At 46.9% G+C, this 70,733-nt stretch overlaps 2 protein-coding genes and 1 long non-coding RNA gene across 11 annotated transcripts; 1 reads left to right on the top strand and 2 right to left on the bottom strand.

Annotated features, from left to right (window-relative positions):
- Positions 1-10,872: 10,872 nt before the first annotated feature.
- On the bottom strand, positions 10,873-18,454 carry SEC11A (SEC11 homolog A, signal peptidase complex subunit). Of its 4 annotated transcripts, XR_012675274.1 has the most exons (7): positions 18,332-18,454; positions 18,142-18,251; positions 15,963-16,112; positions 12,712-12,863; positions 12,096-12,215; positions 11,508-11,565; positions 10,873-11,342 (listed from the first exon to the last, which is right to left on the bottom strand). XR_012675274.1 is itself a non-coding variant. In XM_075160667.1 (6 exons), exons 1-6 carry the CDS (start codon positions 18,380-18,382, stop codon positions 11,292-11,294), a joined length of 540 nt encoding a protein of 179 aa, XP_075016768.1. In that variant the 5' UTR covers positions 18,383-18,453; the 3' UTR covers positions 10,873-11,291. The 4 variants fall into 4 exon arrangements, 3 of the variants coding, with proteins under 3 accessions (XP_075016768.1, XP_075016770.1, XP_075016769.1); XM_075160667.1 differs by lacking the exon at positions 12,712-12,863 and having other exon boundaries at positions 18,332-18,453; XM_075160669.1 differs by lacking the exons at positions 12,712-12,863; positions 15,963-16,112.
- Positions 18,455-19,460: 1,006 nt separating this feature from the next.
- Positions 19,461-59,977, bottom strand: ZNF592 (zinc finger protein 592). 6 transcript variants are annotated; one of them, XM_075160660.1, is made up of 10 exons: positions 59,876-59,977; positions 58,780-58,891; positions 53,391-55,714; positions 35,825-36,003; positions 31,257-31,433; positions 30,299-30,458; positions 27,120-27,401; positions 25,617-25,729; positions 21,969-22,104; positions 19,461-20,584 (listed from the first exon to the last, which is right to left on the bottom strand). In XM_075160660.1, exons 3-10 carry the CDS (start codon positions 55,704-55,706, stop codon positions 20,057-20,059), a joined length of 3,891 nt encoding a protein of 1,296 aa, XP_075016761.1. In that variant the 5' UTR covers positions 55,707-55,714; positions 58,780-58,891; positions 59,876-59,977; the 3' UTR covers positions 19,461-20,056. The 6 variants fall into 6 exon arrangements, with proteins under 6 accessions (XP_075016761.1, XP_075016764.1, XP_075016763.1 ...); XM_075160663.1 differs by having other exon boundaries at positions 58,771-58,891; XM_075160662.1 differs by having other exon boundaries at positions 58,604-58,891.
- Positions 32,704-35,830, top strand: LOC142086917 (uncharacterized). Its single transcript, XR_012675275.1, has 3 exons — positions 32,704-33,224; positions 34,126-34,298; positions 35,694-35,830. It is a non-coding gene; the product is annotated as an uncharacterized LOC142086917 (long non-coding RNA).
- Positions 59,978-70,733: the final 10,756 nt, after the last annotated feature.

The raw sequence follows: 70,733 nt of genomic DNA on the forward strand, positions 1-70,733 counted from the left end.
ACTTACTTTTTCCACTGCCTTCAGGGTCTTGCAGACCACTATTTCCTGATCACTACAGCCAAACCTGCCACTGATCATCACATTCCCCATCAGTTCCTCCTTTTCCATTAATGGGATGGAGCTATGCATGCCCAGCAACAGCACGGATGGAGCTGTGCCCAGGCATGCCATGGACAGAGATAGTAAGGGCCTGGGACATGGACTGTTTGGGCCCAGGGCTCAAGTAAAGTCAAGTCCATGTAAAAGTGGAAACATCTGATCAGAGGGCCCCGAGACACAGGTTGTGCTCTGTTCCTTCTTGTCACCTGCCTGCAGCTCACAGGGGCTTTCAAGGTTCCCCAGGTTCCGCATTTATACCTGTGGGAGGGGTGCTCTCAGGGGTTGTAGGACAAACCTGCGTGTCTGAAATGGTAAAGAAAAGATGAGTAAGGGTGCCCAGAAATCTTGCCCAGCATGCTGGGCTTTGAATTATCTCCAGTTTGTGTTGTATACACAGACCACTGTCAGGAAGCAGAAGGTCTGAAGGGTTGGGGGCTGATCAGGTGGCCTGCAATGCAGCTCTCTCACCAGCCACCGTACCTGAGAGGCAAGCAGAGCAGACTCAGAAATGGTCACCAGTTTGAGAGAGAGTCCAGATCATCAGGCACACTCATGGTGATGAGGCAGGTCCCAGGGCAAGCTGCAGGTCAGGACAAGGTCTGGCAAGGGTAACCAGGCTCAGACACAGTCCAGGCAGGTCCATAGTGGTGAGGCAGATCTGAACAGGTCAAGAAGTCAGTCCATTGCCAGGCACTGCTGAGCTGGAGACCAATGCTCCTAGAATGTAGACTAAGGAGAGACTAAAGCCCCAGGGCTGAGCTTAAATGGGTTCCTGGGCACATAGGGGTGGAGGGTGGAGGCCCCAGGTGAGACCCATTAAGGCCTATTAGTGTCCTCAGAGCCACGACAGCTTCTGCCAAATTTACAGCTCCATGACTTTGCAGGTGGTGCTGGCTGGTGGGGGAAGAAGTGCCTGAGATGACCCAGTTCTGCTGGGAACTGGCACAGGGAAGATTTACTAGCAATGCCCTTATCAGCATTTACTACTGTTCAAAAGAAAAGGACTAGAGGTGATGCGTTCCTCTTCAGCAGCAGGGGTTAGAGTCCGAACTGCAAACGCAGCTTTAATGTTACAGGGAGGAAAAAAATTAAAAAGTCCTTGTGCGTGAATCATGCATCCTTCCAAACTGTGTGGGCATCCCCATGGGTGGCCAGCTGGCCGGTCAGCATGTGCTCCCTTACTGTCTGGGAGGTGCGCCATGCTGATGGGCATGGTGGACTAGGAGATGTTGCCTTCTAGTTGTCCACCACCCGTCAGGGAGGTGGCTGCCTCCACTAGCCTTCTGTCTACCTGTGCTGGAGGTCCTGGGCTGCAACAGGGAATCTCGCTCTGCTTTCTCACCAGGCTCCTTACCTGACTGTGTTCAGCAGGAGCATTGCTGAGGAGGGCAGTCTCTGCTTGCCTTTTGAGGAGATGACCCTTCTGGGCGCTCCCCATGCACTGCGTGGGGTGCATGAATACGATGCCCACCATGGATGTGGCATTGACCCTCATCGTGCCTCATCGTGGCAGCTTCATCTCCTCCATCAAGTCAGCTGAGAGAGGAGCCCTGAGACCCTCTGTCCTGCTGGTGCTAGGTGGCTGTGACCACCACGTTGGCTCCAGCTGCACGCACGCACACACACACGCTTATCTATTTCCTCTTGCAGCCCATGTCCTCCTCCAATGCCCTGCACTGTCACTATGTACAAAACACAGCTTGAAACAGACTGACATAATCTCAAGCTTTTTTTTCAAAACAGTCTTAAATTCACTTGTGGTTGCAAAAGTGCTGGAAATTTGTGGTGTCTGGAGAAGACTTGGGATGTAATCAAGGCAGGAGGAGGAAGAGGAGGAGGAGGAGGTCCAGAGAGGGTGCTGGATGTGAAGGAAGAGCTTGGTACTGCTCAACACTGGCACAGATGAGTCTGGTTTCTCCTCACACTGGGAAAGGGGCGTTATCTGGGAAGCTGAGCTGCATTCCTCCGTGGGTGCTTTGGAGCTGCTGGCTCCACTGCATGTGCAAGCGATTTGTCCGCTGCTTTTCCCCCAGAAATGCCAGGGCTTCGCTCAGGCAGCTGCAGTGTGCTGGCTGGGGGGGAAACCTCTCCCAGTGTCAGGGTCCAAACTCTGCCTGGTGGCCCAGCTGGGCTGGGTCTGGCCTGGCACCTGCTATAGCCGCTGTGTCCCTGCACACCAGCAGCCAGAGGTGGGGAAGAGTGAGACGAGGGGTTACCTGTAGGATTACAGAGGATGAAGCTGGGGATAAAGTGATACCAATTACAGAGAGAGCAGAGAAAAGGGCAATTACGGCACCTACCGAAGCGTGACAGGGGTTAAGCCCCCCTCCTTCAGGGCAGCACAGTGCTCCTAGGAGAGTAACTGAGAGGGACAGGCAGCCCCAGGGACAGGGGACGAGCAGCAGGAACCAGCACAGCGTTTCAAACAGGGTGAAGGTTTTTGTGCTGATCTGATTTTAACTAGATACGCAACCGAACGGACGCACATCTTCCCTCTTTTTCAGGTGGTGGCTGCAGGCTGCACGCATTGCCTCCGTCAGGGTGGGAGAGGAGGAACAGGTATTTCTGATCCCAGTGGTACTCATGAGGGACTGCAAGGCAGGCTTGGGAAAGGCTGGGAAAAGGAAATCAGGGAGTTCCTGCCCTGTTGCAGTGTCATTATAAATGCTTGGAAACTGAGGGGACATCGGATTAATTGCTGAGTACTGAGGCTTGGCCAGATGGGGCATGCGTGGGAGATCTGAGCCCATAACCCTGATTTCAAGCCTGGAAGAGCAATGGAATAACTGCTCAGGGACTTGGTGGAGGCTGGAAGTGGGAGCACGATTCAGGGTAGCCAGTGGAGTTTTTATGGAAAACAACTTGTGAAAGGGACCCAAGCTCACTGCTCGCTGAGCAGCAGCGTTGGTGCTAAAGGAAACTGCACAGCTGTAATCCAGGCAGGGCTTTGAGAACACCGATTTCATCCTCTGCAGCAGTCTCGTTAAAAACTAGCCCCAGATACCAACAGATCCTGAGCAGGAGACTCCGCACAGCTCGTCCTCTTCAGTGGCGTGATTACAGCCAAGTGAGTTTTCTGACGAACATGGTGCAGGTACTGAGTAGCCCCTGGGCAGGCACGGATGCTTGACACGCGGGGTCCATCCAGAGGGTGTTTTACTGCACCTGGGAATAAGGACTGCAGCTCGGTCAGGTAGGGCCGGAGCGGGCTGATCATACTGCGGCCAAATTCCTCCGTTCGTGGGAAGGCAAGAGGGCTGCCCCCTCCCTTGTCACCCTGAGCCTGAACAAATGCAGCCTGAAAGGTGGCTGCAACAAAAGTGGCCTTGCTTACAAATGGAGACCAGGTTTTCTCTTGATTTTTTAGTCCGTATCTTCTTTGCAAAGAGGTAATGTTGTTCCTAATTTGGGAAAAATAACTGGCACCCGGGACCTGCCTGGGAGAGGCACCATAACCTGAACTCCAGTCACCAGCCTGGCAGGGTTTCTGATGGATTTTCTGCCTCTGCCTTCCTCCAACTTTGGCGCACAGAGCTGGGACCCCGGCGCCTGCACACCCATCTGCCAAGCAGCGGGGCAGCCAGCACTCGGTAGCAGAGGAGGCTGAGCCTGCTGATGTGGCAGCTTTGGTCTGGAGCCTGCCGAGACCTCCAGCATTCGGGGCAGGAGTTGTCACTGCAGCGCTCTTCCACTGCTTGCTCTCTCCAGCTCAGCAGAGGTTCACTTTCCCAACTGTTACCAGCCACCAAAGGAATCTTACCAGCTCATACATAAAAAAAGGCACTACAAATTCTATTTTAGAAATTGATTTTGCTGGCAAAGGTCACCGCACTGGCTTCCGCAGGTGGTGCAAGGAGATCGGCCTGTCGGCCACCAGCTTCCCAGAAGGGCCTTGCGATGGAGCCAGGGAAGGACAGAGGTGACTCAGCAAACTCCGGCCTTCTGATAGATGGTTACGTCCTCGTCCTCGAGGCAGAGCATGCATCTGCACAGAGCTAACCATCCCCTCTCCTGGTGGGATTAACCCTCTGGGCTAGGTGACAGCAGCCTGCAGCCACCTCTCCGCAGCCCTGCACAGATCCACGCCCTCCAGGAACGGTCCCTTCTCACCCAAGGCAGCCTCAAAGCTCCAGGGATCCTTAGCTTGCTCCATTGGTTTCCCCCGATGCCTCCAGTTGGAGGAAACAGTGATTGTCTGTTTTGCTGTCTGTTTTCCATGTAATTCTTACACGGAATTTATTTTCTCGATGGCTACTGACCACTGAACTGACATTTTCATAGCACAATCTGTTACAATCCTGATGTCCCAGATGGTAACACTTAACTCAGAACCCGTTGTTTTATAAATAGAGTTAAAATTGTTTTTTCCCCCTGTGCACCATTTTATATTTATGTACATTTGAATTTCATCTTTTTTATTGCCCAGTCTCTTTCCACAGTTGGTCTTCATCCACACAACCCTTTGTATCAGCAGCAAACTTCAGTATTAGCCTGCTTTTGCTGATCATTTTTGAATATGCTGAACGCAGTCCCTGCACATCTCCCTGGTGTTTTCTGCTACAGAGATTGTTGCCTCCTACCTTTTGTCCTTACCTTTTAGCAAATGATTTCTTCCTGTAAGCACCTCACCTCCTATTCCAGGGCTGCTTCCTTTCTTTAGGAGTTTTTGCTGAAGGACCTTGCCAAATACCTTCGGGAAATCCAGGTTGATGATCCCAGTGGGCTCACCTTGCCCATACACTTCCTAACTCCTTCAGCAAGCTCCAAATCTACTCTTCAAAGGAGCCCTTCCCCTTTCCAGTCCACAGATCTGGTTTATAGCCTACAGATCCCTGCATCTCCACCTCAGCCACCGTTCTGTCCCTTGGCACCATGGTGGGCTTGACAGAACGGGTGCTCACCACGGCAAATAGCTCAATCCTTGCAGGTTTGTGTCCCTTCAGAGCCCGTGGGCAGCTCCATTCAGGCCTGGGGGTTCATCCTCTTGGTCACTGATCTCTTCTGCAGGTTCTTCCACTGCTGGTGTCCAGGAGCTGATGGCAGCACAGGACACCTGGGGTGCCCTGTTCCTTATCAAAGAGCAACTCTTGCCCAAGTTGGGCTAATATGAGTAGTAACAGACTTGTGAAACGGGCACTATTGGCAAATCCTCCAAATGTACCTAAAGACAAAGCAAGATTTCACCAGGGAAAGAAAGGAGACCTTTCTATAACTATGCAAAATAAATGTATCTAAAAACTGTACAGCTAAGGTGGCCTTGCTAACGCTGAGCTAATAATGAATAAACATAACAGACCAACCTGGAAATACCATGGTTCATCAGCTTTAAAGCAAGGTCCATTTTGTTTCTTCTCCATTGAATTATGCTTTGATACCTTGGCATCGACCAATGCATCTCCCAGAGAGGTGGTCAGTCTGGCCTGGGAGAGACTCCAAGCTGGAGAGCTCCAGAAACACAGTGCAGGCGCTCCCAGGCCCTGCAAATATCCACCTGGGCAGGCAAAAGCATGCTCAGAACCGATGGCTCTAATAAAAAAATATAAAGAGCAAAGGCCTCAAATCCCCCTGTTTGTCTCTTTCACAGAGCTCCCGGTGCCAATAAAACTCTTAGTAGCAGTTAAGTTGTTTCAGCCTCTTCTTCACCGCTTCGCCAAAGCCAGGTCAAATTTAAAGTCCTGCCATATGCCTGAGGGGCTATTTTGATGCATTTGTCTCTTGTTTACAAAGATTAAATCCCTCTGTTACATTCATTCGTCCACAGGCAACAACTGTTGTTTATAAAAGATAAAATTTGAAATCTTGCACATCTTGTTTTCAACTCTTTTTTGATTTTCATTTAAGCCGTAAATGAGTTGTGGTTTTCCCTGAGGTTTCCCACTCACTCCACACCCGCTGGACACAGTACAAATAACTGCTCTGCAAGAAGACTTAGAGAACAAAATCTTGTTTTCTTGCAGGCAAATCCAGGCCTAGCTCAGAAATGTCCCAACCAGAATTACATGGCGGAAATCTGACATCCCAGTTTGAGTGAATTGAGGTTCAGAGAAATTAAATTGAAGTTCATTTTCTCCACATTATTATTACTTCTGTCTCTCTGGAAACTGAAACCCTGCAAGATTAGTTTCTACAGGGGAAGGAGAGATTGGAAAGGAAGGGTGATAGCAAGATGCTTGACAGAGAGAGCGCCGGGAACTGTTTTTAAATTATTAAACAGAAGGAGCAAAAAAGTCCAGAGATGAGGAACTGAGCAGAGAGAGCAAGAGACAGCGGATCACAGAGGGTGCATTTTCAGTCCATCCCTAATTAGACTGTTCTTCTCTGTGGAAATACTTGATTTCCCCCAAGGTATAGGGAGCTCGGCTAGCCCAAGCATTCAAAAGCCCTGCTGGAATTGAACACGTGTATGAATTGCCCCATCAGCAGGAACAGTTTAACACATGATGTGTTCGGCCAGCAGGACCTGGCACATAGGCAGGCCCTGCTCCGTGGGGAAGCAGGACTATGTGTGAAGGAGCTGGTGGTTTTTTTACAGAAATGGAGGGGCAAGCAGGTATGAGCACACAGCAGCAGAAAAGCCGCTACCATGAAGAGGGGCTCCTCATGGCTGGGCCGATTACCAACCAGCAAGGAATCCACCTGATTATGGCTAAGTAGATCCAACAAGGCAGATCCACCAGGAAAGCCACCTTGCCCCTTCCCACGTGCTAACTCCAGCACGTGTCAGGCTGGTGGAGCTATCACTGCAGAGACCTGCTGCTTCCTGGTGGGTGAGCAGGCTGAAGCGGCTGGGTGCAGACGACAAAGGGATGGAAGTATTGCAAGGGAGGGGAGAAGGCAGAAGGGGCAGGAAGCTATTAAATTGGCTCAAAATGCAATGTAGGTGCTATTTCTCTTTTCCTAGCAGCCATCGATGAGACGGTCAGACCAGTCATCTGCTACGCATCAGCTGCCACCAGGAGCTGCTGATGCTGACGGGAACCGCGAAGGCTGTGCCCTTCTGGCATCACCCAGGCGCACCTTGCAGTCTGAGGACGGGAACCAGGACACTCCTCACCTGGTTCAGCCACCGAGTCACTGACAACGTGTGGGTCTTCAGCCCGGGTACGTAAACATCTGCTTTGCATTTCCCCTGCTCCAGCACAGGAGCCATCCCCAAGTGACGTGCTCTGCCTAAGCCACCTCTCCTCTCCTTCTCTTGGCCAACGAGCTGAGCCCGCTCTGCGAGCTGTGCCCTGGGTTTGCATTCATGAATTTCTCCAGCAGAAAGTGGTCTTATAACCACGCATGGACAAGACTTCATCTTGCGGATTCTCCTCGGAAGAAATAAGGTTGACCTGTTCTGATTTTAAGGGCAGGGAAACCACCATGAGATTACCTGGTCTCATTAAAGAAAGCATGCAACTGATCATCTTACAAATCCACGCCCTAGAAACCCCTGCTAAGCAATACGCAGTGACAGATCTGGATGAAACAGTGTAATGCTTATTACTGTTTAACCGACGACCGTGCGTCCAAGCATCATAAACATACAAAGACAGCCTTTGTCTCAAGGAGCTTCAACTTTCAGCACGTTACTCCTCACAGCTCACCTCCCATCCATCATGCTTTCACTTATGCATTTAGCTTTGATGTGAAAAAAAGTCAACCAACAAAATTCTAGCGATGATCAGAAATAGCCCAGCATTGCTTTGCTCTGTGGAACAGCTCCTGCCCATGAAGGAATCTGTGCCCTGAACTGCGGATGCGATTGAACAGTAATTAAGCAATGAAATTGCCTACCAGAAAACCTACTCTGTTTGGCTGTAACCACAACACAGACAGAAGCAATCTTAGCCCTGGCAGATTTTTTTCTTTTTTTTTTTTTTTTCCTTTATAAACCAGACCTTTCAACACCCACATACTTTACAAACAAATTCCATTCCTGTTGTGACACAAAGATCTCCATCTTTCCTAAGCCTTAAGTCTCAAAGGCTTTGCTGGAGCTGGCCAGACAGCTTTACCTTTAAAAAAAGAATAAAACTGAAATAAAAAACAAAGACACATCGAGTTCTAACAGCAAAACCCCTGGCTCTGCAGGAGCACAAACATTTCAGCATTAGCACCCAGCTGAACCAGAGATCCTGCACGCTCTGTAGCTTTTCTGCTCAGCAAAGCAGAATAAGTCTGGCAGGGACGGAGCCAGCAACAACTCTTTGTCATCCTGCCCCCACGTTCTCAGTTTCCAGCTTGTGCAGGCTCGTCCCCAGCACCCTCTCTTCCCGCTGTGGCAGGAAAGGCGTTACAGGGATGCGGGAGGTGATGTGGGAGGCAGTGCGGGAGCTGGGGGGAGTTCAAGCTGTGAGTGGATTAACTGCTTATTTATCCTCACTCTAATTAGAGCAAACACCTCATTTCACGACTGCAGATAACACAGAACCACGTTCTCAGCTACACTGAGCTGAAAATAGGCAGAACACGGGCCATAGAGATGAACTCCCAAATCTCACACCGCAGCCCCCGATTTAGGGCAACTGTTTCTGTTCTTAAAGTGTCTGCAAACCCAGAAGAGAGCAACCCACTGAAACCGGGCTGCAGCGGGCTTCATCCCACCCTTCACCCCAACCACCCTGCATTTTTTAAGTGCTTCCTGCTCAATTACTTCACACGGCAAAACGCGAGAGCAAGGCTAGGAAAGGAAGACCTTCCTGCAAGGGCCCAAGCGTGGGCTTGCACCCACGCCGGCAAGGAGTGCGTGTCCTCAGCCGCGCTGACTGCTGACACCTGCCGCCAGCAACCAGCAACGCCCGCGGCGTAATCCCGCCGCAAGCAGGACGGGCACGTTGCCATCTCCTAACACCTCAAAGTGACCCATTCTTTACTCTCAGAACTGGGGTTTCGGCAGATGCTCTTTAAGAGCTAATCCTGTAATCATAAATCCTTTGTGTTTTAGCCCTTTTTGTTAAATTAACTCAGTGACAGTAACACAACTGCTTCTGCATGCAGATTTTTTGCAAAAGGTGTGAAAGCGAGAGGACTCGGAGAACAGCAACAGCAGTACTTTCAGCGAGTTTTCACTGGGAGGTGTTGATTAGCAGATTTCAGAAGAGCTCAACTCAGCCCTTTATGTGAGCACAAGTTAAAAAAGCAATTTATGCACAAAACCAGTTTAAGCTAAAGGCAAAGCAGGGCACAGAGACTCGGCCTCAGCGTGACCTGCAAAGGCAGAAATGCTGCTCCAAGTTCTCAGGAAGGCGCTCCATGGTGAGGGCAGCTCTCAAAGGGAGATTTTGTGCTCCCTCACTGCTGCCCAGGTTTGGCTTTTGACAAAACATCCCATCCGTGACTCAAGCATTTTGGAGAAACTCTGTATCCAAATCCTCTTCTCAAGGGCTCCAGCACTGGGAGTGGGAGATAGTAATAAAAAATGGTAATAAAATCCCCTAAGTTACGATTACTGAAAGAGCCACAGGCCCAAGGCTCAGTGCTAGGGCCTGTTCATGGACTCCCTGCAGCGTCCCAAACATAAGATGATTTTTTGCTTCATCCCACCCAGGGAACAAACCACCCGTTAAACCAACTTGTGTTGGGATACCACAGGTCAGCCCAGCTACTGAGCAAAATGGTCCCATGGACATAACTAATGGCACAATTCACCTCCACAGATGGGACAGGCCTGACAAACCTAATGAGGTACATCTGCAAGAAACTAAAAATAGACCATAACCACCCCATTGGGTTTTGTCCTTGCCTTTCCTGGCTGCAGTAATCACCTTTAATGATCCCTGTTGCTGTGGAATCTTGTAGCAGTCATGAAGAAGAGGGAATAGAGGATGTGGTGAAATGCACCTGAAGTAACACACAGTAGCTTTGAACTGTCTATAGATTTTGCAAGACTGAGAGGGAAAGCACAAGGCGGGGAGAAGACAGGCTCCCACTGCCAAGGGGAAGCTGTCCTAGCAAGACAACCGGTAAGTAAACTGCGGAAGAGAGGTCAGGCAGCCTCGGACAGAGGTAGCAACGGCACCGTGCTCCCACTGCCTGCTCTTGTGAAGATCTGCCCTAGCGAAGGGGAAGTAAAATGTTTTCATGAGTCAGTATAGACACCGTGGAGGCGAGTTATAATGGTCAATCACTCAGTGCAGGTGGCACAAATTTATATCAAAGCTGGGAACTCCAGAGTCTCTGCCTTGTACCTCTTCCTTGGGCTCTCCTCTGACACCACATCTACACAAGCAGGGTCACCATCCCGAATGAGAAGCCTAGGAAAGAAGCTGTTGCACATGGTGACAAATGATTTCTTCTTTCAGACCTCAGGGCAGTGGGGGCTCAGCTTTCTGTAGCTTTCAGGTGAGCTGTAAGACGTGGCCAGCTGCAGGGATCATTAGAGACCCAAAACCTGTTTCCAAAACTAAGAAAATATTACTATTGCATCCTACTAAATCGTCCCTACCAAACGCCTCAATTCTTGTTACCTAGGGCTGCAATGACAGCTTATGCACCAAGTAATCCTTTGCCATCTTCTGCCCAAAACACCTTGCAGTCTTTAAGCAGATTATTTCAGTGTGATTTACAGAAACATAGAAATATTGGACGGATCTACAGCTGAGGACTGCTTACTCTCCAAAAAGAAATAAGAGAAGCAGCAGCTATAGTTCTGTAAAGAGAGGGCAAGTTAGTTCCCTAGGCTCTAGGAGTCAGTCTGCAATGGCAAAGCCCAGGTACCCCCCAGGGAAACTGGGCAACATGGCTGCACTCAGGGCAATAACGAAGAACATGGCAGGGCTCATAGCGGGCGAGATGCAAAATCTTTATTCCAGTTCTGAATTGGAAAAAACATCACCTCCACAGCTCACCGTTTGACAGTTCAGTCAGCACAGGGAGAGGTCACGCTTGCCCAGCAGAGGCACTGACTTAGAGGACACAGTCCTGTAGGCACTTCGAGAGGAAGCTCAGCTTCAAAGTACAAACACTGAACAGTTTGGCTTAAATTTTTAATATAAAAACTCACTAAAAATGCTAAAATGTGACAAACCATTGGAAATACTGTGACAAACATTCGCCCTTACGCAGTAAAAAACAAAACAAACCCAAACTGGCAAGAAGCTTTGAAATGCATGTTTTCTTCTTCCTCCCGGCACATCGGACCATCATCTACTTAAAATGTTCATCTAAAAAATCCATGGCACCTTCACCTCGTACTTCAGTGCAAGAGGCTACTCTCGATGGACCAGCACAAATAAACCCAGTAAAAAGAGGACTGCATACTGTAAGAGAAAGAAGAGAAGACACAAGAGTGCACATTCACATCTAAAGATGCAGTAACAGCAGCAAACATACAGGGTAAACAGTTCTGCCTGTGCATGTAAAATTCTCATGAAGTAATTTTAGCTGGGGTGGGAGAAGCAGGCAGAAAATGAAAGAGCTCTTACCTTAAATTTTGGATAATCATTCATTAAGATAGTCACTATTCCAATATAGGGCACAAATCTACAAGAATAAAGGTTTTATTAAAACAGTATTCAAGGGTGCATACGGGAGAAGCACTGCCCTGGTACTTGTACAAAGGAAGAACCACTCAAGCATGCTGAGGGCTACGGTCAACAGGCTTGGGACTTCTTCCTCCCAAGCAGGGAAGCCATGGCAGCGGGGGCTGAGTGACAACCAGCCCCAGAGCGTGTTTTAGCCTCTGCCTTGTTCAGACCTCACCTGCCTGCAAAGACCGTGCCTTGCAGAATAATTCCGATGAAAATTCTGATCACACCTGAGCGCGCGCTGCCTTTGCACGGGTGTCCATCCAGCACCAAAATCTCAGGATGCAGCTCACAGCTTGATACCTTCGCTTAAGCCAAGCTAAGAACTGAACTACCTGTGTTTTTTAACTCTCCACAGTACCTTCTGAAATGCTTTCAGGCAGGTCACAAAAACCCAGCAGGGAGGGTTCAAGAGGAGAAGGGGATTAACAGATGGCATTGGGGGAGGGCAGTGTAAAAAGCCGCATCTTTTTCAACTTCACTTACCCTCTCGCACGTCCTACTACATCCTTTTTCTCCAACCAGTGCTGCCCTCGTTTGTACAGCCCTCTGTCATCAACGGCGTTATTGTCTCCCTTTGTCAAAAATTTGATGTCACCATTTTGCCTAGCAAAGACAAGACAGCCAGGTAAGTCAGAGAAAAAGAACTTATTAAAAGCTGTTCTAGAAGAAGCACACAGAGACTAACACAGAGATATTAGAAGCAATTGTGTCCTACATGTTCAAGCAGGATGAAAAAGGGAAACTGTCAAATGCAGTGGAAAGCAGACTGTTTGGAAAAAAACTGCCAACAAAAGAATGAATTCCGGCCCCAGCCAAGCTTTCCGTCAGAGTTTAAGAACAGAACCAGCAGGATGAGCTGTTTCTAGCGAAGATGCAGCTATCGCCTCTTTGCTTTTCACCTCTCTTGTGTTGATGCTTCTCTTGCTTCATATACAAATGTTGGGTTCTGGGCTCTATATTACCACCCAAAATGAGACTTTGGGGTTAAAGCATACAGTTCTACTCAATAGTGGTCAGAAGCAAGCCGAAACTTAGAAATTATTAGGAAAGGTGGACAGAACAAAACAAACAATACTATTACGATACTGCATGAACTCACAATGTGCCTACATCTTGAATGCTCTGTGCAGTTCTGAACCCCCTACATCCTTTTTTGAAATGGAGAGAAGAACTGGCAAAGGTTCAGAAATGGATAACCACAAGGTCTGGAACCACTTCCATACAAGAAACAACAGACCAGGACTCTTCAGCCTGGAAAAGACAGAACTGATGGGAGATATGACGGTAGTCCAATACAAATGACACAGACAGCAACAATCAGTTTTTCACTGCCTCTTCTGATACAAGACCTAGAGGGCATCAAATGAAACTCGGAGGTAACAGGTTAAAACAAGCCAGAGAAGGTGCTATGCTTAACTAACACAATGCAAACCAAATCGGGTCTCTCTGGAAGGGTATTTCGGAGGCCAAAATATTATATCAGTTCAAAAAGTGACCAGGTACTCCATGTAAAAAAGAAAAGGGGGCTATCACAGAACTATCACTTTGTGCCTGAAATCGTAATTTGCAGAAAGCAGAGAAATTATCACTATACACTCTCTCTAGTCTTTAATTCGTCCTGAGGCAAATTAGTTAGCTGGTCAGAAACACGATCCTGGAGCAGATGAACCTTTGCTTTGACCTGCAAACAGCTGCTGCTATGCTCTATTGTTATGCACCCTTCCACAGTCATTTCCATTCAGCCTGCTGGACAGCCAGCAGCGCTTGCTTCTAAGCAGCGGTGTGTGCCACTACTCGGGGATCGGCCGGCCACCCTCCCTGTGGCATCTGAAGGCAGATGCTGAGCGGGAGCGTTCTTGTTGCTTGATTCTGTCGGCTTGCTTATGGAAACGACAGACCAAATACAACTCGGGAAAGCATGCAGAAGATCTTCAGAGCTCATGCTGTTTTCATCATGCCTGAATATCAATGTGTGTTACTTGACAGGAGAAGCTCAGAAGAAAAAAAAGGGGAAAAAAAGAACAGATCTTTCTTCAAAGCACATTTCGCTCACAGTGCAGGAACAGCAAACACTCTAGGAGCTTACAGATAGTCTGGAAAAAGATGAAGATACCCAAAGGTGCAGATAATGTAGTTTCAGCTCTGAAGACTGATGGCATAGGAGCGCACCATCTTATTGAGCGGATTCAATGCTCTATCATGAACCAGCGCAAGAAGCCCACAGCACAGTTGCTCTGCTGTCTGAAAGGTGAATGAAATCTGGTCTGGCTCTCCTGCACCAAAACCACTAAGTAAATTTTGACTGCAGACTTTGTGTTCAGTGATAAAGAATGAACTCAATTTCGCTCTGAACAAAGAAGAAAAGGCTAGCAAGTAAAAAAAACACTTTCTCATTGAAACAATACCGATGTGAACTGCAGCTCGAGTTGCCACAAAATCACAGAGAACAGGGTTTCCGTTTTCCTTCATTTTGACACTCCTGTCAGCTTTCACAGAGACTTTTCACAGTTTTCATTCAGTCCATAACTACAGGAAGAAATTGGAAACTCCAGCCATTCAGAGGACACTCTTGAATTCCAAACTGGCACCAGAAAAATATTCTTTAACTAGTGAAAGAAGCAATTGATACCTCAGAGTCCTGCCTTCAGCACCCAGCTTCAGATCACAGTACGTATTTTTCAGTTTTATCTTTCCTAATATAAAGACCAGGTTTGTGTTTGGTTGTTTTATTTAAATGAAACCTAAAATACTGGAGAACGGCTTTACTTCATGGAATCTAGGATTGCCACTATGGTTCTGTTACATTTTAAAAAAAAAAGCGCTGGATACCTTAAGACCTAGTGGTGAGATAGAGCCGGGCAGAAAAAGAAGGGTGGGGAATATCTGGAGATGAACTGCCGCACAGAATGCACATTTCTGCTTCTCTTTCCCGTACACTGGCTGAGAGCGGAGAGCGAAGACCCTGACCTTTCTTGCCTTTTCAATAATCAGCCCAAGCAGCAGCACTGGAGCCCAGCTGAGCCTTTAGCATGCAATACGGGAGAAGGAAAGTAGCGTTTCACTTAAAAGAGTTCCCAAGATATCACAAAAAGTGCACACGCAACGTTAGATATCAAATTTACCAAGTATACTGGCCTTATTTTTAAGTTAGAGGTATCAAAGAACAGTACTTTGAAAACTGACATTGTTAAATGTTTTTGATATAGAATAAATCTGAACAGCAAAGAATCTGCTCTGTCTACTGGGAGAGGTGCCGCGCTCTCATAGAAAGGATTTCAGCTGGACTATTTCTGTGCACAAAGCTGGTCGACCTTGACTTTGGGCCAGACAAATGGTCTAGATGTCCCAACAGCTGTGGCTGCTAGAAATGCCTGGGGGAAGGGACTGCCTCTGTCCCATCGACCTCACTTGACCAGAGCAATCCTCGGATGCCACCTATACATACGATTCAAGTGACTCACTTAACCTAGGAACAGATCTCTGAGCCCTGGTATAGCTCCAGTTCATTCATGTTCAGCAGAAACAGATGCTGGGACCCCATCCAACTGTTGCCCTCTCAGAGCTGGCTTGAAGAACCAGGGATTCAGTTCAAGATTCAGTTTTCACTCAAACGCCTCTGAGGGCTGGCTCCTATCCCCACAGACTGGCCTGGAGCAGTCACAGTTGCATCTTCCCCGACCAGCAAAATAGGAAGGCTCACAGCTGCAGATGAAGCCTTGCTTGGAAAACTAAACCCTGTTCAGCAATCAAACCAGAGTGACCACGCTTCATTCCTTCAGACATGCAACCTGCTAAACGTTTACAGAATGAACAGTACATGGAGAGTGCAGCACATATAGAGACTCCGAGTATAACAATGCAACACTTCTGACAGAGAAGAAAAGACACACCCTGCCTCTGCATGACAGCAGGAACCAGGAGCACAAAAACAAGCTTTAAAATAATGCACGCTACATACAAAATACCCTTCTTCCGTAAGTTCTACCTCTACAAACAAGAGTCACTTCACACACACAAATACCTACATATACCAATACAGCCATACCTACAGGAGACAACACAGCAACATTACGTGGCAGCTTGGGATGGAAATGATGGCACAGGAGACATTAACTGACACGGGGAATCCAGGATACCAGCACAGACTCCCCAGCTTGTGAACTCTGCTGGATGATCTTTACAAGTAAACCAAAGAGGGCAGATTTCACCTGTCTGAAACTTCTATGTTACTTCTTCCTACAGCACCTGGATATGTTACTGATGTCCCACCCATTCGTTTACCCAAGGAGATGAGGAAAAATACAATTTAGCTAAACATCTGCAGTACAATCCCCCAAATTCTTGACATACTTCTCATGAATTTTCAGGACACGATGGACTATAGGAATTTCCCTTCCTTCTATCCTAAAGACCACGATTTCTCCCACTCTGATTGGATCTTCAATTCGGTTCGTGAGGAACAGGAGATCACCTCTGTGAAACGCAGGCTCCATGCTTCCACTGAAAAAGAGAAGAGGAGCAATTGAACAATATTTAAGACTCAGAAGCAGGTTTCAGAGTTTATAGTCCTTTAAGAAAAATCTCACAATAACCTCAATGAAAAGCTCCTAAGCAAACCACATGGACTTGGAGACCAGGCATGTGTCTAACCTCTACTGCATTCAGATTTTCCATCAGCAGTTCAGATCTGTTGGGAAAAGAGCACTGCCAGCAGCCAGTGTTAAAAGCATACCAAACGGGAAAAGCCTTCTGCTTTCTTAATAACAGCAAGGCTCACGACAAGCAGTATCTTCTCGACTTCTGAGCTCTCATTGGTAGGGCTACACTGGCAGCACTGCAGTGGTGGGAAGCTTTATTCCATTTATTTTTATTTTTCACAGGTAGGTAGATCGTTCTCACAAACAAAGCACTGAAAGCATACAGGCTCTTGTATTCCCATCTGGAACAGACAGACGGGTGGGCTAAAAATTTGTTATTGTGATTCATCGCTTTGCTTAACGATCTCATTTCAGGCACTACTATTCAAGTTATTTTTCTCCTGTCTTGTAAATGGCAATTGTTACAAAATACTTAACCTTCCTAATTCCAAATAAATAATGCAGTACAAAACAAAATGATGAACTTTAAGTACCGCAGGTATTTGTGTTTTATCTTGAGACAGCACGGAAGCTGCTATTCAGAATAGAAGATCACATCGCTGAAGAAGGGACGTGGCCTCATGGCCCCTGTCTTACTCACTGGGAGGAACAGCGTGAAACATCTCCCCTGGACTTCACAGACCCGTCAGGAGGGAACAGAAACACCACCTGGTTTTATTTTGTGGGAGTTTTGTTAAATGGCATGCAGTAATTAACACTGACGTAAAAACACACGGAAAGACCAGTGCGGCCACAGAACGGGCCCTGTGCAACATCTATGCGGCATCTGAAAGCACCAGCACCTGATGGCTGCCCAAGACCTTCGGCCAGAGGAATTTGTCCCAAGCAATAGGAGGGTGGGAGTAACACCGGTGGTACCTACTGCACGGCACTTCTGCGAAGGCAACATGCAACACCTAAAACATATCCAGTTAGAGTGATAGCTCTTCTTTTCAGCCATGCGTATAAAAGGGTACGGCTACAGCACCCCTTTTCCTAGCCATGTTACAACTCACTAGATGGCCAGGGAAAAAAACAAGCAGCTGCGAAAGAAAAGTTAGCGGATACTTTTAAGGATGCAACGTAACATGTAATAATACTCACTGGGCATTTCAGCAAGCCAGTTCCCATTTAAAAAAAACCCAACAACTCCTTTTCACTCTACAAGTTTATTTGCTGGCATCTCAAAGATTTCCACTTCCTTTTCACTAACCAAGACCCACCACGTACTTCAACTGTTCGTGCAGCAGCAACCAGACTGGCGGAGAGGCATGGCAGGAGGTGCCAGTGCACTGCGGTGTTCTGCTACCACAACTTCTACCAGGGGCAGTGCCATTAGCCTCGAGGAGAAGACGAGCTCTGCCACAAACGTTGCTTTTACACAGGGCTGATCTGCCCGAGCGACGGGTTCACCACTTGTGCCAGGCCCCCCGCTTCAAGCATTCCTTTCTCCAGTCTCTTTCGCCCACACTGCCAAGCATTTCTCCAGGAGGTTTGCTACCATCCAGAAACGCCTGGGTTGCGCCCTCCGTGCTTCTCTGAAGTCCCTCCTCAGGACCACCTCTCCCACGTACCAGCCAGCTGACAGAAGCGGAAGGGTGCGATGCTGTTTCTACATAAGGCTGCCAGCCTTGCCGGCTTACGTCCTCTCCCCTCGCTCCCCCTCCGCGTTACACGACAGCAGGAGTTCTCAGGGAGCCTCTTGCCCGCCGGGGATGGGGCGGGAGCCTCCTGCTGCCCCATCGCTCCGGAAAACCTTCTCCGGGTGGGGCCGGCAGCCCCGGCCACGGCGGGGCCCGCCGGTTCTCCAGCCCCCGCCCCGCCCCACGGGGCTCCAGCCCTCACCCCGAGCCGAACCAGCCTCCACCGACCCCCCCCGCCGTGGGGCTTACCTCAGCACCACCACGATGGGGCTCTCGCTGCCCGTCACCACCATCAGCCCCTTCCAGATCATGAGGGCGGACGAGACGATCATGCCGAAGTTCAGCACCTGGTAGTACAGCTGGGGAGGCGGGGGGGCGGTCAGGCTCCGCGGCCCGGCCCGGCCCCCCCGGGACCCGCCCCCCCGCCCCGGTTCGGCACCTGCCGCTTGTTCATGCGCCGCACATCGTCCAGAAAGTCCAGCGACAGCATCGCCGGCACCCGCCGCACCGCCGCCCGCCCGGCCCGCTTCCGCTTCCGGCCCCGCTTCCGCGCGCGTCACCGCCGCTTCCGGCGCCGGCCCCACCCCCTGAGGGAGGCGGCTGAGGGGCGGCCATGGCGGCCTGAGCCAAGAACGACGCCCAGGCAGGCACCCTTGGATGCTTTTATTTGCGATACTTTGAAGTAAACATCATAGCAAGGCACAAACGCCGCTGCGGGTTAAATAGATGCGTGATGGCTCGGGAGTGCCCCCTGCTATCCTTAACTCTACGTAGGCTACCTGGTAAAACATCCCCTAGGCTAACGTACACCGTATCAAAAAATACAAAGAGTCCAAACTTCGTATCAAAACATGTCGAGACGAGAAGGTGAGCGATCCGAATGCAACAAGATAAATAGTTCTTAAATTATTTAAACATCGTCATAGTAAACAATAACGAGCAGGGTTCTGGCTCAACAGAAAAAGAAGGTACAGGAGAGAGCGACGTGACACGAAGCGCGGGTGTGACGGGCGGCCAGCGAGGGAAGAGACCGTCGGTCGACGCGCGGGAAGACACGGCTCCCAGGTGACGGGCCACACCGCGCTGCGGCGGGAGAAGAGCTACCGGCAGACGCCAGCCCTCGCAGCGCCGCAGGACGGCGGTTCCCGCTGCCGCCAGCGCCTCTCCGGGCCGCGCTCCCCTCCTCTGCCGCAGCAGCTCGGAACGAGCCGGTCAGGGAGCCCCGGCACCAGGCTGATGTGCGAGGAGTGCGGGAGGGTTTCGCTCCAGCTGACACCACAGGCAGGGGTGGGGGACATCTTCCCCTTACGGGGATGGTGCCAGCCTGCCACCCAGCCCTGCCCGAGCTCCCCGCCAGCATGAGCCACCGAGCACTGGGCCCGGCTGCACCCACCCCCAGGATGGCTGCCAGCAGCACGGCTGCGCTGACACGCCGCCAGCGAGTCCCCGAGGGGCACCAGGCCCTCCTTAACGGGAGAAGTGGCTTTGAGCTGTGCTCACCCAGGAGGGCGGGGGCTACAAAACTCTCTTTTGGGATGATTCAGGTCCAAGACATTTCAGTAAATTGCTTTTTGGAAAATAAGGTTGTTATTCGGGCAATTAAAGAAAAAATCAGCACAACTTACAGCTTGAACCCGTCCCGTGTAATGCAGAAGATCCCGGATCAGCCAGCACGGTCCTGACAAGTGTGTTTTGCTGGGACAGCATTATGAGTTAAAATGAGTAAAACAAAGGCAGGATGGGAAGAGAAAAAAGAAGCCATAAATAGAAGGAGAAAGAAAGCGAGACAGGGAAGGCAAAGGCTGGGGCTCCGGGCAGAGGCTGAGGCAGTGCACACTCGAAGGAAGAGAGCTCATCTTAAGGAAACTGCAGCTGCAGAAAGTGCTCCTTGATCCTCAGGAGTTGGACAAGCTCCAGCGAGGATTCTCGCCCTGCTTTCCCTTTTCACCTCTCCGGTCTGGCAGAGAGTTAGTGCTTAGGATGCAATGGCAGGGTTTTTTTTTTCTTTTTTAAATTTCCCTTACAAATAGAAGTTAACGGAAAGCAACGTCCATCCCAAGAAATCAACAGAATATTTCAAAGATTCGCCCCATCCCCTCCCCGTATTTTGAGTAAAAACCCCCCAACAAAATACCCCCGACCAACCACAAGGGGTTTTTTGTTTTTAAGTCTTAAGAGACTTTGAATGATTGTTCTGTGAGGTGCTATTAGGACCCTCCGCGCCACACGTCTGACTGTGTTCACAAAGAGCTGAGTCACTTTTGCACTCTTTGCATTTCAGATTTTCTTCTTCCGCCGTAGTGTTCATCTCGCCATTATACCCCTCATGTCCGTTCTCACTCATCTCCCTTTGTAACTTCTGCCTTTCATCTTCCTCCTCCTCCTCTTCCTCCTCCTCTTCCTCCTCCTCTTCCTCCTCCTCCTCATCTTTTACTTTATGAACAATGAAGAGGTGTCTGTTCAGAGAGATGTGAGAGGTGTAGCACAAGCCGCAGAACAAGCACTGGTAGGTGGAGCTGTCTGTCTTGTGCCGAGGTATGTGTTCCTGAAACTCAGTACTGATGTCTGTCGCAAATCCGCATTTAGCGCATTTCCAATGTGCTTTCAGTTTTTTGGCTGGCGGCGCGTCTGAACCCGCAGCGGTTTCTGCCTGACCCAGCTCATCTGTTGCCATCCTCTTTGGAGATTTTGCCTTAAAAAAAAAGATTAAAAAGTTACTTTATTGTTCGAGCCCACGTAAGAAGAAGTGCTAAATTCCACATGTGCATCCAGAGACACCTGGGGGTGAATACACATTGGTATTTTGATACAAACTAAACAAAGCCATGCCTAGGGACTCCTGTTGCACTGCCTTTTCTGTCAGCACCCAAACACCTCACCCCAATGTGCAGGATCTCAACTGCTGTCCTGCGACGTGAGGTGGGAGACCTGGGAGGGGTTGGCTGGGCAGAAACGTGATGGCAAAAGAGAATGTGAACTTCGCGTGGGAAGGAGGAGCCCACAGAGCAGGGACAGCTGAGGGACATGAGGATGGTAATTAGCCCAGACAATGCTGCTCAGATTTAACTCTGAACATCTTCCCCTCCATTCAGGCTTTTTCTTCATGGCATCTCTCATTAACTCATCCCTTCTGTCTTATAATCCGACAGCATGCTTCTCCTCCCATGAGGATGGCTCCCTTGCATATGTCCCTTCATGTGATTTTGTTATCTCCTTATCCAGCAGCATTGAGCAGTCTTTGTTTAGGGTACAGCTTATAGGCTTGTATTTGCAGACCCAGCTGGAGCCACGTGAAGCCACCGTCTGCCCCTGTTTAGCCGAGTGCCCTGGTATGTCGGCTCTGCTTGGGGGAAGCAGCCACTAGCTCATGGAAGTGAATTCTTGAGTTACCCCAGGTTTCCTTAAGGCATAAATACAGAGGGGAGTCAGTCTTGGCTGCGATCCCTCAATGCTAGGTACAGATGAACGATAAATTGCAGTGATATGGGAAACATACGTCTATTTTTAAAGTAAATGGAGCAAAGAAGCCCAATCAGCCAATCCTCCATTCCAAACCAACCCGAAATAAAATTAGTTGAACAGTTACATTTGCTGAAAAAAATTACAGTCCTACTTAAGAGGAATGCTGTTCTTGTAGGTAATGGATCTAATAAGTATTTTAAAACAGAAAAGAAATCTTTTGTAACTAGCAGAAAAAACAAGGGAGAAAGAGAAAAAATGTACCAGGTTCATGAACAGACTGGCAGGGGAAAACAAGGGTAATAACAAACCTAAATTAGACCTGGTTACAAAGTAGACTGAAAAAAGGCCAGTAAAACACAGGGCCACACGTTCAAAAATATCTTGAAAAATGCAGGATACGTTGCCCTGGTGCTGCTGCAGCTCAGCTGCACTTTCAGTTCTGATCCTGACACTGCCAGAGAGAAGCAAACTGGACGGAGTTGGGAGGAGGGGAAGGAAATCTGCCATATGGACGAGAGGGCTTGACTGCCGCAAGGCTGTGGCTCAACATAACACCCCAAGTGAACAGCTACTCGCCAGGTACATTTATTTTTCAATGAAAATATATCAGTTACTTCTGCTGTGTCTCCCTCTGGAGCTTTTGCTTTGGCCATCTGGGATAAGTCTGGGTTTTTGATGCCGTGCATGAGGCTGATGTGATTCTCCAGCATGAATGGCTGAGGAAATGTCTGATTTTCATCTGTGCAGTACCTTGGAAATACAAAAAGGAAGAAAATTTATTAGAGGAAATGCCCAGCTATTTGTTTCCATCCAAACAGCTCTTTCTTATGTGCCAAACCAACAGGTGTCATTGGAGACAGATGCTGGTGAGTAATGTACTATTAGATTACCAAAATATGCAGCAAATCATCGTTTTAATAATAAAACATTACCCCCGAGAGAAATCTAGAACAGTTTAGAAGTTACCACAGTAAGCATGAATGAGAATGAAAGTAGGGCACGTCTTATTTACAGTACAGTACTAAATAAATACAGGGACTAGTGGAGATCAGGCCCACTGTGATACATGCTACACAAGTACAAGATAAATAAGATGGAAAACACATGGGAGAAAAACGACTCTTAGGTGAGACAGCTACGCACAGAGGGACCTCATGACTTGTGTAACATTGAGGAGGCCTGCAGAAGAACTGGGTTCTGCACCCAGTGCTCCCAAGCACTGCTGCAGCATCCCATCCACAAGACCATGTGTATTGTAACGCACTTAAAATTCTTACAAAACTGCTGAACTTCCAGCTTTGATAACAATAACCTAGGCAGAAGCACTCATGAACACATCAATTATATGTAACTATTCATGTTAAAACTTGGTAGGATTCAAGAGCTGCCAGAGAGCATGGCTGACATTTCAAAAGGAGATGTGAAGGATGTGCCATCTGTTAACCTTCACTCCTGGATGACCGAGGTCTACGGGAAATAAGTGCCAGGTCTTGCAGACACATAAACCACCCCCCTGCAGCATGGTGAAGTACACAGAGGTCTCCGTTAGCAATTGGGAAACCCAAGATTGACTTTGTACTCTTCTGCTGCCTGCCAGCATGACAAGGGGAAGGTCCATCAGCGACGCATTGACCTGAGCAATGAGGCAAGTAACAGCAGACTTCTCTGAAATGCACAAATTGCAGTTGAAATGTAGACAGCAAGGGATGAAAAGCAACAGAGAGGAGATGAAGTGTCTCTGGGCAACAAAGACATCTTTTAAAAGGAGAGAAGAAGATTCCTACTGATCTTCCAGTAACTAGATGCAAATTAAACAACAGTCAGTAATGATGTGAAAATGCAGACGGGCTCATTGAATACTTCTGGTTTTTAACAGGAACCGTTTAGATGATAAATCAATATTTAATAATGATGGAATTTTTCTCCCTCATGGAGGAAAGATGAGAGGTTATTAAGTGGTATTTATCAAAAATAAACATGTTGAAAATCAAGCCTTCCAGACATTTTGTACTTAAGACTTGGAAAATAACAGCAAGTTCGCATAACAATAACCAAGTAAATTATGAAAGAAAATACACAAAGCATCAGAATATTTTGCAATTTGTCCTAATTTAGAATTCTTTTCATGTGAGCAGGAAAAGAGGCTTTCCTAACCTGAATTACTCCAGTGACAAGCTTGGCAGGAGCAAGTCCTCCTTCACTGGTTTCTCCCTACAAATTTAACAGAAGGGAGAGACCTAAGCAGGGCAGGGGGAGAAGGGGAAATCACAACTTGACATATTAGAAGCCAGAGGGAGGTCACCTACAAGACAGCATGCTGGAGTCACAAAAATACTCAATTGTTGGATCAATGACAAATTTTACTCATGCTTCACATGGAAATCCAGGGGAAGAGGGTGACACGAAGTTAAGGCGTCAAAGCCCCTGAAGGGAGTAACAGGTGAGACTGATACAAACTGCCTGTTGGGAAGAAGAAAAACAGACACCAGCAACTAAGGGAAAAGAAAAGGAGCAGCAGAGATGTGATGCCTTACAGAGCACAGAAAGGAGCTGAGGAGGAATTCAAAGAGAGAGGACTTGCGAGCAACAGTCACAGAGATTTTTAGAACAGCGCTCTGGACAAACTAAGAGGCTGAACAGAAGACCTCAGATCCAAACAAAGAACAGCTGTTGGAGATGCTGGGACAAGTATTTCAAGGAAAAGGTTTCATTTGAAGAGTGCTGTGATTTCAGTAAGTCTCCCACTACAATAATTAAAGAGAGCATAACCATTGTCCAATTAAGACTTCATCAACAGATTTTGAGAAGGAACAACTACAAGCTTGAGAATTAAACACAACAACAATTCACTTGAATTTCTAGCTGTCTCTTCTCTGCTGTAAACATGGCATGACCATGGACCCTTGGATGAAGCTGTGGATCCACAACTGTATGTTGTTCTGAAAAGTAATAAAAAACTGGACTCCAGGGACTGTACAAGCTAATGCATACAGTAGGCTGGCAGGTTGTTAGGTATTTCTATGCAAATCCTTCTTCCCAGCTAGGCCTTATGTTCATTTTGATTCTGATACACTCCACTTTGAAAACAACTGATCCAGAGAGAATAGATTTCTACAAATCAGGTGCACGTAACTCCAAAGACCATCACCCACAAACTTAAAGCAGAATGAAACATGCTGGGAGCCAACAGTTCATCTTCTCCAGAGGTTCCAAGTCAGAGCACAGTTACAAGAAATGGGAAGTTTAGAACCTGGCCGAAAAATGTGTCAGGAATGTATTCCTATCAGGCCCCAGTGGTGATGCCAATACTTTATCCATTTACTAAAAGCTATTGTGGCTCACTAGGCAGTCCAAAGAAATAAAGCACATGAGGGATATACTCTTGAAGACAGGCTTTTAGTAACTTAAGTGCAGTAAAGTGACAGCACACTCTTCAGAAACATTTGCATTAAACCAAAATTTTAGTTAAATAAAAAATTCTGCCAACCTACATCACTGCAAACTTCCCGTCCAACACAAACGTGCTTTCATTCTGTTTCTGCAGGATGTCTCAGAATGAGACAGGAAGCAAGTTTGCACGGTCACTCGGCATACAACTTATTCTGCAACAGTAGATGAGAATGCAGCAGTTCTAGAGGCAGTTTTGTAAGCACTGGGCTTTGTCCTGAACTGAGACTGTATTCACAGTTAAAATATGTTCACCAGCACTGATTTTCATTCACTGCTGATTTACATAGATTGTCTGAAGTCCATTTTCCAATTTTGAGGTGCGTCTTCCAAGTAAATCCAGCAGGCTTAATTCTCCATTGCCCAGCAGCTTGTGCATTCAGTTCTGCCTGTGTAAAGTGGTGGCAAGATCTAGTGCCCCAGTTCATTAGGATTTTACACACCTTTTGTACCATTGTTTCATGGGGAAGGCACAAGAGTGATGCATGACTACACCAAACACGAAGCAGTGAAAGGTTCGCCCAATATTTTATTGCCTGTTCCACAAGGGTGCGCAATATAATTCTCATTTTGCACCTGCAGATCTCAAATCAAACCTTACCCTAAGTTTCCAAAGGGCACTGTGCAGTCAAAAGCAAGGACTTATTTTAGCCACCAAGTCTCTCACGTTTAACATATTCTTCTTCTTACTCTCCCTCAGTAACTTATAGACTGGAGTAGATAAGAGCAGACATGATCTATTACAAAGGGCTTCCAAACTTGAAGGATTAGCCTGTCGTTGAAAACAAATTTGAAAAGTGGCGTTCAGTACGTACCAGCAAGTATAAATTTTCTTTGCTGTGTCGTGATTATTGCGGATGTGTCTACGCAGACTGTTGGAGGCATTAAATGAGCGTTCACACTGTCGACAGGGGTATCTCTTCATAGACTAGCAGAAGAACAGAAATATCTTTTAATAACAGGGCGACCGAAGGCACTGACTGGATTCTAACATTCCCATGCTCTTCATCTGGACCTTACCTCTCAGCTGCAAAAAATCCCTCTTCCACTAATAAAGATCACTGAGATTTTGGGGTCCCACAGCCCACCAGTTGGCTAATACCAGCGCTAGTCTTATAAAAACTAGGACTAGTTAAAGCACATGCTTGATTTTTTTTTTTAATAGGAATTGCATTAGCTGCTTCTCCTGTGGGCTCATTTCACTACAGGACCCTCTGCAGAATTAATTCAGTGGAAGGTCCCTTCTGCCCCAGAAGAAGGCAGGACCCCAATGTGAAGTACAAGTCCACTTACCCTTCTGTCTCCTCATAATTCAGCACAATAAAAGGGCAAGATATTAAAAAGCATCACATAGTCCCGCTTGTTATCCATTTGTGATATCCACATCCCCCTACGCAACTCTGTAACTAGCCTCCTCTTCCTACAGTTCTTTGTATAACCTGCATGCATTCCACTTAAAATCTTCTTGGACTTGTTTAGTGAATACATATATGTATCGAACTTAAATATTTGGCAAATTTCCTACGTCTACAGGATTCAAATGGGAAAATCCAGCATTCTCACCCTGCCCCCATCTTCTTCTCTTGATACTTATCAAATAGGACAATCCAGCACTCCCCAAGTCAAGCTAGAAGGAATCAAAGACGATGATCCAGATTTCTACAGCCTCTGCTCATGGGACTCGAGAAGAGTGACTCAGTATATCAAACAAGAAGTCCTGATACCAAAGTACTAAGGAATCTGACTGCACACATCTTGGCCTATGTTCTGCCAGCGAGCAAGGATTAGCTTGACAGAAGCAGGTCAAGGCAACACAAGGCTTGAGCTGGATGAAACCAACAAAATTGAGATTTACAGTTCTTATAATGATAGCTCTGCGCACTGCATGAGTCTGTTACTCTTTCCCAGTTAGATGTAGCGATATCTACCAAACAATACATCATTTAAAGGAACTGTATGACCTTCTGTAACTTTGAGTGTAGATAGTTTAGATCAGACTGTTGAAACAGCAACTGGAGAAGACAGGACTTTCCATCCACTTACCCAGATGAGCCAAAGAGGAAGCCTGACATTAGATGCAGTGGAAGAAGGAACAGCAAAGAAGGTGAGGTACACAGGTTGTAGAGTATATGATCAAGGACAGAAAGTGTGCTTACAACAGGCTACATAATTTTTCTTTGTTCTAGCCCTGAGCTTACTCCTCAGTGAGCTGGCAAACAGATTCTCGGTTTCTTTTTGCCCCAAATAATAACGATTATCAGACTCTCTTGCTAAAAATATCTTGTTACCTAGCTGAAGTGTTTCATCTGAGTCCTTACCCTTCCATGACTTCTCTTCATGTGGGACACATAGGTTTCCCGATCAGGGATCCACTGTGAACATTCCTTGCAAGTCCAACCAGTTCTTCTCAGTCTGGACTTGGATTCAGGATTGTGTCCTTCCACCCTCATCATGTCCTTCCTTGGCAAAGGGGAATGGGAAGTCCCGTTGGCTACCGACAGCTCCTTTGGTGGGGTATGAACCTGGTTCCTTGATGCCTTCTCAGACTTCTGTCGAAAGTTTGAGAGCTCCTCAGGATTTTGGGGGACTCCATGAACACCCTGTATAACAATAATAATGGAACCACACCTAACATTTATATGTAATTCAAATTATACACCTTTATTTATAAATAAATAACATTTATTATTTAAATAAACAATTTAAGCTCCCGCCCCCACAAAACAGTATGTTGATGTCTTGCTCCTGCATATCTTCCCATTTCCCCTTGAAGCCAGCTCTAGTCCTTTCCCCGAGAAAGAAGAAATTTTCCCAAGAAACATGAAGCTTCTATTTATGTTTCCTGCGTGACAACAGCAGCTCCTTGGTGCTGCCTGTTTAACATTTTGGATGAGCTCTGAGAACTCTGGTTAAACAGGGAAGATGTAATGGAAGAGAAATGTTAATTGTCATTATTTCAAGAGCCTAAAAACACTAAAGCTCTAAAAACATATTGCTTTGGTAAGCTCTGAATGAAATGTTTGCTGTTATCTCGGGGGCTCCAAAGCTGCTTCATCTTTGCTCAAGGGACGGGAAGAGACAACCTCTCATTTTCTCCAACCCTACTTTCCTCAATTCCATAATGCCTATTGCTATTTACATTTTCACGGTTCAAAACTTTGCTCTTGACAAATAAAAGCAAGCATAAAGCCAGAAACCAGCCTTTTAAGGAATACGTCTCCAGGCTCTTTGGTTGTTCAACAGGCCAAAATCCAAAGTCCCCCAAAAGTTATTTTAACAAAGAAAATTGAACATAAGGAAAATAATCCAGAAACGAAGAGCTGTGGGAAAGCAAAAGCAAATAAAATAGCAACATACCAAAGAAACCTCAAGAAATTCCCCTAGGAACAACAACAGTTCCTCCACACAAAAGGATAATTTAGAGGTTTAATTGTGCACAGTAATTAATAACGGGTAAAGTTTCAACACACGAAGGCCCCAGGCCTTTGGAAGTCTTTCTGTGGGTTAGACACCAAACAAACTTCAAAACACAAGGTCTCATCTGAGACGCCTGCGTGCTTAGCACCTGATCCAGCTGATGTCCGCAGAGGCTCTTTCATGCAATGGCAGGGCAATGACAGCTGTGCTCCACAGCATTGCCAGCTATTTAGGGTAACACAAACACTTCACCTTTCTCCCCATCTGGAAGTCTCAAGAGTGTTTTATGAGGAAAGAGTACATTAGTACCCATTACTCCATTCCTCCTGTTATTACACCACTGCAGGGTAAAAAAAAGGAGCACAGAAAAATGAACTGACTTCTCTGCAGAATCAATAACAGGAACCAGACGTTCTAACTCCTACTCTTACGCTTTAGCAACGGAAAGCCAGGAAAGATGAGAAGGCACCCGGTTTCTTTATTATGCATGGAGGAGCAAATTAGACAGCACCTCCTATAAACTCTATATTGCATAAAGGAGCGGGATCTGATAGGAGAGGAGACGGGTTAGTGCCACAGCTACCCTGCCACAGCCAAAAAGCCTTCTTCAGTTACCATCTCAAAGACCTATTGATGGCCATGGTTAAAAGACAAAAGTTTTGTAGTGGAGATGTCAGGGTGCTGGTGCACAAACTGCTGCAGGCAGGTCCCTGGCAGTGGGATTTGCAAATGAGCCGCAACAAGTTGTGTACCTGAACTCAAGCCTGTCTTTTAGCATTAGAGTTGAATGCCTCTTTGAAGGTCCATGCCTTAATCTCGACTCTTATTTTCCTAGCTATAATACAGGAAGATTAGCAATCATCATCTTCACAGGAGGGATTCAAATTTTAATTCATTACTGCATGCAAAGCATTTCCAGATTTGCAAGTTAAAGGCATGGGGGAGAGAGCAAAGAAGCAGTTTTGATGGTTTTTGCTTTTAGGAGTGAGCTAACGAATCTTCTTGCTTTTTAAGTGTAAGTATAAACAAAATAAAGTCACTGATTAAAAAAAATGATGTCACTTTTTTCCTAATCAGGGAAATAAGACTTTGCAAGCTCCTTCTTCAGAATGCCATCATGAAATCTTCTGAGAGGATTTCCACAGCAATGTTGTTAGACACTGTACATAGAAACATACGGACTAAGACAACAGAAAAATGCAGCGCTCACACATTCATGAGATAATCAGATCTGCAAGTCCTCACACGCATCCCGCTAGAAACTACCACCAAATGGACAATAACCGGCTTTTCATATGTATAAAAGAGCGATGAATGATAGTGAGATTATTGCAGTGCTTATTGCAATATGAGCCATTACTGAGGGTAAATAGCAAAGCACTCTCCGGACCACCATTTCCACCGAGTTTTGGGGTTGCACACAACTACTCATTTCAGACCATCTTCTGGAGCAGCCCGAGTGGTGCCAGCGTGGACGCACACAAGGTGGGGGTCCCACCTCCCGAAGGCTGGTACTTCCAGGGCAATCACTTCTGCCTCTGTCACTCCCCTCTTGCAATCTGGTGTGGTTCTGCAGGCAAGTGGAGCAGCCAGGGAAGCGGGGCATTAAATTTCGTGCAGCCTCTCTCCAAGGCAGCTGCAAGGGGGCCAAAGCTCTCTAGGTGAGCACCCACGAGACGGAGATTCAGCTTTCATTATATAAATTGAGTAACACTGTGGGCAGAGAATACTTCTTCCTGTCTCCCAACCAAAGATAAAGCTCCCGCCCTGGTTTAATCACTTCCTTGAGTTTAATATAGAACAGTTAAAAATCAAAAAGATTCACCCGTAGAAAACAAGCCTTTGTCATAAGGTTAAATTACATACAGATAAGAGTACGTGCCTGCATTATTACAACTAACACAAAATGCTCCACTGATGTTTCCAGATAATACTGTAAATCATTGTAGTCTACTTTTCCACTGATACATTCCTCAAGAACCTTCCACTTCTTCAAGCAATTTCCTCACACAGTTGATGTAAACTCTCTGTGAACTCAAAAAATAGGACCTCGTATCAGCAAGTGGTGGGAGTTACCTACCTTAACGTGCTGCATTAACTGCTGTTTCTGCATATACACCAGCTGACACTGTGGGCACTTAAACACTCCCACTAACAACTTGTTGGTGTTCTGCTGGAAGTGCTCCTGGAGCAGCTTCTTCTTGTTAAATACAGTCTCGCAAGAGCATTTGTAGATCACCCTGGAACAATTAAAAAAAGTAAACTCAGTCTCTCTTCATTAGTTATCTTAGTAAGACAGTGGAAAAAGTTATCTCAGCAACTTCAGAAAGGGATGGGCTTCTGAGGAGGGCTGTGCTCTCAATGTATTGTCAACACACCCACGTGGACAACTGAACCATTAACTCAACTGGGAAGAACAACAAAATGCCTCAGGCACATACCACAGCTTTCTAAAAATAAGTTTACTTCTATGCATATGCATAACTACCTACGTGTGTGTGTCGGTAAGTGCAGTCAGATGGGAGCAAACTCAAAGTATACTAGCTAGCTACACATTACTTTCAATCCCACCTTTCCACAGTCCTTCCCTTAAAGCACGCATTTTCAGCAGTAGCTCAAGGCTTGGAGGGGAAAGGTACAGAGTGAAAAAAACAGGAGGTTTCTCTCTAGTGATTTTTGGGGGCCACGCTGCGTGGCATAACTCTCCTCTTTCGAGTGCCAGATGCAGTAGTTACCCTGGAGCCATCTACCAAGAGGTGCCACTCTGGGTCCTGCTGGGAAAAGAGGTGACAATTCAGATCCTTCTACGGATGTTCAGCTCTTCCCTGCCCAAACGCCTCTCCTCCTACCCAGGGAGACCGCGTTCATACCAAGGAGAGCACACTGAGGCTACAAATGGACCCCTGCCGGCAGACAAAGTGGCAGCTCTTCTTCTCTTATGAGGACAGAAACCGAAAATAGAAAAAAATTTGGAGGGAAAGGGGGAATCCCAGAGCTATCCAGCAAAGGAGAAGAAGAGATAAAACCAAAATGCTTACTGAGTAGTCTTGTGAGGCTCTGCTGGGTGCTGGCTGGTCATGTGAGCCATGGTGCTGTCGGCCGACTTGAAGGCCATCGGGCAAAAAGAACACTTGTGGAAGACTTCACAGTGTTTCTCATGGATGTGCACTTTCAGCATGGCGAGGGTCATGAAGACAACTCCACAATGGATGCACCTGGGGGACGCACAAAGAAAGAGCCGAGTTACAGCCACAGTGTTGCTTCCAACACACACGCAAAGCGGCGCAGATGGAAACAAGCACCAGGCTACGGCGGATCCTCGTTTAGTCTCTTCAATAGCAACGTGGAAGAGTCAAGGAGGAATACAACATCGGAATCCACAAGCTGGGCAGATCTCACAACTAGATGTTAGCGACACGCAAACGAGATTTATAAAAGAAGCCTTCAGAGACTAAAACAACCCAGAAAGAATAAAGGAAGATGTGCTTCAGCAAAATGCCAGCCCTGTATCTGTGAAAGCCAATTCCGCCACAGGTACAAGTGAAGAACTAAAGTAAAAGTATCTGATGAGATCTCCGGGTAGCAATAAGCAGCGTAAATACCAGTTAATCCCCAGTACAGAAGAAGAATATTCAGCTAGGAAATCTTCAGTAACCCTGTACAATTGCTTCTCAAACTCCACTAAGCACTAGAAAATAATGACAGCAATAGCAAAGATACTGAAAACAGCAACAGAAACACCCAAGGAACTGATTAAGCTCATTAAAATCATTAAGACACAGGTGTTGCCTGGAAAGTGCTTGTCTGGGAGCTGGGGGGATGCTCCGGGAGGAGAGAGAGGGAGAAGCAGAGGCTGCACATGAAGCCAAAGGATGCTTCTCGGCAGCTGAAATCACAGACCCGGGGCCAGGAGGAGAGCCAGGGTCATCCTGCCGGTCACAGCCTGCCTCTCCTCCCAGCGCACTCCTGCGACAGGCCCTGCCTAATACTTCCCCAGGATGGCAACAACCGGCAGCCGTACTGTACTTAGCTTCAGTACTCCTCCCCAGCACCCACCCGCCTGCTGTGCTCCGAGAGAAGCCACACGCCATGTGCCGAGGGCACATGAGGATGCAGACACCTGCCCTTGCCTGCCTCGGCCACACCGGCTGCAGGGTTTACCATTCCCATAGGAGCACCTACGCTGATCCGGGACCAGAACAGCCTCTCCTAAGACGACTCAATCAAAATGACTAACGGCAGATCTCCACTTAAGTGAGCATGGCACATACAGACCATTATAGTAGAGGAGCTCGGCTGGGCAATCCGCTTGCGCTAGTAGGATGCAAGAGACACATAAGGGATAACTTCCTCCGGTGAGGCTGGAGTTAAGCCTCCTTATAAATATTTTTCTCCTTCGTTCTGAGGTCTGCTGTTTGCCTGCGGCGCTGTTAGGGTTTGTGCGTTCAGCAGCGCCACAGCACGGACGCTGCCGTCGCAGATGGACCCCAGCTATCGAGCAACTGGAAGAGCTCCAAGCCCGTATCAAAACCAAACAAGCCGCTAGATTATCCTTCCCTCTGAACGAGCCTCCCGACAGCGTTTAGGAAACAAGCCCATGCTTTGAAGTTACACTTCAAAAGATTGTTAGGCAGAAGCCAGCCTGAAGGAGCCAAACTCTCTCCCCCCCAAAATATACACAGAAATGCCGTTTTCTTAAATTTAGAGAGGGAAGCAGTGACAACAGCTGGTGTCATCTTTGGGGAAGCATGAAAACATTCTGCTTGGGTATCTCTGCCTTCAAGCCTGATCCTCATTCACGTGAGATGAGAAGAGAGGCTTTCTAGCATAGCAACACCAGGAACTGTGTTATTATGGAAGAATAAATTCCCCAAGTATAAATGGAAGAACAAATGCTAATCCTGACTGTAAGGTCTGGCTGGTATATCCAGGAATATCTGACAGGCTTCTTCCACAAACACTCCCCGAACTAACAAGAGATGGTTCTGCATTAATGCTCAGTTTCGGTAAGTACTTCATTTAGAATTAGGCACGAAATAAGTACTAACTCAGAGTCAAATGATCACAAGTTAATTTAATTTACAGTAAATGGAAGTTTAAACAACAGCCACTTTGTAATCAAGAATCCCAGTGCCAGACGGATGAAGTTTGATAAAGTAAACCAATTAGCAGAACAAAGTGGATGGAGGATGTCAGAGGCTTGCCATGTAATTTCTGCAAATTGCAAACTCTGCTATCATCTCCCCAGCACGGGGCAATAATTTGCAAGAGAAGACTCTCGGATAGCCTCAGGGCAAGGAGGGGTGGCATAAAAGTCTTGGAAAGCATCCTGCGAGAGAAGATAAAGCTACAAGATGTTGTCTTAACTCTCTGAACGTTTCCTATGCCATCACCTTCCAGCCCCTCAACTCTCTACATGGCCCCGAACAGGAAAACGAGTCCCAGATCAGTGGGGACACTGGAAGGTGCTTGGAAAAGATGGGGAGGTGACACTTGGAGGCAAGTGGAAAGGAGCATTTAGTACAGGCTTGTTGATTTTAATTTTTAACTGCAGAAGACCTTTCTCATTTTCAGTGTAATCAGTAGCCATGACTAAAACCCAAATAAAACAACCTTACTCCAAACTTAATTGAATGCATTCGGGTATTAGCAGAAAAGGAGACAGAATAAGGATTGGTCACAAAAACAAAACCAAACTTATGCATCAGAAATTCAAGAAAAACAGGCATATAGTGAGAAGCAGCAAAAGTCCTGGGAAGGATTTAAAAGAACTCCTTGGCTTTTCAGCTCTGCGAGTAACAAAAGTGAAAGAAAAGAAGTCAAGTTGCTACGTGACCACAGGGCAGATGCCATGGATTATCTAGACACGGTTCTGCAACTAAAATTTATTTCTTCTGTTTTCAACAGTGCCAATGACATCAACCCTGCAGCAGAGACAGGCAGGATAACAAGGATGGCACAGCCAGAAGTTCATCTCTCTGGTGGACTCAGTTTTCACAGATGAGCTTGAGCAGATGTGAATTAGAGGAGAAGTTAAAGAAATTTAGCTTCTAGAGAAGCTGGGTAAAGCTAAAAAATCCGTAAGTATCATTCTTGAGCTCTGTCTTGGTTTAGATCTTCATTAATGTCCCTGGCACAGAAAGCAGATATTTGCTAATGACATCTGTAGACGGATGGAAGCTCTCGTTGCCGACAAGGATTAAGGCATCATAAAGATATTACTGTAATACATCTGGAATGAATAATGTTTTTAAAAAATGCCAGGTCATACACTTAAGAGTCAGGACCAAGCTCTGCTGCACACTGCAAGCCCATCAGTTGGAAATAGAGGGGAAAGGACTTGCGTTGGATCACTGCTAAAAGACTGAGCTTCCTATACAATGCAGCTCAGGCCAGCGTAATCCTGTGACACGTTATTGATCAAGGCATCGATGGGGATGGGGATGCTGCACAAGCAGCTCAGCACGATGAAGCTGTGCCTGCATTTGGAATTCTCAGGTGCCAGTGAAGTCCAAAGAACTGCACCAAACGCATGGTTAGCTTTCTGACATCTATTCCATTCCCATTTTTCCATCTCAGGGAAAACATTTTTTTCCAGCTCTCCTCCTTCTCTCAGATTAACTCATTTTCAAACAGCCCGAGTATCACAGCCATTTAATTTGCAATGGAATTAATTCTTTTTTGTGGGCTGTGCCCCCTCAAATCAGATCCCACATAAAAAAACCTTATCTGTATATAATTAAATTCAGAATCCTTTTTTTATGTGTCTCTTGTCTTCATGGTTGAGAGAAAAAGCCCTTGAAAACCTAAGTGTGATTTCAGAACAAACCACACAGTGGAGGCTTCCTGAATTTGCAGACATCTTAAAAAGACAGCTCCAAGAGCAGAACCTACCCTATTCATTTTAAATTTCGAAGTATTTAATGGCAATCGGAGAAAAAACAGAACTTTAAGGAATCTTAAGAGGTCACCTAATCTCATCTCCCAAGCAAATCATCTGCGTCTTAAGAGCTGTGCTGCAGCTGAGGTGATCTAAACATGCCAAGGAGGAAAGGCTTGTAGGGAAAAGTAATGTCTTTTATTAAAGCAATCAATTTGGTTGGAGAAAAGGCAACACATACACACCACCGCATCCAGAACCTTGGGAGCCTTCCTCCATCTGTTTCAGTTCATGAGAAGTTTTTGGAGAGTTCTAGGGGCATACAAGAAAATAATTTATGCCCTTCTTGTGAAGGCACACATCCCTCAGTCCTTTATAACTGACATAAATAGAAGTTCAAACCTTAAAGAGATTTAGAGAATTGAGATCTGCAATCTTTTTGCTGTAAATATCAATCCTGAGACGTTCGTCTGCAACTTGAAGTCAACACAAGCATCTTTCAGCTTAAAGCTGCCTCAAAATCATTTCTGCTCTCAGAAACCTCCTCTTAAATCCATTTAGTAATTCCCCATTTCAAATGTGTTTTGTCATGCAGAAAACCATGCCAGGCCTGGGCTACATCCTCTTTCGTTTCTGCTGTAAGGAAGACACATTTCCAAAGATCTAAATCCAAGTTTCCCATTCCCTCTCACCGTCTCGGCACGGACCCTCTGGAGCCACACAAACCTGAATCCGACTTTGCGGGAGTAATGCAGGCAGTTCTCCTTGACGTGAGTTTGGAAATAAGCGGAGCGGCAGACGGCGCCGCACTCTGGGCAGCAGTACGGAGACTTGTGAGCGTGGATCCTCTGGTGAGCACAGTAACTGCACTGGTTGGGCAGCATCATCTGGCACACTTGACACGTCTGATGAAGGAAAGATTGCATTATTTAGTTATTCTCTATTTGCTTTTTCCCCCCCCTAATTCACCCTAGAAAACTTGCAGGTTTAGAGGAAGCTCCAGCATATTCCTCTAGTATTAGCATTAACTCTACGAAGCTCTTCGGCTGGCCTTCTTATCAACTTTTTCCACAACAACCCTTACAACTTCCACAACTAGCCATTTCTGATGACAATATCCATTCTTAAACCATGTCCTCTGTGGTTTATTTCCTTTCTTCCCCCTAAAAAAGGAAAACAAAATCTTTCACCTCTTAGCTCTGAAGATGTTCTGCTTGGTGCTGCCTTCATTTCCGCATTAAGGCACTTGAGAAAGAAAGCACTTTTCTCAACAAGCCCCCACCCCGCACCAAAATCACCCCAAAAAATCAGGGAAACTCCATTATACCCCGACTTGAAACCCTTACTGCAGTGATGTCCTGACGTGCAGCAACCTCCCCCACCAAAACCACAGTTGTGTCTCTTGCAAAATTTCTTTGGACCAGATGAAATCTGAACTTTCAAAGACTACAAACCATGTGTGCTATGATACCATTATAGAAACTTCTTGATAATTAGAAATGATACAAAGACTCTTTCTCTCTCTGTTTCTGCACCCTTTATGAAATCCACTTTTTTCCCCTACCCTCAGAAGGGCCACACTTACTAGCAATACAGCTTTGCAGAAGCAGCATCATTTACTTGACACGTGAAGTTTTTTGTGTGGACATATCGTCCCAGTTTCAACAGCTGTCAAACCTCTACTCCCTTTCACAGGTGTCTCGACTCTTCTGTATTCCTTCAAAGCCCAGAAGTGGCTACTCATCCTCTGGAGGATGCGTATTACTTGGTGCCTAAGCAGGAGTAGAGCTGGAGTAGATACCAGCCCTCCAGCCTTGAGCCCTCTAGAAGCTCAAACTCTCTTCTGTCATCAATAAACCCATGCAAAATCACTCCTCTGCTCCTAACTCTAGCTTAAGAATGAACCACAGCAAGCAGCTAATTATGGATTATCAAATCAGGTAATTTAACTATATAATTTCTTCCGCTACGGTTAAAGGCAGCTATGGAGCTCATTAGATCAGAGATGGTGAGAAATTGTACCAGAGGGTATGTCTACATGGTCAAACAAAGCTCTTAACGGAGCATGTGCCCACAGAGACGGACCAAACCAAGTCCTGCAGACTTCACTGCTGGCAACCAGGGGAGAAACCCAGGACAGAAGCCCCTAAATCTGACCAAAAAAAAAAAGAAAATTAAGGGCCAACTTCATTTTCTATATCATTGCTATTTCATGCAGCATCTCTGTGACGCTCCACTATATAACATCCATCAGGGAACTGTCAAAAACACTGCAGGTAATAGGAAGCATCATTTATAATAAAATGCAAAGCTATGACAAACCTGAAAAGGTTCATGAGGGGGGAGGGGACTAAAAAATTAGCTCTTGAAGGAGGAAACTGCAGAAATTGCCAAACACATCAAAAGCTTTGGACACATGATGTGAGACATGTAGCAACTTAAGTTTAGAGGAGAAAAGGTTTCCCCAGGAAAGAGAGAAATGGCTGGAAGAAAACATATTGTAGGACCCCCATGCATGCACCCAAATGCAATTCAAATAAACTCAAGAGTATTTCAGCCCTTCCCCAAATGCTGGAGAAGCCCCCTAATTTCAGCAATGAAAAACAGTGCTTCTGAGCCATGGTCTGAGCCGTGAAATATAAATGGGAATGGGAAAATGGGAAACAGAAAAGCCCCCAGGACCTCTCTGCAAGGAGCTGAGCGGGACCTTAAATTCTCCAAAGCTCTCTCAAATCTGCAAATAAGAAGAAATTAATGAATTAATGTTCAGGGCAGTTATATTGTATTTTATGGCATTTTTCTCTAACGGGGTTTCGATTTGCAATGGGAAATGTAACTTCTTGGCGTTGTTAAAACAAGACTCCTCGCTTTGATCCCACCTAGTATTTAAGGCAGACTCAGCACAACCACAAGTTGAAAGCACCTTTGCCCTTGTAGCTTAGCGAGAAACATTTTCTCTCCAGATCCTGTCTTGTCAAAGCCAATTTAGTTTCCATTTTAAGTCTGCAAAGAGAGTTTGGGGCTCACCTCTTCCTCCCCAGCATGCCATACCCACTGCCCCCAAAGGCACCCTGGCAATCAGCACACGTTAAAAACCTGAATTTTCACTGCTGTGTGTGCTTGTGCTGGATCTAAATATGCCAAAATTGCCCAAAATTTAATGGGCTCCATGCCTGGGCACTGCTTCCTGGGGATGTGCAGGCTACGGCAGAGGAGCAGCGAGCTCCTGTCACCTCCCTCGTTACATGAAAGGCTCAGCGGGGACCAAAAATATGCTAATGTAGGGCAGAAAAGTGTGGGGGACAGCTAGCAAGAGGCATCAACACTAGTGATTATCTTCTTCTGGCTCTGCAAGACCAGGAAGCCTGCCAGAGAGTGCATACACACGATATGGGAATAAAAAGCAAGACTCGTCGAGGGTAAGGCTAACTGAATTTATTGTGTTTGCAGATGCCGGGGAAGAAGCTGGAAGGATTCCCATGCTGACACCACGCTCTGCAGGGGGGGCACAGAAAAACCAGCCCAAGCCTCTGAGTTCAGATCGTCTCGTGGAAGAGACAAGAAGTTAAGGAGTAAACAGACAAAACGAAGAGCAATGAGTCACAAGGATAAATCAGTAAGAATAAGGAAAACTGTCATCTTTAACCAGCATTACTTCTGTACTTGGGAAAAGTCAACGCAGCTTCTCCCTTCCTGCTTCACGAACCCATCCAAGCTCTCCAGAGGAGTCAACAACCATGTGGGTAAGGAAGATCTGACCTGCAGATGGGTCAGGCTACCTGGATTTCCAAAATCCAACACACTTCACTAAAGGATTTTAAGGAAACTAAGCTGCCGTGGCATAAGAAAGGAAGGTTTTTGCATGGATAAATAAGTAGAAGAAAGGAATAAACAGTCAGTTCTTTGACGGAGGAAGGTCCCTGGGAAGTTCTGCTGGGATTTGGGCTCTTCAAAATACTCTCAAAGTTATTGGGAAAGGGAAACGAGCAGTGAAATGGCAAGGATTGATGATCATAACCCAGTAACTCAGCATGTTACAGATAACATGCTTTTGCAAAAAGACCGTACAGGACTGAGTGACTGGGTGATTATGTGGCAGGTTATATTTATCTATTAAATCAACCAAGGAATACAGTAGAGCTGAAAAAGGTTCAGTGGATGGAAAAAATTATAACCAGCGTCTTTATGCTCATGCTTATCCTTTTCTTAACAGGAGGCCAGAAATCCTGCCCAGGGGCATTGAAGAGGGTCCGCTCATCCATTTTACGCCAGGAGCTGCTGCATTCATCAGGAGCAAGTGGGCAGCCGCGTGTGGGCTCCTCCACCAAAGGCTTCATCTTGGAGACAGAGTGGCTTTTTCTTTTGCAACTCTTCTGCTTTGTATGAGAAATTGTAACTTGGTTCCAGATGTCACATTTTTATCTCTCTCCTAGTTTTCCATGACTTTTCAAAGAAGTCTGGCAGCAATTTGAGACATTCATTAGTCATTTATTTCTAAAGCATGTTACCAGGATATGATATTGAGTTGTGTAATGTCTGTGTTTTTCATATACTCCCATAACCTACACTTTAATCAAGAGTTATTTATTACAATTTTCTTTAATTCCGGTTTGCCTGCCACATTTCATTTGGGCTTTTCTTCCAGAAGTCACATTCACACACACACACAAAAAAATGCTCAGAAGCTCAGCCGTTTCAGAACACTTGATTTTATTCCCATTTTTACTTATTAGCTTCTTCAGAAGGGGAAAAAATTAAAATAGTCACTGAAGTAGAGTGAAAGTTGAAAAAACATACCGCTCCAAAAAAAGTTTGTCTATTAAACCTAACTCTGTGGCCACAGAGGTGTTTGTAAATCAGGAAATTTATAGTCAACAAACAGTTTTGGTCTGGAAAGTGCCTGCGTAGAGGCAGCACCTTTCTGTTTCATTGAAAGGACTGACTATATAACTTGGCATCAAATTTGATCCATTCATGAGCGTGTTTTCCTCTAACCGCCGGCAGTGCAAAGCGCCCCGTATCAGTCAGAGCAAGCTCCCATCTTCTCACACAGGCATCGCCGCAAAATTCTTGCGGCCAATTTTCTCACCCAGATAAAGCCTGTGAGCAGCGAGGGCACGATCCCCATCGACGCACCACTGAAAGATGAACTTGGGGCACAAACCTCTTTGCTTTCACTTACTCCCAATGCACAAGCAAAAAGGGAACTGGCTTCAGCACAAGCAAAGAAACTTTACATCGGTTTTAGAGTCGCTTTGCTGTTATAGAGAGTTAAGTGATGTTGATGAAGTTCACGTCTATTTAAGAGATGCCCCCAGACTACAAGGGTCCTCCTTGATATGATCATCATGTAGCTTCAGCTTCAGTTAAAAACACGGGGCTGCACTGACCCTAAGGCATGGGATCAGGGCTATGAAAGAGGAAAAGATTCATAAGCCTGATGATCTCTAAATTAAAAAAAAAAATTTCTAAGGACTCAAAGCGAAACAGTTAGAGGGGAACAGAAATTATATTTTCAGAATGTAAATGTTTTGAAGAGCGCTTGTTCTTTACATATTCAAACCAAAAATGCCCCACCAGCGGTGCCCCAAAGCCCCAGTTCTTCCCAAACCCAGCCTTTTGCGAGCTTTAGTTTTTCTACTTTAGGCAGAGCTGCAGGGGCAGCTGATACTTCTGGCAGCTGAGGGATCACAGGCAGTTAAGAAATTAGCAGGATGCTTCTGCTATAAGAAAAATTAGTGGCTAATTACTACTTAAAGTTAACCTTTAACTTCACATTAGCTTTCACTTACTGCCTCACTGGGATAAATGCCAGCAACCCGCATCCTTCAGTGTAGATGCTCCAGAGTATAGCGGCGTGGTGTGCTGGCTCCAGCAGCACAGCTGGTCTCAACACCTTCATCTCTGCAACTCTGCGCTCCCCTTCCCCACCTCCCACCGGTACGACTGTTTGCTGGGCCACGCGACAGTCAAGATCCAGATGCTTGGAGGATTATTTTTGACTTGGTTTATTTCAACAATCTGGTTTACAATGCTGCTACACAAAATTTTACCAACGTGAGCAGAAGTGGCGAGCAGAAAATTTCTTTTGCTTCATCATGATAACTAAACTATACTCCTCCCCAGACTCTCCTTAAATGAATAGGCATCACTGCATTAGCATGTTCAATTTATAGATAAAAAAACCCCTACAACAGAAACTCAAGATTATTAATTTTAAGAAGAAAAATCTGGAACCCAACTGATACCCTAAAACCAGTGCGTTCAAGTTTCAGTGACAGAATACGTGTCAAGTCCAGTCCTAACATAGACGTTTTATCCTAATTAACTCCTATACACTCTTACATTGTCACACCCAAGCACAGCAAAGATATTTTTATTTCCTTGGTTATAGTTGCCTATTTTAAGAGCCAATGCCACTGAGGGAGTCTGCTTGGCCTTCAGCCTAAGGGACATGACCACAAGACACCCTTCAATCCAAAACTTCTCCCATCCATCCTCTCTTCTGCTACCTCCAGCTTACTCCCCCTCTCCACCTCACGTCTATTCATCCTCAGCCTCATCGTTACAGCCCACCTCCTCCTGTCGACCTTGTACTCCTGCACCTCCCTCACTGCCCAACACTCCCAAACCTAGCGTCCTCCTCAGACCTTCACCAAGACCGGCTCCTACACACACATCTAAATCATCCCAAGACACCAGGGTGCTTAAGCCGCAATAAGATAAGGCACTCAACTAAAACCTTATTCCCTGGCAATAAAGGCTGTTCAATAAACACAAAATACATTTTTGTTTATGTGGAAAATCCCTGGTTAAAGCGTCAGTGTAGACCTAGAAACTTGACAGTTTTAGGAAAAAAAGTGGAATTGCAATGGGAAAACCCACTAGTATCACAGATTTTAGACAACATTGCATCACATAAGCTTAATTCTGAATTTTCTCAGCTCTTTTCTCTTTATGGTCTCAGCTGTAATGTCAAGAATTTCAGTTTCCACATCTTTTTTTCTGACCCACTGTATTGGGTTTACGTGGCAAGGTTTTCGTAGGAGAGGGCTGCAGGGGTGGTCCCTGTGAGAAGACACCAGAAGCTGCCCCCATGTCGGACAGAACCGGCTCCAAGACCTGTCGCTGGCCAAAGCTGAGCCAACCAGCAACACTGGTAGTGCTCCTATAATATATTTAAGAAAGGGTAAAAAATGCTGTGCAGCAGCTGGGAGAGAGAAGTGAGAATATGTGAGAGAAACAGCCCTACAGACACAAAGGTCGATGAAGAAGGAGGGGGAGGAGGTACTCCAGGTGCCAAAGCAGACATCCACCTGCAGCCCATGCTGAAGACCATGGTGAAGCAGGCTGTCCCCCTGCAGCCCACAGAGGTCCATGGTGGAGCAGATATCCACCCTGCAGCCTGTGGAGGACCCCACGCTGGAGCAGGTGGATGTGCCTGAAAAAAGCCATGACCCTGTGGAGAGCCTGTGCTGGAACAGGCTCCTGATAGGAGCTGCGGCCCGTGGAGAGGAGCCCATACTGGAGCAGTCTGTTCCTGAAGGACTGCACCCCGTGGGAAGGACCCACGCTGGAGCAGTTGGTGGAGGACTGTCTCCCATGGGAGAGACCCCACACTGGAGCAGGGGAAGAGCGTGAGGAGGAAAGAGTGGCAGAGACAATGTGTGATGAATTGACCACAACCCCCATTCCCTATCCCCCTGTGCTGCTCAGGGGGAGGAAGTGGAGAAATTGGGAGTGAAGTTGAGCCTTGGAAGAAGGGAGGGGTGCGGGGAAGGTGTTTTAAGATTTGTTTTTATTTCTCATTATCCTACTCTGATTTGATCGGTAATAAATTAAATTAATTTCCCCAAGTCAAGTCTGTTTTGCCCTTGATGGTAATTGGTTAGTGTCCTTATCTCAACCCACAAGCTTTTGGTCGTGTTTTCTTCCCTGGGCCTATTGAGAAGGGGGAGTGATAGAGCGGCTGGGTGGGCACCTGGCAGCCAGCCAAGGTCAATCCACCACACCCACTGACGAACCACTCTGCCTCTTGCATTGCGACTTGAAATCTGAACTCCCAGTTGCTAAAATGATCACTTACTGGATTACATCGAGTTTTCACATACCCACTTTCAAGTCACGAGTATAACCCCTAAGGCTACACGGCACATATCCCCTCTCCTTTCTTATTAGGGCAACGTTAAAGCCCTCTGCTCTTCTCTCCACCCTGCTGGGCTGATTTCTGCCCATCTGTCAGTGGTGACGCCCATCTCGCAGCCTCCCAACTCTGCTTCTTTCTTCTCACCTTGCACTTCTTTGTGTCTTGCATCCCATCAAAAACAGTACCACAGCTGTTCAAATGCCATTTTTGCTATGCTCTTCACCAATCACTTTGCTTTTTCCACTCATTCCCTTCTTACTTGACCAATCATTTATTTGCTAATCCCAACTAAAAGATTTCAGCTCCTGCTCCAGAAGAAAGATATACAGTAAGCTCCTTCACTCACCTCTTCCAACAGCCTCTCTCAGGCCCCATCATTACCAGTGGGTTCTTGCTGGTAATGGGGATTTCCTGATTGGTTTATGCTAATCTAATGAGTGCCTGCCACCCAAGGGGCAGTCACAGAATGGTTGAGGTTGGAAGGGACTTCTGGAGGTCATCTGGCCCAACTCCCCTGCTCAAGCAGGGCCACCTAGAGCCAGCTGCCCGGGAACATGACCAGACGGCTTGTGAACACCTCCAAGGATGGAGACTCCACAACCTCCTTGGGCAACCTGTGCCAGCACTCACACTTACAGTGAAAAAGTGCTTCCTGAATGTTCAGAGGGAACCTCCTGTGTTTCAGTTTGTGCCCATGGCATCTGGTCCTGGCACTGGGCACCACTGGAAAGAGCCTGGCTCCATATTCTTTACTCTCCCCATCAGGTATCAATACACATTGATAAGATCCCCCTGAGCCTTCTCTTCTCCAGGATGAACAGTCCCAGCTTTCTCGGCCTTTTCTCATATGTGAGGTGGTCCAGCTCCTTCGTCAGTTTTGTGGCCCTTTGCTGGACTCTCTCCACTATATCCACGTCTCTCTTGTACTGGGGAACCCAGCAATGGACACAGCTCTCCAGCTGTGGCCTCACCAGTGCTGAGTAGAGGGGAAGGATCACCTCCCTTGACCCGCTGGCAACACTCCTCCTAATGCAGCCAGGACACCATTGGTCTTCCTTGCAGCAAGGGCATATAGTCAGCTGGCACACCTGGTCCACCAGGACCCCCAGGGTCTTTTCTGCAAGCCTGCTTTCCAGCAGGGTGGTCCCCAGCATATATTGGTGCATGGGGTTGTTCTTCCTTATGGGAAGGATTTTGCAACTTCTCCTTGTTAAACTTTATGAGGTTCCTGTTGGCCCATTTCTCCAGTCTGCCAAGGTCACTCTGGGTGTCAGCACGACCCTCTGTCTTCTCAGCCACTCCTCCCAGTTTTGTGTCATCTGCAAACTCACTGAGGGTACACTCTGCCCCATCATCCAGATCATTAATGAAGATATTGAATGGGACTGCACCCGGTATTGACCCCTGGGGTACATCACTAGTTACTGGCCTCCAAATAGACTTCGCACCACCGATCACCATCCTCTGGGCCTGACCATTCAGCCAGCTTTCAATCCACTGTCTGCTCATCCAGCCCATACTTCATCAGCTTCTCTATGAGGATCCTATGAAAGATAGCATCAAAAGCCATACTGAACTGAAGGCAGACAACATCCACTGCTCTCTCCTCATCTACCAAGACAATCCTTTCATTATAGAGTGTTATCAGCTTGGTCAAGCATGACCTCCCCTTGGTGATCTGTCCTGATCATCTTCATGTTCTTCAAATGCCTGGAAATGGTTCCCAGGATTAGCTGCTTCATCACCTCCCCAGGGAACAGGGTGAAGCTGAGAGGCCTGTACTTCCCTGGATCCTCCTTCTTGCCCCTTTTCAAAGACAGGAGTGACATTTGCTTTCCTCCAGTCCTCAGCTACCTCTCCTAATCACTATAATCATCCAAAGACTATCAAGAGTGGCCTCACTGCCAGCTCCCTCTCTGCATTCATGGGTGCATCTCATCAGGACCCATGGACTTGTGTATGTCCAGTTTAAGTATTCCCTGACCCGATCTTCTTCCACCAAGGACATGTCTTCTTGCTCCAGACCTTCCTCCTGGTCTCCAAGTCCTTAGATTCCTGAAGGCCAGTCTTGCTAGCAAAGACTGAGGTGAAGAAGGTGTTCAGTACCTCAGCCTCTTCCATGTCCTGTGTCACCAGGTCCTCTGCCCCATTCAGCAGTAGGCCCACATTTTCCTTAGTCTTTCTTTTGCTACTTATCTACTTTAAAAAACCCTTCTTGCTGCCTTTAACGTCCTCCACCAGATTCAATTCCAGGTAGTCTTTGGCTTTCCTACATCATCCCTGCATACTCATATAGTGCCTCCACATTCCTCCCAGGTTACTTGTCCCCGTTTCCACCTTCTGTACACTCCCTTTTTAAGTCTGAGTTTTGCCAAGAGCTCCTTGTTCATCCATGCAGGCATCATGACATTGTTGCATGACTTGCTGTTTGTTGGGATGGACCGCTCTTGAGCCTGAAGGAGGCGGCCCTTTAACATCAACCTCCTTTCTTGGACTTCTCTTCCCTCCAGGGCCTTATCCCATGAGACTGCTTCAAGCAGATCCCTAAAGAAGCCAAAGTCTACTCTCCTGAAGTCCAGTGTTGTGACCTTGATTTTTGTCCTCAGGACCCTGAACCCTACCATGACTTCTTCACTGCAGCCAAGGCTGCTTTTGACCTTCACATCCCCAGTGAGCTTTTCCCTGTGGTGAGTACGAGGTCCAGTACTTCTCCTCATTGGCTCCTCTATCACTTGGGTCAGGAGGTTGTCATTGATGCTCCCCAGGAACCTCCTGGATTGCTTACGCCCTGCTGGGTTGTCCCACTAGCACATATCAGGGTGGTTGAAGTCCCCCATGAGGACCAAGGTCTGTGAATGTGAGGCTGCTTCCAGCTGTCTGCAGGCAGCCTCATCCACTTGTTCTTCCTGGTCAGGTGGCCTGTAGCAGACACCCGCTACAATGTCACCCGTACTGGTCTGCTCTTTAATCCCAACCCATAAGCTCTCCGTTGGCTGCTCACCCATGCCCAGGCAGAGCTCCGGGCACTCCAGCTGCTGCCTCACATGAAGGACAACTCCCCCTCCTCATCTTCCCAGCCTGTCCTTCCTAAAGAGCCTGTGTCCCTTCATGACAACACTCTAGTCACGCGAGCTGTCCCATCACCTCTCTGTGATGCCAACAAGATCAAAGCCCTGAGACTGCACACAGATCTCCAGTTCCTTGTGTTTATTCCCCATGCTGTGTGCATTAGCATTAGACACTTCAGAAGGCCACGTGCTCCTCACACCCTTTCCCCTCACCTGGGCTCTTGTGCCTCTGCCCATCGCCCTCAGAGCTCTGCAGTCACTTTTGATATTCTCCAGGTTGCCCTTGGCAGCCCACATGGAAGAAGAACAGGGGAGCAGGAGCCCTCCTCTTGGTGCCAGAAGACACCAGCTTCCAGCCTCAGTTTCCATCCTTCCTGAGACAGACTCTGCCTTTTTCTCCAGTTGTCCCCTCCTTTTTGCTCTCAGCCATGTCTTGGCCCCCAATTTGCACCCGTGCTCGTTCTCCTCTTCCCCCAAGCTGGTCTCAGTCCCCCGGGGGCTGCAGGATCACCAGGGCCAGGCAAGCAAGCATGGGTGGGGAAGGAAGAGAGGGTGGGATTGTCACCTTGTGTGGCAGCGGATCACACATGGATTTAAGCAGACCACGGAGCCACACCCTAGCTTTTCTTCCTCCCTAGCCTCTCCTCCTCCTCCTCCTCCTCCCAATGCTCTGTTTTGGCCTCAGGGTGCAGGCTCTCGCTCCTATCCTGCCAGTCATCTCTTTGTCTGCGCTCCCAGCAATCCCTGCCTGGAGCTCCATTCTCTCAACATGCTTTCATCCTCCATCCCTTTGCTTCTACAAAATCCAGAGGGAAAATTTCCATATAAAAACAAAATCCGTCCTCACTAGTACCCAAGGACGGCATTAATCACCCTTGGTTTGGGAGAGGGAGAAAGCAGTGCGTTATGGGGCCAAGGGAATTTTTGTTGATTTTCAATCCTCTTGTTTTCTAAATTAAAACATGAGGGGGGGGGGGGGCAAAAAAAAAAAGAGGGAAAAAAAAAAGAAGAGAGAAAAAGCAAAGATATGGCTGCTGTCTTTCTTGCTTGCTACTTTGCTGCTGGGAAATTACCAGTGCAGCATGTGGTCCTACTAGCTTCTGGCAAGTTTTAGCCAATAAATTATAAAGCAGTGATTTAAGAGGGGGAAGGAAGAAGAAAAGGAAAAGGCAGCAATAAAATTGCTTTTAAATAACTCCAGTGTAGGTGGTGCGTAAACAGGATACGTCACAAGTCATTGAAAAATTCTCATTGGACAAACAAAAGGCTACAGAAGAAGAAAAAGAGGAGGGAGAACAAAAGCACAAAGGTGCAAGAAAATTCAGAGGTCCTTAGCTTACATTTTGTACTTCATTCAAGTTCCTAGCTACCTCAGTGGATTTTGGGTGGCCAAGTCAAAAAAGACCAAAAAAAAAAGTATGAAACATCTCTGGTTACCAGTAGATGGACAATTATGCCCAAGAGGGTCAGGAAGTACTTTAAATTCTTGCACATGTTATTGTGCACTGGTCTGCCCTTGCCAAAAAAACAAATAAGCTCCGTCTCAAAACCAGTTTATGTCTTTTGTTCATTACTTCTGCTGCAAACCTCTTCCAGAATTCACTCCTCTGATGATTACAGACCGTCCTCTAATTTTCCATGTACATCTATTTCAGTCTGTTCTTGCATCATTGTTGCCCCTAAATTTAAAAAGCTCTTTTCTACAAACATCACACCGGATACAGAGTGTCCTCTGTATCCACTCTCACTCTTTAAGGAAAAGCACATCTAAAACGAAGGCACCAGGAGCTCCATGGGTTTTGTTCATCTCCTGTAATTTGAGCCCAGCCCTGAAAAGGCTACAAAACTGTCTGATGCTGATCAACTACCCAGGGCGATCCCTGCAAGTACAGGAAGCACTTCTTTTTTGCAGATTTAGTTTCTGGTGGAAAAAAGTGCCACAACCCTCACCTTACTACTGTGTCTACAGTAGTGAAGGAGACCCACCCTAATTTACCAGGTCTTTGCCAAGCTAAACTCATAAAGGTTTTTTAATTTCCCCTCAAAAGATCATTTTTCCATTTCTCTGGTCATTCTTCCCTCACTTATTCCAGTTTATCCCTGATAAACAAAACAATACACTCTTCTCCTGCTAGGTTATTTCTAGCAGCGTCAGGGAGTATTAACGCAACTCTGACTGGTACTGCAGGTTAACATAAATCATCTTGGTCATTCAGAGTTTCCTTGTGACCAAACACAGGCATCCTGCTTTTCAGTTGCTTCATCTCATTCCTACTCAGTCTTCAAGATCATCTAGGTCCTCCTGTAAAATATTCCCAATTTTCCATGATTTCTTACTCTGTTGGTTCAGCAAATTTTATCTACACATTCATCCTCCAATGTCCTTAATACAAACATTAACTGCAGATGTATGCTAAAGCCATCCCTCAAGAATTCTTACAAGCAACCTGTCCCCAGCTGCCGTTACCTCCCTTTTACCTGATTCTGCTTCAACCTCATAATTCAACTTCTTCAATACAGCCGTTCCTCACATGGCACCAACCATCCCATTGAACATCAGGAAGATTAGGATCTATCTATTTCTCTACTCCAAAAATAAATTATAGAAGATGTATATCAGATTAATTTGGCATAAACTGCACCTATTTAATTATACCCTTTTTTTTCCCCCCCAAAAAAATCTTGCTTTAGGACATAATGCCGCTGTAGTCAGACCAAACAGACCTGAAGTTACATGAAACATCTGCTACCACCTTTTGAACATCTGGACAAGCATAATGCCTACACGCAGCACAGTTTCTAGTTTGAACAAAATCCAACCTATCAAATATTCAAATTCACATACTGCTTTCTTCTTGCAGTTCTGTGCTTGAAAAGCAGTAAACAGACTCCATAAAGTGATTCGATTCACAAGCTTGCAAAAATTGCAAAATTGGCCTCGCCGGTCTCCAAAAACATAACTGTGATCCGTTAAGACGATCCACTCAAAACATACATCCAGTAAATCCAGTTCTTTCTATTTCTGAAGTGGATTAGCTCACAATTCACAAAGCCTGTATCCTCACTGTAAGCCACAGAGATCCCACCACGGTATTTGGCTGAGATGAACTGCCTTCATTTTATGCATATTCTGTATAAAAATAAGCCAGGTGGGATTTCCCTGCCGTACTTTGAACAACTGCAATCATACAGCCACCGCAAGTCTAAAATGTAATATTAAGGTCAAGCTCTCAATCATTTTTCTAAACCACCTTCTCAACCACAGCATAGTCCTCCTCTCTCCCTCTCACTTGCTCCAAATCACCTCCTTTCCCTGCTGTCCAGACCACATCCATATCTTTCTTCCTTCCTCCAAAACATCTGTGACCCCACCATGTCATTCTCATTTTGGCCACACCTAGGAAACTCATTTACCCGTTATCAGTCCTATTAATATGGACTTTACTCAAGGCCATTCAGAAAGATAAGACCAAGTATTTCCCAAGCCACCAACTGGAACGAACAAACAGAAAACCCCCAAATCACCTTATTTTCCTTTTAAACAGATACAGGAAATGTGAAAATGCCAAAGTAATTCACAAAGTCATGGTAAGAAATTCCAATTAAGGTGAGAAGTCTTAAGTATCAACACAGGATAAGTTTTCTTGTGGAGCAGAGCCAGCTTAGGCTGTTCCCCTCTCCAATCCAATCATTCCTGCCTCTTACCGCAGCTTGCTCGTCCTTCAGCTATACCACTGCAACTTCTGGATAACTGAAAACATCATATCGAAAATTAAGTCTTTTTCCTGATATTTCTTTTCTTCATCAACCCTGTTGGATCAACCCTTCCTTTTTAGCAAGGTGACATACCTTTTTAGACCTGATGTGGAACGGGGTTTTGAGTTAAAAGCACTATAACTGAGCACTTCAAAGGCTGCTCAGTTTCTCAAGTTATGGTCACGTTAGATGTGCATGTCATGGTTAATAATCCAGATTTGGTGTCATTTAACAGAAATGCTTCTAAGAACATCGATCAAAAATCCACCTAGCTTATTTTCCATAGGTCAGGGGTCTCCATCTTCTAGTACAAATCCAGGTGCTGCAGATAAATCGCTTTCACCCTTCATCTTCAGCTAAAGACGCTCCTTCCCTTATACATCCATCTAGCCTTCCCAAGAATTCCTGGTTTTGGGACAATTTGGTACCAGGCATCTGAATAGTCCCAGATTATAAGCTTTAGGCCATAATACAGTGGGGACCTGCCCTGCTATTTCCTGAAGCTCTTTAAAAGGCGTAAGTCAAGCCATAGCTTTACATAGAAAATATCAAGATACTCCATACTTTGTCAAGGAGGCATGGTGAAGAGTTTGTGTCTGAATTCTGGGATTGAGTAAGAAATTAAAAAATAAAAAAAAATTCCATAATACTAGAGTGCAATTTTTTGTTAGCTTTAAGAAATTATGACAATCTCTCTCCCCCCACCCCATCAGTTGCTTCTAAACCAATGTTTCAATACAGTGAGAAAAACGTCAGTTATGGAGGAAGAAATAAGCACCAGCTTTTGCTCCAATGCGCAAAATTATGATAAATACTAGATAATTAGTCTCTTGAGATTTGGGGATGCGGTTCATGTCTGAGCTTTCCACAACTGTTAATATAACCTCTGCATCCTGGCAGATTGTCCTGCAACAGCAGCATGCTCCAGATCAAGCACGGGTACACGACTACCGCTCGTGTACCTTTTTTTTTTTTAATTAGAAGTACCAGGATATAAATCAACACCTTCTGCCATGCAGAGGAAGTGGTGATCCACTACTCTACTTTGATCCACTACTGGGGGCACTAAAAGATTTGTTACGTTGAATACAGGTGTTATATCAATGTCTTCCTCAGCAACGCAATTTCTGCCACTGCCCAAAACACAAGTGACCTGGTGCAACTCTGCAGATGGAAACCAGAGTGAGAGCAAGAAGAGAAGAGGACAGGAATATTTTCCAACTGCTTCTACCACCTAAGAAAGTGTTTGTAAAATCAGTCACACTATCATCTCCAGCTCCTACCAACATTCCTCTTTTTTCTGACCAAAATAAAAGTAGCAACCCAAGAAATTAGCTACATTAATGCAGAGCGAGGCATATCTACAGCATGTTCTCATAATGGGTTCGGCTGGTTCATATCTTCTTATTTGGGGAGCTTATGATGCATACTCTAACAGCCTTACCTACATACTTCTCACACCATGTTTAATATCAGACTCGCTTACGTTCATTAAGAATCATTACGTTCATAATAAGAATTACTATTTCCTTTAGAAATGTAATAGTTTTGCTGAAGCAGATGTTCCGGGAACAGCATGGAGCACCACTGGGCACAGTCTGGATACAGTGGAAAAGGACTCCCAGTAGCAAGAGGATGAATGCATGCATCCCGTTGAGTATAAGCATGGGAAGATCAAACAGGGTTTTACAAGCTCTAATGTCACCTCTTTTTTCCAGTTTTTCAATGCTTCTATTTAGAAAAATACTACAAAAATAATCCCACATCTAGCAGACCTAACTTGAAGTGAGAGCCTTAAACTCTTTTCTTGGTTAAGTTACAGAATAAATTATTTGATTACAGGCTAAAAATACTTACTATCAGACATTCCTTCTCTCTTTAAGGAGCTCTTGAATTGATAATCCCACAACAAAAATAGGAAATACATTTTTAATGCGACTGATTAACATTCTAGCTCACTTTGGAGCACTCACTGTATCCCTTCACCTGAAGGTTTTAATTCCAGACTACTGACATTTCCTAAAAATGCATTATAGTTGAAAAACAAGTTACGATGTTGACAGAGCGCAATGCTCGCTAGTCTGCCTCGGGCAAGAAACCTGATTATGTGGCCATGCCAATCCCTTCTAGCCTCACCATTTTTCACACCATAAAAACCATTCAGCCACAATCTTTTTTTTTTTACTGCTGATGAATTTAAGAGATAGATAACAAAGCACCTAATGGGACCACGGCGACCTCAATACTCCTGCAAACCATTTAACAAGCAAAGGGAGGCTCTGGAGCATGCAGGTACTACGACTGCCATGGCAGAGACTTGTGGTCATCTCCTCGAATGTCTCGTGTTGGCATTGAATCCTTGTTCATGGAGCTTCTGGAAGGAGACTGCCCTGGGAACCTGCCAGCTCTGCTGGCAGCCAGACCAACATGGAAAGCTTTCACCTCATCTAAAGAGATAAGAGAGGATTCCTCCTCCTGTTCAACTTCAGGTTGGTTTATACTTAAATGGGATTGACCATATCCTCCAAAATAAAAATAAAAAAAATAAACAAAGCGTATGGTCTTGGTACACAATGAAGAGCATCTGCTCCTCTTCATCAGTAGAGATCCAAGCTGGAGTTTCAAAGGGGATTCAGACCCGCCCCCATCTGCACCTACGAGGTCCATGAAGGCAGTGGAGACCCGAGCAGGGCAGCACAGGAGCAAGGCAGGAAACCACTAACAGGGCTCCTGAGCCCTCCTATGGAAATGTGCACTGGCTCATCCCTCTCCCACCCAAAGGGGCAAAAATAGCCTCCCACCCCACATTCTGTCCTGCTCACCTCTCAGCCAGTCCCGTGCCAATATACACTTTACCACGCTAAAAGTAAAACCAGCACCTGACGTTCGAAGTGTTACATGGAAGATTTTGGCACAAGTTTTAGGAAAAGTAAAATTAAATTGTCTCAGATCTCCTCTAGCCATGCTTAGAGCACAAAAACCTGTTTCAGGTAATGCTCCGCTGGTCCTCCCCTATAGCGTTCCTGCACACCTCATCCAAGCAATCTTTGATCTCCAACACCTGCTTCTGATGCTCAAAGATCTCCATAGTCTCCTTTCTACCCTCTTTTTCTTGACAAAGGGCAAAAAGAGGGCAAGCAAGCAATGCTAAACATCTCTTCACACGCACACATCCGGGCTCATGCGTATCCCAAATCCTCCCCACAAGCAATTTTTTAGGCAAAGCGACTCATTTGCCACTACGATGCCTATTTTTTTCCCTAGAGGACGATCTCTTTAAACTCAGAGAGATTTAACTAATAACATTAAAATGATGACTTACCAGTCTCTCATTATCTTCTGAGGTTCTCTGGTAATGAGCTGCTAAAGCAACGTAATCCTGCGCCTGCTTGTTACACTCTAAACACTTAAGTCCATGACGGATTAGTCTCAATGGGTCCGTATAGAGAGGCAAGGCTGGCTGAGCGTTAGCAGAAATTCCTACCCCACCTCCCGAAGCAGCACTGGGCTTACGCGAAGGAGAGGGTGAGTGCAAAGTCTGAGGAGCCGGAGAGGCTGAAGAGCTTGTAGGAGAAGGTGAAAACATTTGGTCTAAGGAAATTGGTTTCATTAGCAGCTGAGAACACTGCATGATAAATCCTTTGCTCTTATGATCTCTTGCATGTTTAAGCAAGCTACACTTATTAAAAAAAAGTAGCATAGTTGAACACTGAGTGCACATGACTTCAATATGAACGCTTCGTCTACTATAGTGTTGAGTCAGGCTTTTCTCTAAGGCAAACGAGTCCCCACATTCCAGGCAACAATACCCAGAGGCAGGTAAATTAATACTGGTGTCAGGCGGAGGGCTAAGGTTTGGAGTATATATTGGCACCGGATTGGCACTGTGTAGTACTTTATTAAACGCCTCCACGATGACGGGAGCAGCTTTCTTGACTTGGTGCACCAGCGGCACAGACATCTGTGTCACCTGAGGCTGATTTCTCCTCTGTGCAGATGACTTCGCCGTAACAGAAGCAGCAACGCTATGTGGGACTAAGTTGAGATTTGCCAAGTGCACGGCTTTGGGAAGAAGGCTGGAGGTGGTCACGTTGGATGGCTGTATCACAATACCCTGCTGCTGCCTCTTAACACCTACTTTTATGGCACCGCTGCCGCAGTTTGGCAGCGGAGATAAGGACACAGCACACGTGCTGTTTACAGCAATATCTGTCTTCATACCGTCTGCGTAAGGACTCGCTACGTTTGACAGCTGGATAGCCACAGCAGCCCCGTTTTTGGTTGAATTCTTGCTAGCCTCGCTTTCCATAACTGCACTAGTGTCAGGGGATGGGAAAGATTTGATAAACTCTTCGGCAGATGAGGTTTCCATAGGTGACTCTTCTGAAGATTTGCCCAACTCATCGTTTTCTGGCAAAATTCTAGTTACAGTTCTTTTAATTTCACCAGAGGATGTCTTGATAGTCTTTATTCTAACTTTGGGAATAGCTGGCGGAGAGCCGGCTGCCATGGAAGGAGAGCCTTTCCCACTGCTGTCGCTGCACACACTTCGAGGACTCTCAGGCTGCTTGCTGGCCTTCCTCACCACCTCTAAGGGGCTTCGGGGACTCTTTGGTGACTTGGGCATTTTTGGACTTCCTTTCGTCCCGTCTTTAAAAGCACCAGGTTCCTTGGTAAGGTTTGGCTGATCGCCTTTTGGAATACATGCAACCTTTTTGGCCTGAAGAGCTACTAACGCCGCCACACAGGATGACAACTTTGAATGAGTTGGCTTTAATCTCTGGCGAGGCGGTACCGACGAAGACATGTTCAGCTCGGGCACAGACCCCTTACTTTCTCCTAAATTATTGTGAGGGAGGTCTCCAAACACCAAGCCTTCTCCAAGAAAGCTACTGGCATCTACCAAGTCCTTGCCTGACTCCACAAACCTCTCCGTTGCTTTGTCTTGTTCTCTCCTGCTCATTTCCAGCCTACTCTCCGGCTGGCAGTGGATTTCCATCTTTTGTTCCTTTTTACAGTATTGATCAAACATGCTTAATTCGGGCTCTGGTACCTTCCTAAGATGATCTAGTACTGAAGCTCCTGTTGGTATATACATTGAAGGTGGTGGAAAATACGGAGTTTGGGCGTGTTTGGGTTTATCACCAATACTGTTCTCTTTGAACGCGTCCTCTGGTTCAGGGCTGGAAATTGGGCTAAACTGACTAAATGTTGGCAACGGCTCCGATTTGGACTGGTCCAGTTTATCAGAGTAACTTCTTGAGCTGTCACCGTTAATAAAAGTTGACTCAAACTTCCCATAATTATGCACTAAAGCGTGAGCCTCTGATGGCAGATCAGACCCACGAAACCCGTTGTGTAGCAGACCAGTCCCGAGGTGATTCCCCTCCTTTTCTGCTTCAAAGGACTCCTGGCGACTCGTGTTCTTCACTATCACACTCACAACAGGAGCATCAGAGGGAGGCAAAGAGTGGGATAAGGATACATTCTCATCTATGCAGATTCCCGATGACTTCAGGTGATTCTCGTTCTCCTCCCCAGTTGATGGGATGGTCTCCTTGGCATCAAGGCTAGTCGGATCGGGGATGTCAAAAGCAGCCAAGAGGTCATCAAAGTCTGGGGTTTTCATGTCCCCCATGATGAAAGCTACAATTAAAAGCAAAAAAAAAAAAACTTTGTCAGGTACATTTCCCCCAAGGACAAACTTTGTAAGACTCATTTGCATAAACATCTTATGTGACAAAAACCACAACTGCCCAAAATGCTAACGCAGCGGGGTACAAAGGACAGAAACACCTCCGGCAAACACTTCAGCTTCCATTTTAACTATTCCTATTGACTGTTTATACACAAAAATATTAGCCCAGCTTTTTCAACACAGCTTTCAACACAACAGTGCCGTTTTGCAGAGCATCGCGGGGAAGGAAGCCCTCATGCCCTAGCTTCGCCTGGAGCATCAGCAAAAGCTCAGGTCCCATCCTGCTTGAGCTGGCAGGGGCAGGTGACAAGTGACAGGAGCTGTTCACACCTGTCCTGCGACACAATCCACCCTCTTCAGGTTGTGGGCAGCTCCTGGTGCTTCAAGCAACATAGTGGGAAACAGCATCCCCTTCTCCCAGGGTCCCCAAGAACAGAGCTGGTTCAAACACGACCTTTTCAATGACACCAACCTCACGCAGGGGACATCTTTTCAACCTGTCACATGCATCACTACTCCAAAAACAGCTGTTGTCATGAGCCTCAACAGAAAAGATGCAGAAGTACATTACTACAGGGTTTCTTTTTTGTTTGGTTGGGTTTTTTTCTAGGGCTGATAGGCAACGATCACTGCCTATTTCCCAACAGATTGTCACATCTGAAGAATTCAGTCCTCCTTCAAGGAAAAAAGCCAAAAGTAAACAGGTGGCCCAAGAGAAATGGGCCTGAAAAGTGAGATGACTCCCTACCCAGAGCAATTTAAATAATAGAAGTTTTCAGTAAATATTTCAATACAGCAACTCAAAGCACGGTAAACCAAGCAGAGTTTATTTGAAACGGGGGCAATCCTTAATTAGGCAACGATGTGAGGCAAAACTGCCCAAAGACAGAATAAAGGATTGTATCCAAATCGTTACAAGAAATGGGGTTCCCAGCCAGCGCTCTCTTTATAAGCCCTCCAGAAAGGAAGCGGGGACTTAGATGCTCACCACAGAGACCTACGACAGCAATTACCAAGCTCTGATGAGATGCATAATGAAAACTGACAGCACAGAATTACTTGAACGTTTGTGTTCACTACCGTCAGGGATACTGGTTTTCCCGTCTAATCAAAATATTTTCAAGTTGGTGCAATATATAGATTTCCCAAATATTTAATAAGCCATTCTTTAATACACATTCCATTTAAACCCCAAATTTATGTGAACTGATGTATGCTGTATGCAGGGGAGGAAAAAAACCCAAAGAACGTCAACTAAACTAGCAGAGCACCAGTCCCTACGTGGCAAGGAGCACCCACAGGCAAGGTAAGTCCTGCCACGCTCACTTGACTTGGGCTGCATCAGCGTTGCCAAAGCCAGTGGCAAGCCAGGGAGACGGAGAGGGTGGCAAGAGCCTGGGAGAAGGGGGAAGAGCTGGGAGCAGAGGTGCAGGCAGAGAGGAGGACCCCGGGACAAGGTGGAGGGAGAGAAAGCTGCTGTCTGACAGCTTGCCAAAAGGCCACTGATTTAAGGCTGCTTTCATTATTTACAATTGGGTTTAAAAGTTTGTCAAGCATCACATTAAAACCAATCAAAACGCAACCCTTCCTGCCAGACCGCTGGTATGGGGAACAATTCACAGAACTGGGCCAGGAGAAATCACTTCAGCACGGAACAAGAGAACATACTAGCCTTTGAGCTTTAGTTCAGCCATGCCTACAGACAAGCCCCGGAGGTGTTGCTTTGGTTAATCTACTGCAAAACACTGTGGAGATTTACTTGGCCTAAGAGTGGCTCACTGTGGTTTAGCTTAAACTTGTTCTCATTCTTAAATTAAACCACAAATATGAATGTCCACAAAGGGCTGTGCAGTAATTTACAATCATGTCCCTCAGCAAGGTAGAGCAGCTATGCGTTGAGATGCTGGAAGCCCAGAAGATTATCCATACGCTTCAAATCACCAGGGATTGATAAGGACTTTTGAAACATCTCAAATTACTGCAGTTGGCAGAGCATGGACATGAAACTTCCCCTTCCTTTGGGTGGGAAAACTTGTGCCAGCTGGGAGAGAGCTAGGCACCACTTGGCTCCCAAAATTTCTGGCACACAAATCCTTCCGCAAGGAAGACATTTTATCCATAACCTAGCATGTTCAAGTTTTATATAGAGAAAAATGAGCTTGCCAATCGCTCTTGACTTTTCCGTTCTCACTTTCAAACACCTATGCACATCTTCGGACGCAGCAGTGTTTTAAAATACAAGACAAAATAAAGCCGAGGTATCTGCAGCATTACAAAATACACTTTTCTTGGAAGAAGCCTTGCATTTTCAGAAGCTTTCGTGTACATCTTTGAGTCCTATGACTCAAAGACTATGCTCTTCGCTATTATGAGAGCGCAAGTCTCTACTCAAGTACTTCTACACAAAATTGCGTCTTAAACTTGTCATAGGTGAAGCTACAAGTTCTCAAAATAAAACAAAATTGGACTCAGATTCTAGACAAGTATCTTGCCAACAGAAGTGATTTTTAAACAACACAAATTTAAAATTTGGACTAAAGACCATTTATTTCTGTTCTCAGATAACAAACAGAAAATGTATATTAAAGGAAATTATGTCAAAGACTCCTGCAAACTGGCTTGTGAGGAAAGCTGAAAATAAAAGACTTCCATCCTTAATCCATCCTTCTCGTGCAAAGGACTTGCCTTAGAACCCAAGCTCGGGATGCAATTTTCTCTCTCTGCTTGCCTATGGAGGTTGAGATTTGCAAAGCAATAAAAGAGGTGAATAAAATGAGCAAAGAAGGAGGACTTAAGGACTAGACTAGAATGCATGTATTTCAATGCGCAAAACCAACCTCACAGTAGCACGTTTCTCCAGGAAGCAGGGACCCTGGAAGCCTCCAAGCCATCAAAAGAACCCCTGCTAACTCGCTCGAGGCAGTATGTCAAACCCCAGGGCCTTCTGCTGTGGCTAAGCTTCAAAACTCTGCAGCCAGGCAGGACCAGCGTCCCACACACGCACCAGACAAACCTTTCACTAGCAGTGCTATTCCTAGGGCCTTTCGGAGATCTGCAGTAGCTCCTCTGCAGCTTTCAAATCAGCGCATACCATACTGTTCAGGGAGGAGGTTTGAGATTGCCACCTAATAGGAAAGCATAAAAACGCAATCACACCAAGGTTAAAGAATAAAGGAAAATAATACTAAATATTGATAAATCTGCAAAACAACAGCAAAGTACAAGGGAAAACATCTGCCAAGGGCTGCTCTCGTGGGTCCAGAAGAGGCAGGCGTCTCCTGGAGGGGATGCAGGAGGGAGTCGCACGGGGATTGCCTGCCAGGGGAATACTTTGGGAAGGCAGGGATGTCAGGAGCAGGGGCCGAGGCAGCACGGGGAGCGCATGCCAACTGGCAGCGGGTGAGGCAGCCGAGCTTGCCGAGGGAAGTGGCCGCCCAGGGGCTGTCAGGACTGTGGGGAGGGTGTGGGAACAGGGAAACCGCAGCTGCTGGAGGATCAGACCGGAGGCTTCCAACGGCAGACGGGACCCACTGTTTTAACACCATTAAAGTTTCAGGAGCCCTGTACGGGGACGCGGGGCGTCCCGGGTTAACGGTGCACGGCGTCCGGGGGGGCTCGCGGGTCGCCCGGCCCGTGGCAGCCCCGCCGCCTCCCCCCCCGCCCCGTCCATGCCGTCCCCACGCGCGACCCACCCGAGACAAAGGCCCGGGGGCCTCCCCGGCCCGCCGCCCGCCCCCGCGCTGACAGCCCGGCCCGGCCCCGCCGCCCCCCGGCCGCACGTGGGCGAGCCCCGCTGAAGTTAGTTTGTCCCGGCGCCGCCGGGCCGGGCCGGGCCGCCGCGGGGGCCGGGGCCGGCAGCCGGGGCCGTGCCGGGGGCGGCCGCCGAGGCTGGGGGGTGGTTGTGGGGGGGAAGGCGGCGGGCGCCCCGCGGGCCGGAAGAGTCGGTGAGGCGGGCGGGCGCGCAGGGCTCCGTCTGCCGGTGGCGGGGCCGCCCGCCCTGCCCGCGGGGCGGCAGCACCTGCCCGGCCGGCGGGAGGGCGCGGGGAGGGCGGAGGGCGAGCGGGAGGGGCGGGCCCCGGCGCGGCCGGGCCCGGCCGGGCGGCACTCACCCACGCAGGCGGCTCCTCTGAGGGCCCCGCCGCCGCAGGGGCCCCGCGCAGGCCTCACCCCGCACCGGGCACCAACGGCCGCAACATGGCGGCGGCGGCGGCGGGCGGGGCCGGGGGCGGGGCGGGGCCGGGCCGGGGCACGGCGTACCGCCCCCCCCCCCGCGCCGGGCCCGCGGCGGCGCCGGCAGCCTCCGCCTCGGCCGCGGCCTCCCCCGCCCCGCAGGGCCCTGCGGGCCGCCCGCGCCGCGGCCTGCGTCGCACGGGGCGGGGAGGCGGCGGAGCCTCGCCAGCGGCCACCCCGGGCGTCTGTCCCGGTCGCCGGCCCGGCCCCGTGCCCACCTCCCCCTCAGGGGTGGCTCCTGCCGCCCTGGCAGGAGGCGCCCCGCGGGCCTGTCCCGCGGCCCCGCCGGCTCCCCACGCCTCCCCAGGTGCCGCGCGTCTCCATTTTTAACGTTTGCTCACCAAAAGCTGTGTTCTAGATAGGGACCCGCTGCTAATCGCCTCTCCTTTTAACTCCTTCCTCATTGTGTCCCACATCAACACTGATGCGATTTTGCTTACGATTAGACTAATTGACCTGGAATTAATCACTTCCTTTTCGCAAACGTGCAAATGGCATTAGATTTTTGCCTCCCCCCCGCCCTACGGAGCTGGCGTAGGCCGTTAGCATTTAGTGACTGCCGATGCCAATCGCTTTGTGTCTTCCGCAGGTGATAAAACTCCCGGGTATGCACTGTCAAGTCCTACAGTTCAAACAAATAAATTAATTGTAACGGTTTGTGCTTAAATCTTCCGTAGTGATGGATTCAGAAGCGGTGGTGAGGCCACCCCTAGAGAGCTGCATCCTGCGGCGGGGTCACCACTACGAGAGACTGGAGAGTCCAACGAAGGGCCGCGCAGATGGTGCAGGGACTGGAGCATCTCACGTATGAGGCACGGCTGAGAGAGCTAGGACTGCTCATCCTGGGGAAGGGAAGGCTCAGGAGATCTCATCAACGTCTATAAATACCTGAAGGGAGGGTGCAAAGAGGATAGAGCCAGGCTCTTCTCAGAGCCAGGTCCAGAGGCCATGGGCACAAACTGAAACACAGGAGGTTCCCTCTGAACATCAGGAAACGCTTTTTCACTGTGAGGGTGACTGAGCACCGGTACAGGTTTCTCAGGGAGGTTGTGGAGTCTCCATCCTTGGAGGTGTTCAAAAGCCATCTGGATTTCCTGGGCAACTGGCTCCAGGCGGCCCCGCTTGATGTTGGACCAGATGACCTCTGGAGGTTCCATCCAACCCCAACTACTCTGATACTGTGAAGCATTTTGTGTTCGGGTATGAATATGTCACCCTCCCATTCTAAAAAAAGACAAGTATTTCTTGAGTTTGTCTTTCCTGTGACATGACATTTTTACCATCTGCACCTGGTACTGGACGTACAGCATTGTTCATACCACGTTTGTTTCTCATCTAGTTAAATAATTATTTTTTTCCTTGTCATCAGTCCCATGGGCAAAATATTTCTTCTTTTATTTTTATTGACACTCGTAGCTTCACTTCCTTCATTTCTGAATTGGTGTCATCACCTTTCTCCTTTTGGAGGCGATAGCCGGTCCCTCAAGACCTACAAAAGGGCAAAGGAAGTCATGCAGAGGAAACACTTTCAATATCATGGCTGTCACCTGTATTTTTAGCACGTCTCTATGAAAAACTGCTCAGGAGCTGAAGTTGTATCTAGTAAGAGAGCTAACATTTCTTACACAATTTATAAAGATCTGCCACAGTCCTGAACAAGTTGTGGCTTGCAGGAAAGCCACTGTAATTTGAAGGATTGTGCTAATTAAGAAGTATAATGCCAATGGGAATTTAGCTCCATCCCAGATGGCCAAGGAGGAGAGGCAGCCCTAGAATGGCTGGGTAGGAAGCCACGATCCCCTCCTCAAGACAGCAGAGACACAAAAAAGGCTAAGGAGAATCTATATTCTTCTGTACGATCTAAAAACTGCATTTCATTTTTTATTTTTAGTCCAATGTGGTAACTTGACAAATCTGGAAATAAAAAATCTTCCTCCTTTTTTTTTTTTGAGGTTTAAATTTGTCCCTTTAGGCTCATTTTGTGATCCGAGCTAAAGGATTTGATGTGGTAGAGACAAAAGCCATGGACTTAAAGGAGATGCTGTTACAAAGCAGCCCTTTGGGACGTGCCGAGGCTGGAGCAGGGAGCCACGTTGGTGGGAGCCCCTGTGTCCTGGTGGCACCTCAGTGAGAGAAGCCCCTGGACGAAATACTCAAACGATGTCCAGCTGCATCTGAGATCTTCACTTTTAATTCTTCCTCCTGCTTGGGGTTGTTGGTGCTTGCTTTTTAGCTGGGGGAAGCTAGTTCTTCCCAGGTGCTGGCTATGTTGGAGGGTACGTGTGTGCATATGTAGGCAGGCAGGCTGGCAAGTACGGTGAGACCCATTTTATTTATACATAACAAACGTAATAAAGTCTTGAGCGCTCATGCCTAGGCAACTGTCAGTTTTCAAATCAGCGATTAATTTGTTTCTGTCAGAGCTCGGTGTTATAGAGAATTACCTTGAGCTGGTTGCAAAACTTGCGCGTTACAAAACTATAATTAATGTTTCAGAAACTCCAGGGAAGGTTTATTATTGGCAAGGTGAGAATGAATCTCCAGACACAAACATTCCTCTAAGATAACAGCATAGCCTTCGGCATGATCTACACAAAAAAAATCAGTGTAACTTAAATCAGGGTAATTAATTACACAGTTGTCATCTGTATACATTTAAAACCATTTACACCTTTCACTCTGGCTTTTTGGTCTCCCTGACTCCCAGCGCATGCCCTCTGCATTGCCCCAAACAGATTTTTTCCCCTTTTTGCTTCTTGGCACATATGCCGATGAGCCGACATCTCTTCGACGAAGACCCCTCTATACAACCACTGATCTACCACAAACACGGAAAAAACTTGCCCTTACTCCACATCCATACTCAAGGCAGCTTGTAGTCATGGTACTTGCAGCGATGGAGACCTGACCTTAAACTCCTGTGTCAAATCAAAAAGAACAAAGCTGTGTATCCCAGCGAGTTTGGGAATAGGAATAAGAAACCCTAATTTGGCAAAATCCTGTTAGAGAATAACTGTTTCGTGCCCTGCCATGCTGCTGATTCCCTCTTAGTGGAGTTGGAGACACGATGAGAGAGACTGATTTCTTGTGGGCAGGTTGTAGTCAAAGGCTGCTGGAATGGCAAGGATGCACATTTCCCGTATCGGCTTTCGCTAGCGCAATAGCAAACCCGTTTTACTACTCGACTAGAAAACTGGGAAAATAACTTCCAGACAGCCAATTTTCTTCACCCACAAGAACTGCAGGCTCCGGTGCAGTACGGACATGCTCCAAGGTCTGGGCAAGCAAGGACCCTTTGCGCAATCCTCTGTGCCGACAGCGGAGACGGCGCAAAGCCCTGGGCTTCGTATTGCTTCGCCTGAGTAGTGCTGACGCAACCGCTTGTGGGGCTCTGCATCTGATTGCTGAACGCGAGCTGGGTTCACAGTGACCCCCTTCTTCTCAAGCTGGCTCCAGACGGGCTCACTCCCATGCTCCAGGCAAGAGGACCTTCGCAAGATGGTTCTCCTGCTGAAGAAATGTTTCATGTGACTGCAGCCCCAGGCCTGGCCTCGGGACTGGGGTGGCTGGGGGACACAGTGGTTTCCCCATATGTTTCCCAGGGTGACAAAACTGGCTTGAGCTGTTCTTGCCTCTGTGCCTCCAGCCCCATGCGATGGCAGTGGGACCACTCTGTGAACTGGAGAGAACTGATCCAGGCTTTATAAACCTCTTTGGGGAAGAAATTACTTCCCTCATCAGCTTATACATAGTTCCACAAGTGCTTGTGTGGGCAAAAATGAAGACTGGGGTAGTTGGCTCCCAGGTGGGAGCCAGCCAGAGGGAGAGCTGCTGCGGCAGAAAGACCAGCGGCATCAAGCCACAGCCCACGTCGCTCCTGGAAACTCTCCTGAACTTTGCTAGAAAGTTTAATCAAAGCTTGAAAAAACTGCAAGAAGAATAATTCTGCGAGGGTTCTCTGCCCTAAACTGCCCGTAGCACCCTCCCAGCAATTTCAATGCAGTTGTATCTTGTAAAGCCTCACCAAGAAAGCTCAAGAGATTGCTTTGCACGTTCACGAAAAGACAGATAGTAATGTAGATGCAGGTGCAAAGTTGGTCTGTGTTGCAGGCATAGCTGAGGGGTAAGTGGGATGTCCTGGGCTTGGTGGTAGCCGTTGTGTAGTCCCATAGTTTGGCCAACACATTGAACTGCAACAGGGCGGTCCAGGGTGGGCAAGCTGAGTCCCAGACTGGGCTTTCTGCATAAAGCCTTTTCTTCAATTAGTTTCTCCAATTAAGCTTAGTAGTAAAATGTTTACATCAAACAGAGATACCTCAGAAACCCTAACAGTCTGCCCTGTTGCTCTGTCCTTACGCTCTCAAGATGGATCTGTTGGGGAAGCAGAGCTTGTGTCCGTATGTTACAATAACCTTTGCTTATAACAAACTCTGTTTTTTTTTCCTACAGGAGAAACGGGCAGTCAACATGACCAGGTTTGAAGGTAATGCAGGGAAGAAGAGGTGAGTAGATGAAATTGCACTGCATGCAAATTATCTCATATAGCTAGGAGAGTCATTTAGGAGGATGAATGACTATGTTTCCAGGTGTCAAACACGGATTAAGTGCAATGTAGCCCCAAAACAAGGTGTAGGATTTTTGCTTTCTGTGCAAATGCATTGATAATCCTGAAGTGAATCTGACACTTCTGGCATCATCCAGTGGCTGGGGAGTTTTCATATTTAAAATGCTAAAACTGACATCATGTACAGAAGCTAATTTCAGCACTACAGTAAGAATAAAATACCTCAGAAATAAAGGCTTCTGGTGCACAGCCCCACTGACCGTGCCATTTCTGCCCTGGCCCATACATACTTGAGTACCTGTCTCGTGCTTCTTGGCGTGGAAATGATCTCAGGCACTTTCCCAGGTGCTCGCAGGAGACTTGCTGATCCTCCCTAGGGCACAGTGGAAAGGTCACCAGGGACTGTGAGGCATCTGAGCAATTTAATCTGCAGTTGGGCGGCATGCTGGGCGGTTGCAGCCCGGGGCAGAGTGGCACATGTTGAGGCTTTATCCCACAGCCTGCGCTGAGGAGCACAGCCGGATTTTAAACTGTACCCAATCTGGAGTGGAGGCTTTTCTTCATGGCTGGGAACAGGAGGATAACTAGCAACCAAAGGATTTTTCTTCTTGCTTTACAAACATTGCAAGTTCCTAGGAATCCCACAGATGAGGCAAAAAATCCTCCATGTTTGATCTCCATCCTGTCATATTTTCTTTTTTTTTTTCCTGGAAAGTATTAATAAAATCTTTTCACTCATTTGAAACTTAAAAATTCAGTGGATTTTTGTTTTCAGAATTGTATGTTACTATTTTCTCTCTCAGCACAATAGTAGGAAAATGCAGCTGAACCTTTACACTGGAAAAGTTTATGTATGAATTCTGTTCATCACTTAGTCTCCAAGTATTTGTTATCACACCATTATTTAAATTCACATGCTAAAACAGACTGTTTGCTTTGCCAGGATAGTCTCCATCATACCAGGAAATATTAAATTGCTGTGCAACTAGTCAGCTCACTTCACGCTTCTCCCAGGAAAACCCACAACTTGACCACGCACCCACGCTGATGCTGGGGGTAAGACGGCCAAAGCTCGGTGTTTGACTTGGCTTTCTGGGAAGCGGGCCAGCTCCGTGTCACCCTTTCACAACACCAGAACGGCTGCATAGTCTTGCAGCGACACAGAATGCGGTTCAGCTCATGCATTTGCATTAGGAGCTGGTTTTCACCTATGTGGTGCCCTGATGTGTCTCCCCTGAGCTCCCTGGAGGTGTGCTCCAGGGTGCTCTGCTGTCTCTTGCTCCCTGGTTACTCCTTCCGCCAAGCTCTCAGGCAAAGGAAAGATCAACATCTCAGAAAAACTCCTCAATTTTCAATCTGGTTTGGATTTCGGTAATGTAAATATCTTGTCTTTATCTTTGCATCTCACATTATTTCTCAAGTGAGGCCAGAGCCCCCCACATCTGTTCACTCACCCTACATTTATGCAGCAGGGGAATAAATGTAGACAAGTCACTGCAGCTGCAGCATATCTTGCTTTCTTCCTCACCCCTCTGCTTGTGCTGCCTGGCACATGCGTGCCTCTGCCTCCTGCATCGACTCTGCCTCTTGCATTTCCTTTGCCTCTTGCTTTACCTCTGCCTTCTGCATCGTCTCTGCCTCCTGCATCTCCTCTCCCTCCTGCATCTCCTCTCCCTCCTGCATCGCTTCTCCCTCCTGCATTGACTCTCCCTCTTGCATCTCCTCTCCCTCCTGCATCTCCTCTCCCTCCTGCATCTCCTCTCCCTCCTGCATCGACTCTCCCTCCTGCATCGACTCTCCCTCCTGCATCTCCTCTCCCTCTTGCATCTCCTCTCCCTCCTGCATCTCCTCTCCCTCCTGCATTGACTCTTCCTCCTGCATTGACTGTCCCTCTTGCATCTCCTCTCCCTCCTGCATCTCCTCTCCCTCCTGCATCTCCTCTCCCTCCTGCATTGACTCTTCCTCCTGCATTGACTGTCCCTCTTGCATCTCCTCTCCCTCCTGCATCTCCTCTCCCTCCTGCATCTCCTCTCCCTCCTGCATCGACTCTCCCTCCTGCATCTCCTCTCCCTCCTGCATCTCCTCTCCCTCCTGCATCTCCTCTCCCTCCTGCATCTCTTCTCCCTCCTGCATCTCCTCTCCCTTTTGCATCTCCTCTCCCTCCTGCATCTCCTCTCCCTCCTGCAGCTCCTCTCCCTCCTGCATCGTCTCTCATTTCTGCGTTGCCTTTGGCTCCTGTATCACCTTTGGTTTCTGCATCATCTGCCCCACATGAGGTGGCATGGGCAGAGCCATTTCAGCTTGGGGCAGCCCGTACTGGTGCCACATAGGACAGTTCAATGCCCCTCTGTAGACCTTACTGAGAAAAAACTGGAGGAGAAGGCTGGTATTAAGCAGAAGTAATTACTCCCCTGGAGAGGTCACAGCCTTCAGCAACATCTCTCAGTGCTGCAGCTCCCAAGAACCAGTTTTAGATGCAAAATCTATTTCCTAAAAGTTGATCTTTGCTTGCCAATAACTTTCTCTCCCTTCTTTTCAAGACCTTTGTTTTTTTATCCCTAGAGGGAGAAGGACCTTGGGAATTTATACACCATATCTTTCCTTCCTCTCTCACCTTGCTTTGTCCTTAAATTCAAAGCTGCCTTTAACTGAGACAACTGGTGGCGTGTCCTGTGTATCCCGGAGGCTTTTGCTGGATTATAATGAGCACGCAGAACTGGTCTCCACTCTGCCTTTGATAATAAGTTGCCTTCACACTCATATGTCCCTGGAAAAAGAGCTAGCTACTGGACAGAGTCAGGCTGTAACTGAGGAATTGCAGCCTGTATGCTGTCAGTGGAACTGCAGTGCTGCCAGCAGGGCGTGCGACTGTCTGGCTCCCAAAACTTGTCTCCTTGGGAAGAGGCTGCAAAGCAGAGGTTTCTTAGGCTTGCGCCCCGTTGGCAAATTTGGGCTACAAGTCAACAAAATATGGGAGGGTTCTGGCAACAAAAGGCACTAACTTTTTTATTGTTTTGTTTGACAGTAGAAGCTGTATCATCTGATTACCTTTCCGTAAAAATGACTGGGGTGTAGAGAAAAGAAAAAAATAACACTGTGTATCAGGACACAGCATCTCATAAGAGGTGCAGGATGCTGAATACCTTTTGTTCAAACCAAGCTTTGGGAGAAAGATGAAGAAAGATAGGAAACTACAAGGGGCTGTGACAAACAGGCTTTTCAGAAAAAAAAGAAAACAACTGTAAGATTTGTTATGGAGAAAATTCTTTTTATGCCTTAAAAATACTAGGGACTGTGATGATAAGAAAGCACTGTACTAGCACAGTAAAAAGTCATTTGAAAAAATGAAGTTTTCCATAGTAGGCCTCCTTTAACCCCATTAACTGGGGACATTAGAGTATTTTCATGTTCTTTTTTATCCTGTTAGACATTCATTGGGCCCTCAGTTATGCTGTGCTGTCACTCAGGATGCTAAGCGATGGGCTGTGGTTGCTCTGATGTGTCAGTGAAAGACGTTTAAGTATAGGACAAACAAATGTCTCTGGCCTTCAAGAAACAATTTTCCAAAGGTTGAACTCGTATTGACTCATACCAGCGCAGCAGAGAGATGTGCTAAGCACTCTTATTGCAGCCTACCTGGAAGCAGAAGCGTTTCCTGTGAGGGAAAATAGTGGAGAGGAGCCAGGAATGAATAAGCAGCCTTACTGTGGATTAAAAAACCTCTTCCTATGAAAGGACTGAGTAGGGCTCATTAAAGCATTGATGAAGACAAAGAGTAAAACTACGATGAGATAGACGGGGTAAAATTATAACCTACAGCTTTGGGGTAGGAAGGAAACGAGCAGTAAAGGAATTGGCCTGTGTGGGAGGCAGCAGGTTTCTCATCTCCTGGAGCATCTTGCCATGTCACATTGCTAGAGGTAATGTACTGGGCTGAAGGGATTTCTGGTGAACGTCCTTTCCATTCCTGTATCACCTTTCCCCAGGGCAATGCTGCCCAAGCTGGACAGAGTCCTTTCTGAGCATCAGCATGTTGCTCTCTGATGCCACTGTTATCGCCATCACCTACAAACCCCCAACTTTAAGGTGCTTTTCAAAGAGAGGGTTTGATCTTGTGGATCCCATGTTCAGGATCAGCACCTGCACATCATGCCCGAAACACACTTGCACTCAAAGCACAGTGTCGTGGGTCTGGAGTGGATGGTGGTCTCTTTTCAGACCTAGGCTTCTGCATTTCTCTTCAGTGGCCACCAGCCTTCCCAGGGCAGAGAGCAGGAGCAATGCAGTGCTCTACAGACAGGCTTAGACCCTGACTTTGGAGCCAGGCCCTGCAGAGTCAGGGCCAGCAGAGAAGGATGCACATCACACGAGTACTTCAGGAAGAGCTGCTGCGCTTCTGCCAACTGCACAGGGACCTTGTGTGTCTGAGACAGTCCTTTTGATCCAGCCACTTAAATTGCCTGAAGAAAACCACTGGAGTTTGCTGAGGTGCTGGGGGTTTGCAACGCGTTTCCTAATTTTCTGCTGGAGGAGTTGAGATGGGTTGACTGGGCTAATGTCCAAGGGAAGAGCATTAAATAGGCTCTTGCTTCATCTCACTGAGTGATAAACATCCATCACCTGAGGAACTTCAAAGCCTGATAGACACAGCATGCAGACCACTTAAAAGGATTGATCTTATGCTTTCCATAAAAAGAAAAGATTGATCTTATGCTTTCCATCTTCTACCCAAGATCCTTCCATTTTTCCTTCCAGATTGATTGTACTTTTCAGCATGCTTCTTCGTGTTCTCCATTGCATCCTCACCAGGACTGTCCCAAACCAGTGTCAAGAGTGGACCCTCCAGATGAGAACTCACCTTCCATGCGAAGCTGTTAGCTTTGACATTACCATTTCACAAGCAGCAGACACTTCATTCAAGGGCTACATGCACAAAAGAGCTGAAGACGTGTGTGTATCCAAAATTCACTGAAATTTGAGCTCAGGCTGGGGCTGCTCGCTTCCCACAGTGCTGCTCCAGGCTTATGGCTGTGGATCATCTTGCTGCTTCTTGTGATTTTGGTCACCAGGGTGGGTCCACAGTGTCTCCCTGGCTGCAGGAGAGGGAGGCAGTGGACACCTGACCCACTGCAGCCAGCATCATGGGGAATCCCATCAGCGATGACGATGTGATGGGTGACTGCAGACAGGCACCTGCGAGACCGCAGTGCGTCTCAGCAGTCTCGGGAGGGAATCCTGTCGCTCTGTTATGCCAGCAGTGCACTGGGAAAGATGATCCCCAAACTGGAAATGTTGTGTTAGTAAATAAATTTCAGATTTTCTCTAATTAACAAAAGTGCCAGGGAGACTCTTTCGAAAGACATACAGAAAGTGAAAGGATGAGAGTAACTCAGCAGCAGTGGGACTTTGGAGAACAGCATAGTGAATGAAGGTATCAATTTAGCAGTAGCAATAGTGGTCTAAGGATATAATTTGGCAAGGGCTGTAGAGAGAGCGCATAAATCTCTTTAGACCAGCTGATACTGTTTGGGGGGAAAAAAGACAAGCTCCCCTGTTGAACCTCCACTGCTTGTCCCATACCAACTTCATCTGGCACCTCTCCAGAAAAAACAAATGGCACATATATTGGAACAACAACTGTCCTCTGAAGTCTTTTCCCTCTTCTCCCTTCAAATGCTACCAAAGCTATCATCCAAACCAAACTTGCAGGGAGCAGCAGTTGCATAGAAGCACGCCAAGCCGGAACACCACATGCAAATCCTGTCCTGTAGACATGGCCAAGATCCCTGCCCATCATGGTATGGTCAAACTATGCTGTGTGCATCCCACACGGTGAAATCCTCCAGCCTGGGAGGATTCAAACAGCTTCACCGAAACGAAGTGAGAAAACCAAACCTAATATATGAATTTGCATAGCCAACGTGCCTGAAACCCCCCCCGTCAGCAATGAGAGTACTGTCCTCCTAAAGCAGCTGCTCTGCACTGTCTCTCACCTCTCAGGCATGATTCTCCAGGGAGACCTACAAAATAACTTCAATAGAGAGAATTACAACTTTTAGTAACAGGATTTACAATTCGTAACTCCACCGAACACCAGGGAAGCACCACCTTTCTCTGCCCGTGCTCTTTGCTAAATGCTTATGCATTCAACAGGCAGTGACAACCACCTTCTC

The sequence above is a fragment of the Calonectris borealis genome, chromosome 11, assembly GCF_964195595.1.
Source record: "Calonectris borealis chromosome 11, bCalBor7.hap1.2, whole genome shotgun sequence".
NCBI lineage: Eukaryota > Metazoa > Chordata > Aves > Procellariiformes > Procellariidae > Calonectris > Calonectris borealis.

Coding starts and splice junctions, on each gene's coding strand:
- SEC11A (XM_075160667.1), bottom strand. CDS start 18,382: ATGCTGTCGCTGGACTTTCTGGACGATGTGCGGCGCATGAACAAGCGG. Junction 16,113..18,141: donor CCCATCGTGGTGGTGCTGAG/GTAAGCCCCACG, acceptor TCTCTTTTTCAG/TGGAAGCATGGAGCCTGCGT. Junction 11,343..11,507: donor ATGATTATCCAAAATTTAAG/GTAAGAGCTCTT, acceptor TTTCTCTTACAG/TATGCAGTCCTCTTTTTACT.
- ZNF592 (XM_075160660.1), bottom strand. CDS start 55,706: ATGGGGGACATGAAAACCCCAGACTTTGATGACCTCTTGGCTGCTTTT. Junction 27,402..30,298: donor AGTTAATGCAGCACGTTAAG/GTAGGTAACTCC, acceptor ATTGTTATACAG/GGTGTTCATGGAGTCCCCCA. Junction 22,105..25,616: donor AAGAAAATTTATACTTGCTG/GTACGTACTGAA, acceptor TGTATTTCCAAG/GTACTGCACAGATGAAAATC.